Here is a 72,089-nt window from a genome sequence, read left to right on the forward strand (position 1 = left end):
CTTTCTCATGAGATAACAGATGAATGGTTCTACTCAATCTAGAACAAGCTCATCTTCCAATCACCAAGTACCCTTCCTTTCCCAGTTGCAGAAGTATAAAGAAGCTACTGAGGGATTCTTTGCTGGCTCCTCTAGTCAGACTGTATCCTTGCACCCTCTATCCTTCCTCAGAATTGGGGTGTTTTACCAAAGGACTCAGAAGTCAGATAGCTCTAGTGCTATGTGACTCTGGTCACAACTGAAACTGGCAGATTGCATCTTATTTGCCCTAGAGACATTATCATCTGAAAGAATATCCCAACATATTCCTTTGCCAGGACGTTCTTATACATGCTAGAGGCAGCATCTATGCAACCTTTTCCTCTTCCCTTTTTCTCTCCTCTTTCTTCCTATGATTCTGTTTAATATCTCTCTCTTATATGCTGCAGCAAAATTTCTATGAGTTGCATATAATTGTGCTCAACTACTTTCCAATCTCCAGACCAGCAGGGAGGCTGGCGTTTTCTCTGAGGCTAGGAGAGTTCTTTTATCTCAGAGGAGATCTGTGGAGATATACCAGTTAGGAATGGGCTTCCTGTTCAGAGGACCAGCATTCAGAGCCCAGGCAAGTGGGAGATGCTCTTAGCACATGCCTGTTCCTTTGACTTCCTGCAAAGGCAGAGTAAAAACTAGTTGGAAGATTGGGGCATGTGCCCTGGAGCCTGGGTGAGAATATGAATGTAAATTCCAAAGTCCTGATTAAGACTCTCATTTGGTGGGGGTGAGACAGAAAGAAGAATATACAGGCTCAAATCCAGTGGCAACACCCTACCCTTAAAAAAAAAACAAACAAACATGTAAATAATATATTAAATATAAATAATATATTAAAAACTGCACATATTTAATATATATAATTTCAAGAGTTTGGACACATGAATACACCAGTTAAACCATCACCACTATCAAGGTAGCAGACATATTCATCACTTCCAAAAGTTTACTCATGTTCCTTTGTTTTATTTCTTATTGTAGTTAAAACACTTAACAGGAGATATACTCCCTTAAGTTTTAATGTGCACAATAGAATACTTTTTATTTGCTCATTGTTTATTATGTTTATTTGAATTTGAATTTATTTTCCCATACTATTTTTTGTTGAGACTGTATATATTATAAATTAAGCATCTACCTGTGGTTTAATATCAAAGTCAGAGTAAACATAATTCAGTCTGCATCACGACATAATTGCAAGCACATTAGAAAGTTTCTTTCCTTTTTGTAAAGTTCATTTGCATTTCAGTGTTCCATGTAGTACATATCAAACAGTAGTCAGACAACATTTAAGCATCAGATGTTGATAGCCTCTTGTAAAGTTGGCTTGTTGTTACCTAGATTTTCCATGTCAGTGGAGGTAAAAAAGAGACATGGGTAATAAAAATAGATAATTCCCAAGCATTTATGCCTGGTTGGAGGAGGCAAGTAGAGAAATGTTTAGCCCTAATAAGTGCAAGGTAGATTTTTTTCCAGTTTTATTGAAATAAAATTGACAAACGAAACTGTATAAATGTAAGACATACAACATGATGATTTAATATATGTATATATTATGAAGCGATTACCACAATAATGTGTTAACACATCCATAACCTCACATAGTTATCATTTATTTTTTATGATTAGGCAATTAAAATTTACTTTCTAAGTAAACGTCAAGTATACTGTATAATATTATTAAGTATAGTCACCATACTATACATTAGAACCTGAGAACTTAGTCATCTTATCACTGAAAGTTTGTAATCTTTGACCAACATCTCTTCATTTCCCCCCACACCACCACAGCCCCTGACAACCACAGTTCTACTCCTTGATTCAATATTTTGACATTTTTAGATTCAATGTATGAGATTATATGGCATTTGTCTTTCTTGATCTGACTTATTTTATTTATAACATAATACTGTCAATGTTTATTCATGTTGTTGCAAATGTCAAAATTTCCTTCCCTTTTGTGGCCGAATATTATTTCACGCGTGCGCGCGCGCGCGCGCGTGTGTGTGTGTGTGTGTGTGTGTGTGTGTGTTTACCTGTGGAAGCAGGTAAAGCTGGTCACTACCGCATGTACCCTTTGCCGTAGACACAGTGGACTCATCTTGACTCTGTCCGTGCTCCTGCAGTCTCTTTTCAATCTGGCCTAGCCTTCAAGCTTCAGGTAAAGAGTCACTCCCTCTCTGGTCCCATATCAACACCAACTTCTACATCTCTGCTTACTATTGACACTGTGTCTTAGCTCAGATACAAAATAGAGCTAGTCAGCTTCTGTGCTACTGCTTTATTAGTGAGGGCAATCCTGGGGAATTAAGAATTCAGGAAGAAGGAAGTGAGGTGAGGAAGACAGGAACATACTAGAAGAGTAGGGGTTATTGGGCCAGCTACTACCTGGTGGCAAGCAGAGCTGATGGATGGATTTCCTGGACATCTTCAGAGAGGCCATATGGACCCTGTAGCTCAAGACAGGCTGTCCACAGAGGGCAAATAGAAGCAGTGTCCTGCTAGTCCCCTCCTGATGTTTTCCACCTCACATTGGGCAGTTTCTACCCCATGAGACATTGACTCCCCTGCCTTACTCAGGTGTCATCCAGTCTCTCCAGGCAGCATCCACTCAATCAGTTTGGCTATGACACAGGTGTGGCAATGGACACTATTGTGTAGCATCTCCTTCTGTGCTGACACTATGGCTCTGGGATCATGGAATGCACAAGTCATTACTAGTGAGGTGTGGGGGCAGGGCTGGTGGGCCAGGAGAAAGAAGAGAGTCAGCTTTTAGCATCAGAATAGGGAGCATTCTTGGGAAAATCCCAGAGAAGCAGGAAACTGCAGATGGAGTGCAAGACTGGAGGGTGTATAAATGCAAAAGTCTTGCTTTCTGGATGTTCATCATCTAACATAAGGGTACATCTTATGCCATTCAACTTTTCCTTCCCCACTCCTAGAATCATTTTCAGTTGGCCTTGAAGCCTCCATCTCACCTAATTCTGATCAATGAGCCTATAGTATAGACATGAGGGGTCTCCTAAAAAATAGAAGAAATAAAGCCTTCCATACCAGGCTGACTGGACCAATTTGACAGGCCCAGAAATTCTGGCAGCCTCTTGTGTTGAATGTAAAAATGAAAACTATTTTCAAAAGCCTTTTCTGACTCAGTAGCTGCTATGAACAGAATGTTTGTGTTTCCTCAAAAATTCATGTTAAAATCTTAACCACAATGTGATGGCATTTGGTGATGAGGCCTTTAGCAAGTAATTAGACCATGAAGGTAACTTCCTTATGATGCAATTAGTGTCCTTATAAGAACAGACATGAGAGAGATCACTTTCTCTGCTCTACAGAATGTAAGGATGCAATGAGAAGTCACTCATCTATAAAGTAAGAAGAGGACCCTCATCAAGGTTTGACCATTTTAGCATCCTGATCTCAAACTTCCATCCTCCAGAACTGTGAAAAATAAATGTTTCTATTGTTTAGCCCACGGAGTCTATGGTAATTTGTTAAAGTAACTCAAACAGACTGAGACAATAGCAAAGAAACAAGAAGACAGCTCCTGCAAAGAAAAGTGAAATAAATATGCCAGAGATACTTCAAGAAGGTCATGTTACTCTTGTAACACCTTCTGTAACCCAAATTTGGAAACACTCTACCAGACAGCTGTCAGCAAGTAGCATGCTACCTTCTTGGTCTATATTGTCCTATGTGAGCATGGGGCTGTTGGGGATTAGAGATGGACAGAGGGGAAGTGGACATGAGAGGATGCGGTCTGTAACTGCCCCTCTCCAAAATCTCTGCCAATGGTCCTATCTTCCTGGATCCTACCTAGCAATGTCAGGGGAGAGAGAATCCCTGGGGCTATATCCCATCCTCAACAGGGAACCCCAAAGTGGTACCTTGACCAGGGTCAGCCCTCTCTGCCACTTTGGTTATAGTGGTCTTCAAGGTAAATTTGCCTTTTGGTAAATTCAAATCAAGTTATGTTTATTGGGAGGGTTAATAGATTTGATTTTTTCTCTTAGATGCTGGAGTTGGGGGGAGGGAAGAATACTGTAAATGTGCCTGTGTGGGCAGAACTCATGCCTGGTGACATGATTGCCAAATGCCAAAATGCATTGTTTCCAAAATTGGATATGCAATGTTGGTTTCATGTATATGTGCTTTTTGTTTGTTTGTTTCTTTCTTTCTTTCTTTCTTTTTTTTTTTTTTTTTTTAGGAAAAATGGCCCACATGTTTTATTAAGGCAAGTAACCCCAAAATGATTGCAAGCCACTGTATGGGGATAATGGAATAGAATTTACCTGGATACATACTCTCATACCAGTCCCCTCCTCCTCCCTGCCCACCAACAGCTAGTTTCTGAGGCAGAGACAAAGCAGAGAGTATGGGGTAGATCAAACTATAGTTCAAAAAAGATACTTCCCTGGGTGAAGGCTATGTGTTTTCCTTTGTCCAGTGGAATGTTAGCAGACATGAAATAAGCAAAAGCTTGGAAAATGCTTTCCTTCTTGCATGTTGTCCTTGCTGCAAGATGAATAGAGCCGAGCTGGCCAACCGGTTCACGATGATAACAAATATGTGAGCAGACTAAACCCAACCCTTAGCTTAGAGGCACTTGTTCAACCAAGTCTAATTGATGAACAAACCATTAACTTCTCCAAAGATGTGTGAATGAAATAAGTACATATTGTTATAAAGCAATAAGGTGTTATGGTTGTTTGTTATGAGTCAATGGCTGACTGATATGAAGGCATAGTCATTTCCCCTCCAGTGTAAAAATATTAAGTCCTTCCCACTGTAACCTGTGCTTATCCTTCCTCACAACACTTCTTATCCTAAATTGTGACTAGGTGTTCTCTCTAGATTACATATTCCTGGTGACATGCATGTGCATTTTTTTCTCTCAATATTTTCAGGATAGAACACATGCTTAATGAGTATCTGTTAGGTGAAAGAATAAAAGAATAAATCAGATGTTATAATATTGAGAAAGGATAAGCAAGAGGGGAAAAACAGAATTGGAACTCAAGGACACGATTTTGGGGAAAAGATTAAGGCTGGGTCTATGCCAGAAAAGTGGCCAGGACATATTTCAGCAGTAAAGCATTGGCTGCAGTGCCACACAAATGGTTCCCAACTGACTCATTTTGTTTGCATCCTTCAGATCAGATTAATTTCTCAGGTGGAAGCATGTTACTGGCTCAGATGGTGACAGCCCTGCAAAGCAGGGAGGCACCTGCTCATCCTATGCCAGTGAGTTCAATGCTTCTATCATTCTGTTGCTCACTGCAATCAATGCTGCCTGAATGCAACTGGGAAATTCCACACTTCAGAGGAGTAGTCCTTCAGGGGAGATACTCTGAGGCAACATCTGATTCTGGTGTCTCAGCCTGGGGAGGCTGGGTGCTGTTTCCAGTCTGATGACTCATGAGCATGCACATAAACTTACTGAAGATCTACATGATGAGCTCTGGACTAAGCCCAGGTATCAGAGTCACTGTTGAAAACTGGTCAATAGAGTACCACTCTATACAAAGGGTGGACAGGACCTTTCTGAGCTCAACTTATCTTCTGTGATACAGCTATTTCCCTTTTACCAGCATGAATGGCTTACTGGTTGATTGACATCCAGATATTGTCTATTGAAAGCCCCATTAGTGAAGTAAAGTAGTGATTTGTGATACAAAACAGGGTAGCCCATCTCCTGCTTTTTCCCAATGTTTTATGACATTTTAGATAAGCAGATAGTCATTTTAAGGGGATAAGAAAAGACAGAGAAAATCTTTATCTCTCCTTCATGGGCCAGCTGAGGACCAACCTTACCAGGGTGCAGGGCTAGGCCTGGGTCTACTAAAGCACAAGCAAGATACAGTCCCCTGCCCCGACTGACCTAGAATGAGGAGATAAATAGCTGAGGGAACAGGATGGTTTTAACTCTAATTTCTTTAATAAATGGCGAGGTCAATATGACAGCCAGAGGTGTGCTCTGCTCAGTTCTCCCTTCATAGAGAAGCTTTACCAGCAGCTAATCAGCTATGGCACCACAAGGAACCATGGCAATGTTAATGTTGAGGCCACACTCACCTCAGGCTGCTCCTATCAATGATGAAGCATGCACAGATACTGGAGCTGGGCCATTCCTGCCAGGTGGGGACTCTTAACAGGTAGTTTGTCCTCCTGGACTCTGCATTAGCCTGGCTAATTCCTTCTCAGAGATGCTCTGCAGTGTGAGGCTCCTCTTTCCCATATCCTTTCCAAGACTTTTAGAACTAGTGTCCACCCTTATCTCTTATATCCTATCATTTCAGTGTAACTTCCAACTGCCAATGTCAGCCTCTTGGGACCTGAGGTAATCACAAAGAGCTGGAACTAACACTCCTGGGATCATTCTGCAGCTAATGATAAATGGGAGATGGAATTTACCCAGTTCTCTGGCCTCTCAGGTAAGATATTTCTGAATCACATATTTTATTTAAATATTTTTATTAAAATATAGCTAATATAGAATATTATATCAGTTTCAGGTGTGCATCATAGTTATTCAACATTTACATACCTAAAAAAGTGATCACCATGATAAGTTCAGCAACCATCTGACACCACACAACATTATCACAATATTACTGACTATATTTCCTATGATGTACATTACATCCCCAAGACTTATTTGTTTTATGCCTGGAAGTTTGAACCTCTTATTCTCCTTCACTTTCTCCCCGCTTTTTGATTTTTCTATTACAGTTGACATTCAATATTATTTTTTATTAGTTTCAGGTATACAGCATTTAATGTAGACATTTACATAATTTATAAAGTGATCTCCCTGACTAGTCTAGTGCCTACTTGGCACTATACATAGTTATTATTATATTATTGATTATATTCCTCATGCTATACTTTACATCCGCATGACTATTTCATAACTACCAATTTGCACTTAATCCCTTTACCTTTTTGCCCCATCCTGTAACCTTCCTCCTATATGGCAACCATTAGCTTGTTCCCTGCATCTATGAGGCTGTTTCTGTTTTGTTTGTTTATTTTATTCTTTAGATTTCACATATAAGTGAAATCATATGGTATTTCTTTTTCTCTGACTTATTTCACTTAGCATACTTTCCAGGTCCATTCACATTGTTGCAAATGGTAAGATTTCATTCTTTTTTATGGCCCAGTAATATTCCATTGTATTCCATATATGTACCACCTGTTCTTTATCCAGTCATCTATTAATGGATACTTAAGTAGCTTCCATATCTTGGCTATTATAAATAATGCTACAGTGAACCAAGAGGTGCATACATCTTTTCAAATTAGTGTTTTGGCTTTCCTCAGATAAATATCCAGAAGTAAAATTTCTAGGACATCATGTATATTTAAAAAATAAATAGTGTCATATACTTTTGTACATTGAAAGTAGAATTAGTACAAATAATTTCATAATGAAATTTAGTGATATAAATATTCTAGTGAGAATATCAAAGATAGAATTTATGTTCTTGGCACCATTTATTCTAAAGGACAGCAAATAAAGATATTACTTTGGGTATATATCAAAGTCTTGGGGATTTGTAAAATTTAAATTTTCACCGATTCATTTTAAGATGGTTAAAAACACTGTTTTTAGGAATAAACTTAGACCATAGGTTATATTAATAAACATTTAAAACTAGAGAAGACAAAAACTAATTATATTCATAACACTCTCTAGAAACATCTATTATATAATGATTAATTTATCAAATCTTTCATTCACTCAATAACTATTTATTGTATTATATTTCAGGTGTTGAGAATAGAGCAATAAATAAAACAATTAGAAAAACATGTGCTAACATTCTAGTGATTTATTATATTGGAATCCTTTGTATATTATTTATATTATAATTGCCACATCTTACTCATTCTTTCTTCACAATAAAACATAATAAGTGCCTGATAAGTTTTGCAAATTGAATGTATTCAATCTGTTTAATTGAAAATTTGCTCTAAAGAACGTATTTTTTTAAGCTTATGTTTTAATAAGTTGAAATTTTTATATAAGGAGTTATATAAATATCAATGGCTGCACATTTTAGAGGCCTAAAAAATGCAAAATATAATCTTAAGCAAAAATCTTATGTATGTATGTATGTATATATTTATTTTTGTTTTGTTTTAAACGATGTTAGTAGTTACTATTTCTTTTGGTGTGTTTTAACCCAAGTCGGTGGTTCTACCAGCGTTTTTTAGTTTTCTTTTGGGTTAGTGTGTCTTCATTTGGCGTGGCTGGTTTCTCTTTTCTCTTTCAACAACTCATTGCTATTATTCCTTCCTTCCCCCTTCCTTCCTTCCTTTATTTCTTCTTCCGCTTCCTTCCTCCTCCCTCCCTTGCTCCTCCCTCCCTCCTCCCTCCACACTCCCTCCTCTCTCTCCTCTCTCTTTCTCTCTCTCTCTTAACAACAACAACAACAACAACTTTTCTTTCTTTCATAACTTAACAACTTCTTTTCAACAACTCTTTTCTTTCCCTCTCTCTCTCTCTCTTTCTTTCTTTCTTTTCTCTTTCTTCTTTCTTTCTCTTCTTTCTTTTTTGTATTTAAAAAATTGCATTATAAATTTTATAACTATTGTAATTAAAATTTACACAACTTTTACAAAACAAATATAGGTTTTTCAAAATAGTTGTCCTGTAATAACAAAGCGATTATAAGTTTGTTCCCCCCCCCACCACAAAGTTAAATTCTAGAGGGCAAGATGAATGTCGTGCACTTTTTAATTATAGTCTTGCTCCCCCATAGGAACTTAATATACATATATATTGCACATATATACACAGTTTTTGAAATGTAGATGATGAAGTTTGTAGAATTTTAGGGAGCCCAGAAACTATTATGAAGCCTTGGTCTTCTTTTTTCCTTTATGCTCTGTATTGTATAAATTGTTAGTTGCTATAAAGCTGGCCTACATTTCATAAAAGTGAATGCTCCCTGAAAAGGAGGAGTGTGAATGCTTTTGGAAATATAAAAATTTTAAGAGAGGTTTCTGGAAAGGTAGTTAATATTCAAGATAAGTAAAAAAAGATATATGAATGCAGAAGTAATAGAAAGGGGTAGAGAGGAAAGGTAAATTTTAGCAGTGTTGGGCATGGACAACCTTGTACATCCAAAGAGAATGAGTCAGACAAATGCGTAAGGATCAGGGATATACGATCAACTCTTTGGTTCTGAACACTGAGTCTAAGTTGATTGAGAGTAACTTTATTTTCATCAATCTGAACCAAAATGAGACATAACAAGCATTTAACACACACACTTGTAAGGGGCCCATTTTGGATCTGGGGAATCTCTTGATATGTTGGGTATCTCTATTAGTAGAGACAAATTCATTCAGGTAGGCATAAAATGCAGAAAAGAATGTCCTATAATAATATATATTAAGAACACACCAAAGCTTAAGAAAGCTGTTCTAGTATATAAATATTGATTACACAAAAATCATTCATTCAAATAAAATTGAAGATAATAATAAAGCCAATCTAAATAGGTGATATCTTAAGATTTCAGTTTCAAGGAGAATATACTTAAAAAAAATTTAAATACCTTAATTTTTCTGTTTCAAAGATAAAAGCCTGTATTCTTCATCTTTTAAAATATTAAGCTTTTAATTTGAATTATAGATTTACATATAATTACAAAAAAAATGCAGAGAGATCCCATGTATCTTATATTCCACTTTCCCCAATGGTAGCATCTTGAGAATATAGTATAATATCACAACTAGGATATTAACACTGATGCAATCCATTGATCTTGATCTTATTCAGATTTTCCCAGTTTTAATTTTACTCATCTGCTTGTGTGTGTGTGTGAAAGAGAGAGAGAGAAAGAGAGAGAGTTTAATTCTATACAATTTTATTTTCTGTGTAGGTTTATGTATTCAATACCACGGTCAATATACAGAACAGTTTCATCACCACAAAGATCCCACCTGTTGTTTTATAATCATACAGTACATAACATTTTTGGATTGACTTTTTTTATTCAACATAATTCCTTTGAAATTCACTTAGGTTGTTTCATGTATCAATACTGCATTCTTTTATTATTATTGTTGTTGTCATTGTTGTTGTTATTATTATTATCGTTATTATTGTTATTGCTAAATAATATTCCATGATATGGATAGAAGTACACAGTTTAACTTTTTGTCTACTGAGGGATACCTGGGTTATTTCCAGTTTGTGTACAACTTTTGTCTGAAAGAAATTTTTCCTTTATTTGGCATAAATAATTGTATTTAGTTTTATAAGGAACTATTAATCCAGAGTGATTGTAATGTTTTACATTCTCAGCAGAAATTTATGAGTAATCCAGTTTTTCTGCATCATCATTAGTACTTGGTGTTGCCATTTTTTAAAAATGTTAGACATTGTGATAGATTTGTAGTAATATTTTATTGTGGTTTTAATAGTGTTTCCCCAATGATGTTGAATATCTTTTCATGTGCTTAGTTGCCACCTGCATGTCTTCTATATTGAAATGTCTTTCAAGTCTTTTTCTCATTTTCTAATTAAGTTTTTTTTTTTTTACTGTTGACTTTTGAGAGTTCTTCATACATTTTTGAAGCTACTTCTTTGTCAGATATATAGTTGCACATATTTTCTTCCTGTCTGTAGCTTGTCTTTTTTATCCTTTTGGCAAGGTCTTTGACAGACACAAACATTTAATTTTCATGTAGTTAAATTTATAAAATTTTTCTTTTACAGATTGTTCTTTTGGTGTTAAATCTTAAAAATATATGCCTAGCCTTATGCCTAGTCTCAAAGATCTATGACTAGTTCCAGAAGATATATTCAAAAGCTGTGTTATTTTGAGTTCCAGAAAAGTCTACAGAGTACCTAAATCCTGTGCTGGCCTCCTCTCATGACCACATCAAAATTACAACTGACCTACAGAACAACCATCGATGAAAATCACCTGAAGTCTAGCTGAACAGAAGTCCTATAACTAAGAATATACAAAAGAGGCCACTTCCAGACTAGGAGGAGGGACAGAGACACAAAACGAGCTGGTCCCACACCCATGTGTGGTGGTTGAGAATTGGAAGGAATATCTGGGTTGTGGAGGTTCCTCTTGGAGGAGTAAGGGGTCCTGGCCACACACTGGTCTCTCCATCCCAGTGTTGAAGTGCCTGGAAGAGAAGTCCTCACAACTTCTGGCTGTAAAACCAATAAAGATCATGGCTGAGTGAGACAGAGGGCTGCTGGAGTCCCAGGTGCTACTCTTAAATGGCTTTCACATAGACTTACTCACTCAGAGCTCCAGCACTTTAGCGGCAGCTCAAAAGGAGCCAGGGACATAGAGAAGAACTAAATTGTCTTGCTTCAGGGTGAAGACTGGAGGGGCAGCTTTTTCCCAGACAGAAATGCTGGCAGAATTCATTGTTTCTTTGTTGAGCACTATATCCTCCTAGTGTACAGATGCAGGCTGTCGCCATATCTGAGTCTCCATCAACCTGACTAACACTGGTTGCCCTGCCCTGGTAATTCCCTGAGATCCTGCCCCTCCCAACTTGCGGGCCCATCCAAACTACTTCCAGTGACTTTTCCATACAAACAACTCATATGGCTCATACTATGGAATTTCCTAAAATATCTCAAAGATTCACAAACCTCAAACATGTAGCATCTAGCTTTGGCTTGTACCATACCTCTTGCTAAGCAGCCTCAAGCTCAGCACTAATAGCGGTCAGCCTTGGTTTCCATCTTAGCCACCTCCACAAGTGACACACCCAAATGACAGACTCCGTAGACACTAGAGCCCTGCTAAAGCGAATCCTGCTCCATAGAGTCAGCTCCTGCACAACAGCTCTTCCACTGTAGTCAATGGCCAGTCCTCACAACCAATCAGCCTGAGGGCCAATCTTTCCCATTCATGTGCAAACAGCAATCTAGGCTCAGCTACAGCAGGAAACCACACATAATTCATACAGGGACACACACATGGAACACCAGGCTAAAGTGACCAGGGAGGCACTGGGCTCCACAGGCTATCTACTATAGAAGGCCGCTCTACTAAGACCAGGCAACATAGCAGCTCTACCTAATACATAAAAACAAACATGAGGAGGCAGCCAAAATGGGGAGACAAAGAAACATGTCCCAAATGAAAGAACCAAACAAAGCTTCAGAAAAAGAACTAAGCAAAATGGAGACAAGCAATCTACCAGATACAGAATTCAAAACACTGGTTATAAGGATGCTCACTGATCTCAGTGAAAACGTCAACAAAGAAATAGGAAGCATAATAATGGAGGTAAGAAACAACAAAATAACAGTCAAAAATGAAAAAATGCAACTACTGAAATAAAGAATACATTAGAGGGAATCAAGGGTAGATTAGATGAAAAAGAGAATCAAATTAGGAATTTTAAAATAAAGTTGCAGAAAATATCCAATCAGAGAAGCAAAAGGAAAAAAAAAAAATAAATGAGCATAGGTTAAGAGGGCTCTGGGACAACACCAAACAGACCAACATAGCATCATGATGATACCAGAAGGAGAAGTGAAAGAACAAGGAACTGAAAACTTGTTTGAAGAAATAATGACAGCAAACTCCCCTAACTTGATGAAGAAAATAGACATTCAAGCCCAGGAAGTACTGAATCTTAAATAAAATGAACTCAAAGAAGTTCATACCAAGACACATTCTATTAAAATGACAAAGATTAAAGACAAACAGAGAATCTTCAAAGCAGCAAGAGAAAAAAAAAATAGTTAATCACAAGGGAGCTCCCATATGTCAGCCAATTTTTCAACAGAAATTTTTCAGGCCAGAAAGGATTGGCATGAAATAGTCAAAGTGATGAAAACCAAGGATCTACAACCAAGACTATTCTACCAAGCACACCTATCATTTAGAATCAAAGGACAGGTAAAGATCTTCCCAGACACGAAAAAGCTAAACACCAACACCAAACCAGTATTTCAAGAAATATTAAGGGCTTTCTTTAAGAAGAAGAAGAAAAAAGATGAAAAATGTGAATAATAAAATGGCAATAACTACATATCTAGCGATGATTAGTTTAAATGTAAATGGATTAAATGTGCCAATCTAAAGACATAGGGTAGTGGAATAGATAAGAAAACAAAAACCTTACATATGCTGCCTACAAGAGACTCACTTCAGATTGAAAGACACATACAGACTGAAAGTAAAGGGATGGAAAAATATTTCATGAAAATAGAAACAAAAATATTTTATGAAAATAGAAAAAATACTGGTGCAGCAATACTTATATCAGACAAAATAGACTTAAAAGAAAAAGGCTATAACAAGAGACAAGGAAGGATCCAGTGATCCCACTTCCATGTTTTTTATCCAAAGAAACTCAAAACATTATTTTGTAAGGACATGTTAACTTATATGTTTATTGCAGCTTTATTTAAAATAGCCAAGATATGGAGGCAACCTGAGCATCCATAAGTGGAAACACACACACACATACGCGCGCGCACACACACACACACACACACACAGTAATATTACTCAACCATAAAAAGGAATGAAATCTTACCATCTGCAACAACATGGATGGACCTAGAGGGTATTGCGCTGAGTCGAGTAAGACAGAGAAAAACAAATGTCATATAATTTCATTTATATGTAGAATCTAGAAAACATGATAAACAAACATGTTTATAATAATACTAATAAGCTTATTGATATAGAGAGCATTTTGACGATTGCCAGATTAGGAGGTGGGGCAATTGGTGAAGGAGGAGGAAATCAAGAGGTAAAAATTGTTAGTTACAAAATAGTCATGGGGATGTAGAGTATAGTATGAGGAATATAGCCATCAGCATTATAATAACTATGTATGATGACAGATGCATACTGGATTTATCAGTGTGATCACTTCATAAGTTATATAAATGTCTAATCACTATGTGGTGTATCTGAAACTAACATAATGTTGTATGCCAACTACGCTTTAAAAAGTAAAAATAGAGATAGGCAGGGAAACATGGCAGAATGAGAGACATTCTCAGATCTCTCCTCTTGAAACAAAAATAAGCTGAACATCTAAAACTCAGCAAAAAACACCCAAACTGCACACCAGCACATCTCAGCATGGGATCTGTGCATGAGAACTATAACAGGTCAGAACTTCGGGTGTCAGGTGGTGGACTGGTAGAAATAAAAAAGCTGCTTCTCACAGCTGCTGGAGCTCCTTGCAGGAAGAGGTGGGGGCAGGGGGAGAAGGTATGGCGACTTCCCTGATCAGCCTGCCTGGAAGTTCTGGAACTTCTTTGCAGCTGGCAGCAGAGCCCAGTCATGAGGGCAAAAAGCAGAGAAGCAGGACGGGACAGCAGAGAAACAACAGTTGATTTTTACTGGCCCCGGTTTCAAAACCGAAGCTGAGCTGCAGTCCCCAACCTCCAACCCAGTGGGCCCCTCTGCCCATACCCTCTGAGACCGAACACCGTGGAGCCCCAGGAAAATCTGAGCAAAAGCTGTGAGACTGAAGCTACCTCTTGCAGCCTCTGGAGCTCCTTGCAAGAGGAGGGGGAGGAAAGAAGGTGCAGTAACTTCCCTGAAGAGCTCTACCTGGAAGTCTCGGAGACTCCTACCCAGCTGGCAGCAGGGCATAGTCATCAGAGCAGAAAGCAGAAAAGTGGAATGGAACCGCATAGAAACAACAGTTGATTTTTACCTGCCCTGGTTGCAAAACCAAGACTGAGCTGCAGCCTCTGACTCCCAACCAAGAAGGATCATACCCCCATACCTTCTGAGACCGATCATCACGGAGCCCCAGGGGAATCTGAGCAAACACTAATGAAACTGTTACTAATTTTGACAGGGACTGAAAATGAGAGTAGCAAATGTGATTAAATATCTACAAGAAAATTAAAAAAAAGACATTTAGGCTTTATATAAAGCAGAGATCCAAGAGGCTTAGACATCATCTACTGGAATCCAAAAGAAAAATGCCTCTTTTGAAGCAAGCTAAAGAGAGACTTTTATATCATAAATCTTCTTTCCAGAAAAACAACAGAATACACTTCCATTCATGCCCAGGTGGAGAAATTGTCCATTAAATACCATGAACAACCAAGATGACAAAGCATCTCAGGAAGAAAGAGAAAAATCTCCCAAAAATAAGCTTACTGACATAGAAATACGTGACTTAAATGACAGAGAATTAAGGATGGTACTTCTGAAAATATGCAATGAGATCTAAAACAACTCAATCGGCATTTTCAGGAATTGGAAAAAACAACTAGATGAGCAGAACAAGGAGATTGAAACTATCAAAAGGAACCAAAGAGAACTTCTGGAGATGAAGAACACACTGCAAGAGTTGAAAAATGAAATAGCAAGCTTGGGAAATAGAGTCGACCAAATGGAGGAAAGGATCAGTGATATCGAAGACAGAAATCTAGAAATAAATCAGAAGGAAGAAGAGAGAAACTGAAGAATGAAAAATAATGAAAGAGAAATTCAAAAAATAGCAGATACCATCAGGAGAGGAAACATAAGAATAATGGGTATTACCAAAAGCAAGGAAAAAGAACAAGGACTAGAAAGCATTTTCAGACAAATAGTCAAGAGAACACCCAATTATCTCAACCCAAAAAGGTCTTCACCAAGACACATTGTATTAAAGTTATCAAAAATCAATGACAAAAACAGAATTTTCAGGGCAGCCAGGCAAAAGAAAATGATAACTTATAATGGAAAACCCATTAGATTATCATTGGACTTCTCAGCGCAGATCTTACAAGCCAGAAAGGAATGGAATCAAATATTTAAATTATTAAATGAAAAGAACTACCAGCCTAGAATAATGTATCCAGCTAAGCTCTCCTTTAGATATGAAAGAGAAATTAAGACCTCTCCAGGCATACAAATATTAAGGGAATTCTCCACTATGAGGCCTGCACTACAGGAAATACTGAAAGGGGTCAGCTCACCTAAAACAAAATGATACATAATTAGGAGTAAGGTGACTAGTAGGCTGATAGAAGCAGAGGAGTGCAACCCTTACTAGTAAGAGGGCATTATAAACTTAAAAATAAAAAAAAGATTTATTATAGTAAGATAGTAATGAACATTCAACATACATAGGGAGAAACTGAGACAACAATGACTTAAAAGGAGAGAATTCAAAGATCCAAATTTGCAATAGGGAATGGAGATAAGGCACGTGCAGAAGAAAAGGGACAACTCCCTCTATATAACTATCTTTTACATATTCTTGATAGTAACCACACACCAAAGGTTCAGAACTGAAGTATATATCATAAAACAGTAAGAACCAGAGGCAAAATCCACAAAAGCCAACCAAAATAAAGAAAAAAACAAACAAACAAACAAACACAAGGACAAGGAAGCAATGGAAATACTGAGCTACCAGAAAGCAAAAGATAAAATGGCTATGAGAAGACTTCATATTTCAATAATCATCCTAAATGTAAATGGACTGAACCCACTAATAAAAAAGCACAGGTTGCAGAATAGATCAAAAAACAAAGCCCAACCATATGCTGCCTCCAGGAGACACATCTCATCTCCAAAGACAAATATAGACTCAAAGCGAAAGGGTGGAAAATGAAATTTCGAGCAAATGGCATTCAGAGAAAAGTAGGCAATCGCAGCACTAATATCAGATGAAAGAGACTTCCAAAAAAAAAAGTAAAGAAAGATACTGAGGGACACTTCATAATGAAAAAGGGAATCATGCACCAAGAAGACATAACACTTATGAATATCTATGCTCCCAATTAGGGAGCCCCGAAATACATAAAGCAATTACTAACAGAACTAAAGGGAGAAACAGACCACAACACTATCATGGTAGGGGACCTAAATACTCCACTGTTAGATATGCACAGATCATCCAAACAGAAAATCAGTAAGGAAATAACATCCTTAAATGACACATTAGACCTCCTGGACATAATTGACATTTACAGAGCCTTCCATCCCAAAACATTCTTCTTTAGTGTACATGGAATATTTCAAGATCAACCATATACTGGAACACAGAAATAGCTTCAACAAATATCAGAGGGTTGAAATCATACCAAACATATTCTCTGATCATAATGCTTTGAAACTAGAGATCAACTGCAAAAAGAAAGCAGGAAGAACCACAAATACATGGAGATTAAACAGCATGGTACTGAAGAAACGAATGATACATAGAAACGAATGATAATGATCATACAACATATCAAAACTTTTGAAACACGGCAAAGGAGGTCATAAGAGGAAAGTTCATATCATTACAGTCCTATCTCTAAAAACAAGAATGAGCCCAAATAAACAACCTAATGCTTCATTTAAAAAAAAAAAAAAACTAGAAAAGAAAGAACAAATGAAGCCTAAAGTCAGCAGAAGGAAAGAAATCACCAAAATTAGAGCAGAAACAAATGAAATTGAAAAAAAAATATATATATATAAAATAAATGCAACAAGGAGCTGGTTCTTTGAGAAAGTTAATAAAATTGACAACCTTCTGGCTAGACTCACGGGAAAAAAAAAGACAAAGAACACAAATAATCACAATCAGGGATGAAAGAGGAGAAATTACAACTGACATCGCAGAAATGCAAAGGATCATGCAAGAATACTATGAAAAAAGTATATAATAACAAATTTAATAACCTAGAAGAAATGGACCAGTACTTACAAAAATACAATCTTCCTAGGCTGAATCAAGAAGATCTGGAAAATCTAAATAGACCAATCAGCAGTATGGAAATTAAAACAATCATCACAAACCTACCAAAAAGTAAAAGTCCTGGAACAGATGGCTTCACCAGTGAATTCTACCAAACATTCAAAGATTTAATACCTATTCTCCTCAAAATCTTCCAAAAAAATTGAAGAGGAGGCAACACTTCCCAATTCATTTCATGAGGCCAATACTGCTGTGATACCAAAATCTGGTAAAGACAACACACACAAAAAATCTGTCATGAACACAGAGGCAAAACTCATAAATTAGATGCTAGCAAACCGAATACAGCAACATATTAAAAAAAGATTATACACCACGATCAAGTGGGCTTCATCCCAGAAGCACGGGAATGGTTCAACATACACAAATTGATCAATGTGATATGCCACATAAACAAATTAAAAAGTAAGAATCATATGATCATATCAATAGATGCAGAAAAAGCCTTCGACAAGATACAGCATCCACTTATGATCAAGACACTTCACAAAATTGGTATAGAAGGAAAGTACCTTAACATAATAAAGGCCATATATGACAAACCTTTAGCCAACATTATACTTAATGGTGAGAAACTAAAAACCTTCCCTCTAAGATCAGGAACAAGGCAAGGCTATCCACTATCGCCACTCTTATTCAGTATAACATTGGAGGTCCTAGCAAGTGCACTCAGACAAGAGAAAGATCTAAAATGCATCAAAATAGGAAACAAAGAAGTCAAACTATCCCTATTTGTGGATGACATGATTCTCTATGTAGAAAACCCTAAAGACTCCACAAGAACACTACTACAAACAATAAGCAAATACAGTAACGCCTCTGGATACAAAATCAACATTAAAAAATCCATAGCATTCCTATACTCTAACAATGAAGCATCAGAAAAAGAAGTGGAAAAAATAATTCCTTTTGCAATTGCAACAAAAAGAATAAAACACCTAGGAATAAATTTAACAAAACATGTGAAAGATCTATATAATGAAAACTACAAGACCCTATTAAAAGAAATCGAAGAAGATATAAAGAAATAGAAAGATATTCTGTGTTCTTGGATTGGAAGAATCAACATAGTTAAAATGACCATATTACCTAAAGCATTATACAGATTTAATGCAATCCCCATCAAAATCCCATTGGCATTTTTTAAAGAAATAGAACAAAAATTATCAGATTTGTATGGAAGCAAAAGAGACCCCGAATTGTGAAAACCATCGTGAGAAAAAAGAAAGAGGCTGGAGGCATCACTCTGCCTGACTTCAAGTTATACTACAAAATGACAGCAATCAAAACGTCATGGTATTCGCAACAAAACAGACACACGAACCAGTGGAACAGAATAGAGAGTCCAGAAGTAAACCCATATTTTATGAGCAAATAATTTTCTACAAAAAAGCCAAAAACATACAGTGGAGAAAGAAAAGTCTCTTCAATAAATAGTGCTGGCAAAAATAGAAGGCCATCTGCAAAAGAATGAAACTAGACTGTTGTCTATCACTACACCAGAATTAACTCAAAATGGATTAAGGACCTGAATACGAGACTGGAATCCATAAAATGCATAGAAGAAAACATAGGAACTAAAGTCAAGTACGTTGGACTTAAAGAAGAACTTATGAATTTTACCTCAAAGGCAAGAGAAGTAAAAGCTAAAATAAATGAATAGGACTACATCAAACTAAAAAGCTAAAGAAATCATCAACAATGTAAAGAGACAACCATCAAAATGGGAAAATATATTTGCAAGCAAAGCCTCTGATAGGGGCCTAATATCCAAAATATACAAAGAACTCATATGACTCAATAACAACAACAACAACAAAAAACAAATGATCCAGTCAAAAAATGGGCAGAGGACCTGAACAGACACTTCTTCCTAGAGGACATACAAATGTCCAACAAATATATGAAAAGATGCTCAACATTGCTAGCTATTAAGGAAATGCAAATTAAAACCACAATGAGATACCATCTCACACCTGTTAGAATAGCTATAATCAAAAGAACATTAATAACAAATGTTGGAGAGGATGCGGAGAAAAAGAACCCTCATACACTGCTGGTGGGACTGCAAATTGGTACAGCCACTATAGAAAACACTATGGAGATTCCTCAGAAAATTTAGAATTGATCTATCATATGATCCAGCAATCCCTCTACTGGGTATTTACCCCCAAAGTCTTGAAATCCCATATCTGAAAAGATATTTGCACACCAGTATTCATAGTAGCACTATTCACAGTGATCAAGACATGGAAGCAACCGAAGTGTCCTATGATAAATGATTGGATAAAGAAGCGGTGGTACATATATACAATGGAATATTACTCAGCCATAAGAAAAGATGAAATACTGCCATATGTGACAACATGAATGGACCTCAAGATAATCATGCTAAGCAAAATAAGCCAGACTGAAAAGGTTGAAAATCACATAATATCACTTATATGTGGGATATAAACCTAAAAACAACAAATGAGCAGGACAAAGAGAGACTCAGGGACATGTACAATGGACTAATGGTTACCAGAGGACAGGAGATCGGGGAGGAGGGAAGAGGTAGACAGGGTAAAGGGAGTCAAATATAAGGGGATTGGAGGAAGGTAAAGTGGGTAATGGAGATCAAATATATGCTAGCTGAAGAAAACTGGACTTTGGGTGGTAATAATACAATAGAATATATAAATGTTAAATTATAATGTACCTTTGAATATTATATAATTGTATTAACCAATGTTACCCCAATAAACTTAATTAAAAATGTAAAAATAGAATTTTTTTAAAAAGTTGTGTTATTTTAACCAACTAAAGGAGTTTAACACCATTGGGTTTTTGTTTTAATCTCCAACACGGCCTATTGGGTTTTTGTTTTGACCTCCATCACCATCTACTCCGGAGAGAAAATTTTAAAATCCGGGGCTAGAAGATATAAATATTTTCTTTCAGACAGGTTTTCTTGGTAATTATTCTTCCTCTTCTGTGGCGACTAGGACACTCCGTGAGTCAGTGTAAATCCCACCAGGAACTCCAAAGGGCAAATGTCCATTGTCATTAGATTTCATAATGAAATCAATCATTCGGTGGTCTTCATTTGTTAATTATAATAGTAATTCTAATGATATTTGACAAAGATTGGGTAATACAAAAAAATTATCTTTATTGTAAAGAAACAGTATCAGTCACAATTATAAAAAGTCCATTTTCCTCTGAGTGATGCCAAATGCACAATTGCACACATTACTCCCTCTATGGGTTGATTTTTCTCAACCAAATTTTTTATCTTTCTTTTGCTTAATATTCTATCACAAAAAATAGGGAAATAGGACATTTACCCACTAAGTCACAGCTACAACTGCTTATCATAGTGTGAGTTCCAAGTACAGCTCCTAATCTAATAGACATTCACAAAATATTTGTGGAATGATTGAATGAATGAATCAGTGGGTATTACCAATAACTATTACTTTAAGCAATTTAAGAGAGTCTTCACTGCAAGAAAGATCAGAGTAGTGAATTCACTTAGCATTCTATTTCTAAATAAGAGAACTATGGAGAACACAATAAGAGCTTAGTCTGGTTAACTTAGAGAAGAAGGAGTCTCATTATACATTCTTACATTCTAATGTTTGTGTTCTTCCAGTTATATTAATTTCTGAGCTGAAAATAACCATTGATGGGCAATATGAATACCTATGTGCATCATTCATGGACATTAGCTTATGTTCCTAAACTCAATATTAGGTGGGCATATACTAAATCTGTGGGAACCTGCATTCTCTTTAGCCTGTTGCAAGCTTCCCTAGCTTCTTTGGGGGCCTGGCCTTAGTCTTATATACATGTTTTCATTTCAGCCCCTGCTGGGACTGACAAGATCCTCACCCTAAATTTTAGTCCATACCTTAAACTCTACACAGAATTAACTGCTATTAATATTTTGCTATAATTCCTTACAATCCTAACTTGTAATTTCCATATAGTATTTCATTGTATGCTTATGCTCTTCCTAGAAGGCATCGTCCTCTATCACCTTTGGTTCTTTTCTTGTGCTGTTTCTTCTAGGATACTCTCTCCCTGTCATGTTTCCATCTGATCTGCCATCTGACAATATGTATTTCTCCATTTGTTCAGTTAATTCATTTCTTTTTCTGTTTTCTGTTTAAACATTACTTTCTCTAGTAAGTCTCCCAGCCTCTTAAATCAATCTTATGTGCTTGGATACCAGTGTATCGCCTATCTCACTGTGAATATAAAATTGCTTATCAGAGTCTATCATAAACTTCAAATTCTTTCAGGACAAGGGTCACATTTAAATTATTTGACATTGTACCAAGATATCAGGGGCGTTTTTAACATGTAGAAATACTGAGTGTAGAGCTGAGACAATGAGCACTCTCTGTCAAATGCCATTTTATTTACTAATTCTCTTCTGTTCTACTTTTAATCCTAAATAAATAATGTGGATTCCAGAGTCCATAGAGAATAAAATTAATGTTTTGTTGACTTTAGCTGGGAACCAGAGTGCCTCTGAATTGAATGGAGACCAAATTAGACAATTTAGTGAAATAAGTCTTTTTGATCCTACCTTTCCCATATTTTCTAATAGAAGCAAAATTTATATGTTTAGTTAACCTCTAATGATTTTTAGTGGCAAAAATCCAAAATTGTTGCAGACAAAGTTGATGTTACATGAAAAAGGGCTCATTATTGGAAAAGATGATAATATTGCTTGTCTGAGTAGGAAGCTAGAATTTTCTCTTTTGATAAGTGAAGGACAGAGATGGTTGTAAAGACTATTACTTTTGATTATTAATCGTGAGTCAAAAAACTTGAAACATTTTTTTGCAATGTTTAACATTTTTTTGCAATGTGTATATACATATATATATACACATTGCAAAAATATATATATATATATCTATATATCTTTTGCCAGTTTTAGTCCATAATTTTACTTGTATGGATGTAGGGGGAAAACATTATATCAGGGTTATGTTAATAAGCAGTGGAAAGCAATTCTAGGAGTTTATAGAAAGAATATTGGGGATGTAGAGACTTCATGTGAAACTATGAAATCATATTTGGAGAACTGGGAGAACCAAGGCAATCTTAGAGGCCAGGACATATTTCAGCAGTAACGCCCTGGCTGCAATGCCACACAGATTGTTCCCAAATGACTCATTATTCTTGCATCCTTCAGATCAGATTAATTTCTCAGGTGAGAGCATGCAACTGGCTGAGCCTAGGTCAATGTGCCTGTTTTCTGGCAGCCAGGGACATAAAGAAGGATTTTATCTCTTTGTGATTTCTGTAGTGGGAGGTTAGGCAATGAAACTTATCAATGTGATACTGAATGGTGCATTCTCCCAAAAATACACTTGCCCATACAATTGTGTTTTCATATTTACAGGAGAAAAAACTTAAATTTTTAACTCTAGTGGTTTATTTACATAATATCAATATGACATTTGGAGATGGAATGCTTGCTATTTTTTCATTGTATATTATTAAATTGATGCTAAGAGAATTCAGGTCATTTTCCTCTAACTTGTTTCAATTTGTTTTTATATTTTTTAAATGCTTTATATTTCTGGCAGCAGCAGACTCATGTGTAACCAAAGAGTAAGCCAACTGGCAAAGCAGAGATGTACTCTCCAGAGTCTTAGCTCCAGTATCAGGAAGAATAGTGTCGAAGAATGGATTTGTCTGAGAGATAATTGAAACTAATGCGAATCAAATAAATTGGTTCAATTAGGACAATTTGACAATGTTTATCATATTTATAAATATACATGCCCTCAGACTCAATAATTGCACTTTAAAAACTTATGCACAAACCTAATGACTTATATCCATTGTTATCTATTGTAACATTTTTTATAATAACAAAAAAACTGGGATAAAAAAGAGACTGATTAAAAAATCTTTAGATAGTTGTACAAAAATGTTATATGGATGTATAAAAAGTTAAGACAATCTTTATGTATGAATATGAGATGATCTCCAAAGTATATTGTAGAAGACGAAAGTGTGAAAAAAAAACTCTTATCCCACTATTCTGGTTGCTTTCGAGGCTATCTGCACACCTCTCATGCTGGGATGTCTCTTTACAAGTCTTCTAAATTTACTCTTTCCTGGATCCTAAGTCTTACTCATTCTCCAGTTGTTTCTCAAGAAATGGTATATATGAGACAAAAAGCAAATTAAAAAATAGTGTGTATAGTATGCTGCCACTTGTGTAAAATCAGTGAGGTAAAATAAATTTTATTATATATGACCAAAATATTACTGACAATACTGATACTAACTGATAGTTATTTGCCTTATGCGAGAAGAAAGTGAGTGGCTGAGGAACAGGTGTATAAGAGAGGCTTTTCATTGTTTACCCTTTTTGTATCTTTTGAAATTTTAACCATGTGGATACATTAAGGACTCAAAAAGTAAATAATTAAAAAGAACATCAATACTAAGAAGCTGTATTTCCCTTATATAATGAGTTACTAATCCTACATAAACACACAAGAAAGAAGGAAAATCTAGGTAAAGAGGGTGGTAGTGGTAAGAGAATGTGGTAAAAGAAAACTTTCCATATGACATAGCATCATAAAAGGAATAAATAACAGTGAAAACTCTAAGTGGAAAGAAAGCATGGCATCAGGGACAATGCTTTCATAAGAGGAAATATTTACCGAGATGAGAAAATACTTGACAGCCAGGGATCAAAAAAACAAAGTTCAAGATCAAAGGAAATCATCAATAAAATGAAAAGGAAATCTTTGGAATGAAAAAGAAAAATTTCAAACCATATATCTGATAAAGGGTTGATATTCAAAATATGTAAGGAACTCATGTAACTCAATCAAAATTAAAAATTGCCTAACTGAAAAATGAGCAAATGACCTGGATAGACATTTTTCCAAAGAAGACATGCAAATGGCCAACATTACTAATTATCAGGGAAAAACAAATCAAAACCACAATAAGATACTGCCTTACATCTGTAAAGATAGCTATTATCAAATGGCAAGAGGTAACAAGTGGTGTCCAGGAAGTGCATGAAAGGGAGTCCTTGTATTCTGTTGATGGAAATGTATATTGTTTCAACCACTATGGAAGACAGTATGGCGATTACTCAAAAAATTAAAAATAGAACTACCATATGATCCACTTCTAGGTATATATTAAAATGAAATGAAATCAGGACTTTGAAGAAGAGATACCTACACTTCCAAGTTTATTGTATCATTTTTCACAATAGCCAAGAATATGAATATATATATATATATATATATATATATATATACACACACACACACACATATATACGTGTGTATATATGTGTGTGTATGTGTGTATAATATTATCCAGCCATAAAAAGGAAATTCTGTCATTTGCAACAACATGGATGGAACTTTAGGACATTATGCTAAGTGAAATAAACCAGACACAAAAACAGATAACATATGATCTCACTTATATGTGGAATGTGAAAAAAATTCAAACTCATAGAACCAGAAAGTACAATGGTGGTTACTAGGGGCTGGAGAGTGGGGGAAATTAGAAGATGTTGATCAAAGGATACAAACTTCCAATCATAAAATAAATAAGTTCTGGGGATCTATATTTGAAATTTATTGGAAGTGTTTTCACCTAACCCCCAAATATGTAAGATAATGCATGCTTTAATTAGTTTGATTGTGGTAGTCATTTCACAATGTATATGTATATAGTCATAATGTCGTATACCTTAAATGCATACAATTTTATCAATTTTACCTCAGTAAAACTGAGAAAAAAGTTGAAAAAAGTACATAACTTTATGTGTAATGTCATACCAATATGAATGGTCATTTCTACAGTGTGGTAGGTGACACCTAGCATTCTAGTACTCTGGGGTTTAGGGCCAGGAAATTGTCAGTCCTAGTGAGAAAACTGAATGCAATAAGTTCACCGTGGTTCCAGCCAAGCATGATGACTGCACAATAGCGGAAGATGTCTCTACCGTGTTTCTGCTGCCATTTTGAGACATCTAGATTTTATCCACCATGATTAATTTCGTGTTCTAAAAATTTCACAGTCACTTTGCATGCACAGCTTATGTATTTACTTGATTTTATTATATTCTAAAGATACAGATTTAGATTGAATTTTGGAAGATAGGCTCTTATTTCATGTACATAATAACTAATACAGCGCATCCCCATTTCATTTTAGTTTCTGAAAGTAAAATTGGATGTTTTTTTCTAGTTTATGTTGTAACCAAACTATTTTGTTTGTTTGTTTGTTTGTTTGTTTGTTTATTTCAAAGGAGATCAAACTTCCTCAGGGGAACAAGATTTTGTAAATAGGAGTGATGTTTACTCAGAAACCTTAGTCATTTGAAAGACTGCTATGTTATACTAAAAAGAATGCCCTTTCTTTCTACTGTATCAAACCAGACTATTTTTTTTAGTATCGAAGATTTGTGACCATTAATTTAAAGAAAGCTCATCTTCTGAAAAACATGGGAGTTTTTATTAACACAAAAGTTTAATTTGCTTTAGCACAAAATTTATATCAAACAGTTCAAGCTATTAATTTCATGAATATTTATTTTGTCAGATTCCATTCTAAGCATGTGTAAGAGAAAAAAGGGTGATGTAAACACCAGATGATAAAATTCTACTTGATTAGACAAAGATGTAAACAAAATTATGACAGTCTGAGACACACACACACACACACACACACACACAATATCTCTGATGTTATTATAGCAAAAGTCAGGTTAAATTAATTTAAATTAATTAGGTTCATTTCTCTCAGTTCCTAACTGGTATTAACACATTCCATACCTATTCTATAAGATAATACTTGCGATTCTTTGTAACATGCAGAAATATCTCACAGTTACCACTGAGCTGTTGTTGAACTTCCCACATTCCCTGATGCAGCCCTTATGGGAGTGTCTTTCTTTGACCCCACTAAGAATTGTTAAAGGAAAAAAAAACTAGTATTGTATCTCTAGATGTGCATAAAACAAGAAATTTGAAAATTTTGGATATTTTGCATCATGAATATATTGTTTATTTTCCCCCAAATGTACAATATTGCAATAATTTGTTGTCTCATTTTCAAAACATTTATGAAGATTCTGTTATGTGTCATCATATTATGCTATGCTATGCTGCATTGCAGTATGCTATACTATATTTTTATTAAAAAGTCATAATAAATATTTCTATAAGCATGAGGATTTCTCCAGTTTGGCAATAAAGACTTTATAGGCCCTATTTCTACTACAGGGTTTTTTGGCTTAAGCTGTAAATCCTAAACTTCCTTTAAGGCTGGTTTTAAAATAATTCTCCAGATTTTTATCTTTCTTCTCTTAAACTTTCTTTTTATTCCCTTCAATTCCTTTCTGAAAGGCCAAATGGTAATGTGGAAAGAACACCAGGTTTGGAATTAGTTGAACTGAGTGCAAACCTGAGCTCTGCTGTGAAGTTTTTGTGTGACCTTGAGCTGAATCTCTGAATCTCAGTTTCTCCAACTATAAAATAGGACATTAAAATTTACATTATGATAACACTGATAAAGAGACAACTCTTGGTAAGAACTCAACAAAAGTTAATATTCTCTTCTCCAAAGTGGAAGTTACAAATTGGAAGTATAAAGCCCTCCATGACAAGGTTCGGCTCATTTATGTCTTTTTGTGTTGACCAGAACAAGAAAGGCTTCCAGCCTTTGTGAAGGGGAATTATTTTTGAATATCTGGGCAGCAAAGCCTAATTTTGGACCTCACACTTTATTCTGAAACCAAGAACACTCATTACGCTGTGTGTTTTTGGTTTTGTTTTTTTTTGATTCACTTATGGATGTCATAACAGTGTTCAAATATTATAAAAATATTAAGAGAAAAAAGGCTGATCAGCAGATAGGATAATGGAAGTCTTCTTTCTGTTACATCAAATCACTTGCGCAGTGCTTCGAAATATAGCCAAGTTTCTTAAAATAATCTCTGTAATTTCCACCATTGGTGGGTTTGAAGAAAATGAGTAGATTAGTGATCTTCATTCAATCTTATTCATCCTTAGGAATTAAAAAAAAGCAAAGACTCAAAAGTAATCTTTCTCATATCTCATCTATGAATTAAGAGACTCATAGAAACAATGACTGAAAGAAATCTGAAATTCTGGAAAATTTAAAACTGTGTAGTCTAATCTCTTGTAATACATTAACAATTCCTAAAGTGCTAAAAACAGAAAAGACCATCTATGATTGTTTTGGGGGGAAATAAAGAGGGGTGACCTCAATAAAGAGCTTTTCAATAAAATGTTTGATTATGTCTGAAAAGTATGTGGAGAGAGGCAAAATGGAAGGTGCTCTAAAAAAGAGTAGGAATCAAGTTGATTATCTTAAATGTGGTTTTAAGAATAAAGGTCAGTTCAGGGAGTAAGTATGTAATTAAAAATAATCATGAGATTTAATAATGTGCTCGCATGTTTAAATGACATGGTTAGAAAAAAATGTATGTAAAGCAGAAACTTTGCATTACATAAATTATGGGGAAACATACACTCACATATACAAACACACACACACACACAAACACACACACAGAGTATACATACATGCCCCAACAGCCCAACAACATTGGTTCTGCTTAATTTGCAATTCTCTTCAGGGTTTTCTTCAGAGCAAATATGACATCCTTGTTTCTTAGACTATAGATAAGGGGGTTCAACATGGGCACTATATTGGTATAAAATATTGAGAAAAACTTCCCCCGGTCCATAGAACCATCAGAAGAGGTCTTGAGATGTGTGAACAACCCAGAACCATAGAAGAGGGCAACAGTTATTATGTGAGAGCCACAGGTTCTGAAGGCTTTGGACCACCCCTGAGCTGATGAGATGTTGAGGATATTGGAGAGGATCAAAGCATAAGAAATGAAAATAATAAAGCTGGATATTATTACAATTGTACTCACAATAATGGAATTCACCAGCTCACTGGCATAGGTGCTGCTGCAGGAGAGCTGTAGAAGGGGGAATATGTCACACATGTAATGGTTGATGATGTTGGAATCACAAAAGGACAATCTAACCATGTCCCCTGTGTAGACCATAGCACCAGCAAAACCCATTACGTATGAACCAAACATCAGCAGAGAACAGACCTGAGGGGACATGGTGACTGTGTACAGCAGGGGCTTACAGATGGCTACATAGCGATCATAGGCCATGGCTGTCAACACATAGCACTCAGAATGGACAAAGAAACAGAAAAAAAATAGCTGAGTCATGCATCCTGCCAGGGAAATAATGTTCTTCTCTGATACAAAGTTCATCAGCAATTTAGGGGTAATGACCGAGGAGTAACAGAAATCTATGAAGGACAGGTTGAAGATGAAAAAGTACATGGGAGTGTGAAGGTGAGAATTCAGACATATTAGATTAATTAAACTCAAATTTCCTATCACAATGAACATATAGTTCAATAAAAAGAGGAAGAAGAAGACTAACTGGAGTTGAGGTTGGTCTGTAAATCCTACCAGGATGAACTCAGTTACTGAAGAGTCATTTTCCATAGTCATTATCTGCAGGAGTGTGATCTGTGAGGAAACAAGAGACAAATGTCACATTAGTAAATAACTGAGAATCTTTGTTTGTAGACTGAGAATGTGTTCTCTTGAGGCTCAAGTGTGATTGTTGGGTTAACACTATGGTAAAAAGGCCACAGTTTAACTTTTTTCTCTCATTTGCCTTTTTCTTTCATGTTTTCAAATCTCAATTGTAACTTGTTTCCTCCCCTGGGCTGACACAGGCCAGAAAGAATTCTTTCTGCATGGGCACAAAAAGTAATGTCCACATTTCAGTGGTAAGGCAACAATATCTTGAAGAGATGAATAGGTTGGTCAAGGCCACAGAGCCAGAGAGCAAATAAGCCAAGAGTTGTACATGGGACCACTTCCTATAAAAATCCCTGAAGTTCTAAGACAATCATATCACTGTGATTCCCACTGTTATCACCACTGTGCCCAACATGCCTTCTCTCTCTTTTATCCTTCAGATATTCAATATCTGGCTTAGTGAAAGTTCTGAGAGTGTCCCCTATTTTTCTACACTCCTCCTACACATTCCCTTTATGCAATCTTACCTCAAAATCACAAAGAATTATTTAGGAATGACACACATTTTTGCCGTTGTAACAGTGAGATTAAAAACAGAACAAAGACTCAGGTGCCAATTTACTTTGCCTGGAGACCTCACTTCTGCCAGACCTAAGTGTTCTTTTCCCCACACTGTCCCAAAGGAGACAAATGTTCTGACAACGAATGATGCAATGTCACTTCCATGTGTGGATTTGTGTAAAATGTCTTCAGAGCAAGGCATAGGCACCAGCTTTACACTCAAAATCATCAGCTGGCTGATATTGCACATTTATCTTATTCTCTGTGGATCTCAGCAACTTGTTTAGAAGCTTGGAAAATGAGCCTCATTTATCATCAAAGTTTGATGGGGCTCCGGAGGGAAGATATTATCAAGCCTGTGTTTACATCCCTTACCAATAAGTTAACATTGGTACCCTTGAGATTCAACGTACTTCAAGTATTAGTTCACATTAAGAATTTTGAATCCTTGTATAGGGACGAAGTGGCCTAGTTATCCTCCAGCACACATGCTCAATTCTAAAAGACGAGTGTTAGAGGGCAGTCATTTGCCATTTACAATACTACTATCTGTCTTTTGGTGTCTTTGACATCTATAGTAAACTGTAACTGAAATGTTAAGAAAATGAATTCTGTAGTCAGGTTGATTGAGCTTGAATTCAACTTTCTCTATTTATTACTTTCGTGACTTGGACAGGTAATCCTTCTGACTCTTTTTACCTTATTTACATTATGAGTTTAATGATATTTCCTATTACATAAAATTGCTTTGAAGAGTAAATACATTTTAACCTCTGGAGTACTTAGAACACTGCTTGGCATATGTTAAGTCCTAAGTAAGCATTAGATTTTCTTTGATTTTATTCTTAGCTATATCTATTGTATAGATTACTTCCCTAAGTTCTCAATTCTCTATCCAAATATTTACTTGACATCCCTACTCAGATTGAATTCAGTATCTCCTTGTGGTCCCAGAACTGTTTCTCCTCCTATCATCCTTTCTTGATTACACCATCTTCTACCTAGTTAGGTACTCTAAAGGTTGTTATTCTGGGCTCGTCTTTCTCATTAAACATTAATAACAGATCTTCAAAGTTTACATGACTCTATCTCTTTAAAATCCCTAGTTTCTGACCCTTTTTCTCCATTATACTGTCTGATAAAACTCTCTTACCTTAAGTCTAGAATCCTCTAAAATTTTCATTAACCTGGAGTCCTACCATCATCCATTACATAAACAATTACATTTTTATTGATTTGTAATAAATTGCCATAAACTTAGTGGCTTGAAAGAATACCCACTTCTTAGTCACAGTTCTGTAGGTTAGAAGTCTGGTATAGAAGGGCATGGCTGGATTTTCTGCCCAGGCCAAAATCAGGGTCTGGGCCTGGCTGCATTCCCTCCTGGAGGCTCTGGGAAAGAATCTGTTTTCAAACTCAGTCAGATCATTGGCAGAATTCAGTTCTTTGGAGTTGTAAAACTGAGATCTCCATTTCCTTGCCAGCTGTTAGCTGGGTGTCACACTCAGTTTCTAGAAGCTGCCTGCATTCCTAGTCATGATTCCACCTTGTCTTCAACCTAGCAACAAATGGCACACAGACTCCTTCTTGTGTTTGAATATCTTTGACTTCTCCTTACAATATAACTTGAGAAAACACTTTGCTTTTTAAATGCTGTGTAATTAGATTAAGGCTGCTCTAATAATCTCCTTAATTAAAGGTTAATTGTACCATATAACAGCACAATCACTAGAGTAATAAATCACTCATCATGTTTACAGTATCCACTCACACTCAACGGAGACAGAGTCATTTACACAAGGGAAAAGAAAACAATATTGGGAGGTCATTTTTTTCAAATCCTGATATAAAATGCTCTTACCCTATATTCTGGGACTCAACACAAAGTTACTTACTGTTAAGTCATCTCTGAACTTGAATTAAAATTATGACACTTGATTCTGACTCAATCTTTACAATTTATAATACTTCTGCAGATTAAAGCACAGTCTTTTATCTATGCCTAACTATATCAAAGTTTCTATATTCCCAAATTATTATAACATAATTGTCAAAAATAATTCCGAAGAAAGTTCTTTCAGAAAAGATTTTTTATTATTAGAAAAGACTGAAAACACATAATCATGTATATGGAACGAAAACTATGCTCTTTATAATACTATAAACCTAAGCCAAATGATGAATGTACAACATTCTCCAAAACTATACAATAAGGTTGTATATTGGCTTTCCTCCCCAATGACTTGTGGCAATTCTTAATTGGGTCGATAGAGTGAATTATCTCTTCCCTGGACCGGTCTGGATAACTTTGTATGTGTTATTTTATCTCTGCTGCTTTGTTCTGTGTGGGGCATTCTGTGTCAAGAAGACTGTTCCATATGCTTGGACATTTATACCAGTTTTTGCTTTTCACTTAGTTTAATGTTCAATTTAAGAAATATAGTCAAAGATTTGTAGCCTTAATTTATTGTGAAATTTATCATAAATATATATAAAGGTATATAAAACATATACTTTAAGTAATTTTCATAAAATGAACATCATATAACCAACATGCAAATGTACAAGCAGAATACTGACAGAAACCCATGGCCTTATATGTACCCCATTCAGCCATTCTTCATCCTAACTCTACTGCAATTACTTCCTGGCATATATTTTTTTTGTAGCTTTATCACTAACGTAGGGCCTCATCATCATTTGCATCCAGTCCACAGAAGATTAAAGAGAATATGGAAAGGGCACACGTTCGCTTTCAAGTGTAGAACACAGTCAAATGTTGCAGCTCGCTAAAAGAAAGACTGGGAAATGTGTGTTCTGGAAAAAGAGATGAACAGGTAGCAATCTCTGCCATACCACACTAATCATATCTGTGCCTATCAAATATCATTGATGTGAAGATCAAATTTGGAAACTTAATGATGACCCTGGGACTTAGTAAGCAATAATGAGCAGTGCAGGCTGCCTTTACTTGTTTCCATTTGTTCTACAAGCCAGTATAAAATAATATATTTACATATTCTAAATTAGTCAATAGATAAAAATAGACATATCTTTTGACTCAGCAATTGCACTTCTGGGAATTTATACAAAGAAAATGAAAACAATAACTATTAAAGATCTATGCACCTCAATATACATGGCAGCACAATTTACAATAGCCAAGATATGGAAGCAACCTAAATGCCCATCAACAGATGATTAGATAAAGAAGTTATGTTTCATATGTACAATGGAATATTACTCAACCATTATAAAATGAAATGCAACCATTTTCAATGACATGAATGGACCTAGAGGTTATTATGCTGAGTGAAGTGAGTCAGAGAAAGAAAAATACCACATGATTTCACTCATATGCGGAATCTAAGGAACAAATAAAACAATCTGATCAAACATTGACTCGCAGATATAGAAGACAATTTGATGACAGACAGAAGGGATGGGATTTGGAGGTCTGGAAGAATGGGGTGAAGGGTTAAAGAAGTAGAAATTAGTAGCTGATAGATAGTCAGGGGAATGGGGAGCACATCATTGGGATTGCAGTTAGCATTAATATATTGGCTAGGCTGAAAACCAGACAAGAGGAGGAGCAATTAGGGGATCGTTTTATAAACTATATAAATGTCTAACCAATGTACTGTATACTTGGAACTAATAAAAATAAATAAAATAAGTAAATTAGTCAATAGAGATGTTAAATATGAAATATGAAAACTATAGGACATTATTTATTTTTCTGAGTCCCAGAGTCAAGCACAAATAAATGGAAGGATATACCATGCTCATAGATTGAAATAATCAAAATTATTAAGATGTCTATATTACTTGAAGCAATCTACAGATTCAGTACTTTTTCTATCAAAATACTGGTGTTCTTTTTTCGCAGAACTAAAGCAAATAATCCAAAAAATTTATATGGAATCTCAAAAGACCCCAAAGAGCCAAAGCAATCTTGAATTGAAAAACAACTAAACAAACAAACAAAAAGTTAGAGATAGCAAGCTCCCTGATTTCAAACTATACTGTAAGGCTATAGTAATCAAAATAGCATGGCACTGTCACAAAAACAGACACACAGATCAAAGGAACAGAAAAGAAAGCCAGGTTTATGGGGTACTTCCTGGATATTTTCCTTATTTGATACTTTGCTCTTATTTGTACTCTAAGACATTTTATTAATAAAACCATTGTTCATGGTTCAGAGAATTTCAAAAGTATGTTAAATTTTATCTAATAATAAAAAAGTACCGTGATAAATTTAGAATCAAAACACTCAAGTCCCAATCTTAGCTCTACAATTTATAAACTATAAAATGGAACAAGCTGTGAACATCTGAGTAGCAGTTTCATCGTTGGTAAAGTGGGAGCTAGGATTCCCTTTCCTATTTAGCTCACAGTTCTTCACTTAAGAGCAGATGACAGACAGAAGTGAGAGTGTAGAAAATACCAAAATTACCTCTAAGAGCAATTGTAACACCCTGCACATATCTCTATATTAATATTTGAAGTGGGTTAATTCAATTTTATGTCACGAAATGTTGAACATCCTTTGGTGGTTCCACCAGCCCACCCACTCACTGAGGAAGATGGAAATCTCTGCATCAGAATGTAAAATGTCCCCATACTGAGAGTAATTTTAATGTTCAAAGATATACATTTTGTACCACAGAGACTTGCATATAATTCATCTACCTCATGTGATGCTAAACTAAATATATAGTTAACTCTCCCAATGATACAGAGAATACCAACTGATCCAGACTTAGAGAAAAATATCATGTCTGTCCCCAACATGAGCATTTGGTGACAAACAATTTTCAGGACTAATTATAATCATATAAGATAAATTCTAAAATTGGTAAACGTGCATACATCCACATGAAGGATGTCATTCTACTATGTTGCATTATGAAAAATCTAACTTTATGTGTTTCCATTAGGCTATTTATGACTATGGCATAACACATTGCCACACATTGCCATGAACTTCGGGGCACGTGCATCATATTATAATGATGATATAATGAGTCTCACGTGAGTTGAATGTCGTTAAGGCCTTCATTGCGCAGGTGCGAATGACTGGCTGAAACTAGTACCCGATTTTCTGCTCACTTGTTTCCTTGTATGAGTTACTTTTAACTTGAAATGCCTTCTGAGTTGCTTAATTGTGCAATACTAGGGTGGACCCTTTCTAGAATAGGATGACCTCATAATCTTGGCAAGCATCCCCAAAACCCTCTAACTTTCATACCCAACCCTTTCTAAGAGCCATGAACCCACTCTTTATTAGTATAGATGTTGAGGAAAAGGAGGTCTTTTCTTCTGTATCTGCTTTCTGCTGAGGAGGGACATAGTATGTACCTGTTGGGGTTTCATGGAGCTCTTTCCCTTTCTGTCTCAGTCGGGATGGAATCTTGAGTATCCCACTAAAGTGCCCCTTGACAAGGAAATACAAAGATACAAACTTGTTACTTGAATCATATATCTAGTTATGTTTCTATTACTGATTTGCCTATCAAGTGGGTAAAGGAAATCAGGCTTGGTTAATATATTTTGTAAAAGAAAGAAAAAAGACTTGGTTAAAGATCCCTCCCTTTGTGGACTCTAAGGGCCCTACTTTGGCCTAAAGCAATTCTTGCCTTACACTGGGCCAAGGGGAATGATCAATTTCAATCTTTATCAATAGCCAGAGGACCTGAGTCACCAGTTTCAAGGTAATTATCTGAATTTGAAGAAGAAGGTCTTTCTCCAAAAAAGGAGGAAAGAAAAGACTTAACTAGGTTTACTAAAAAGATTAAGAATTTTGCAAGTGATGGCCCATGTCACTATGACATTCAACTTATGTTTGTCCTTAAAAGCTAAAGCGAGTCTCTGTGGAGTTATAATGGCATGGACTCTGAATAGTTTCATCAGTTGAGGTCAAAATGAAGACTGGAGGGTGGGTCTTCTGTGTTAAATTTGCTGAGGTCCTCCTATTCTCCACTTCTCCACTGGAGGAAGTAGTCACTGAGGGAATGCCTCTTGGTGCCAGCTCCGGGATGTGTGCCATGTGTTGAGTGGGTGACGATTTTGGTGAATCAGGCCTTGGATATGCACAGGATTGGCTCTGGGCCCAGGAGGCCACAGTGACATGGACCCTAGGCCATCCCCTCAACCTCTGCAAAAACTCAGTGGGTCCTTGGTACCAAAAGGTACAGAAGCAAACTTATGTTTTCTTTAAGGACAAACATGAGTTGAATGTCATGATGACATGGGCCATCATTTGCAAAATTCTTAATCTTTTTAGTAAACCTAGCTGTCTTTTTTTTCCTCCTTTTTTTGGAGAAAGAACTTCTCCTCCCCTCACAAATCTGCTACCACTATGGAATACAGTATGTAGGTTGCTCAAAAAATTAAAAATAGAACTATCATATGATCCACTTCTAGGTGTATATCCAAAAGAAATGAAATCGAGATCTTGAAGAAGAGATACCTATACTTCCATGTTTATCGCATCGTTTTCACAATAGCCAATAATATGAATATATATACGTATATATGGTATATGTGTGTGTGTTTGTGTGTGTATAACATATTATGTTGTGATGTATAACATATTATCTAGCCATTAAAAAAGGAAATCCTGCCATTTGCAACAACATGAATGGAAATTTAGGACACTATGCTAAGTGAAATAAGCCAGACAATAAAACAAATAACATAGTATATCACTTATATGTGGAATATAAAAAAGAAATTCAAACTCATAGATCCAGAGAGTATAGTGGTTACTAAGGGCTGGAGGGTGGGGGAAATTAGAAGCTGTTGATCAAAGGATACAAACTTTCAATTATAAAATAAATAAGTTCTGGAGATCTATATTTGAAATTTGCTGAAAGTGGATTTAAGGTGTTTTCACCTAATCCCAAGTAAGTGAAGTAATGCATGCTTTAATTAGTATGATTGTGGTAGTCATTTCACAATGTATACATATATAAAGTCATAATGTTGTATACCTTAAATACATACAATTTTATCAATTTTATCTCAGTAAAATTGAGAAAAAGAGCTGAGAAAAAAAAGTGCATAACTTTATGTGTAATATCACATCAATTTCCCCCTTAAATATATCTGCAGATGCAAAGAGAAAAGACTTGAAGGTAACACACCAAATTATGAATGATCATTTCCCCAGTGTGGTAGGTGACACCTAGCATTCTAATAGTCTGAGATTTAGGGCCAGGAAATTGTCAGTCCTAGTGAGAAAACAAACGCATTCAGTTCACCGTGGTTCCAGCCAAGCATGATGACTGTGCACAATAGTGGAAGATGTCGCTACTGTATTTCTGCTGCCATTCCGAGATATCTAAATTTTATCCACCGTGATTAATTTTGTGTTCTAAAAATTTCACAGTCACTTTGCATGCACTGCTAAAGTATTTATTTGATTTTATTCTGTTTTAATGACACGGGCTTTAGATTAAATTTTGGAAGATAAGTTCTTAATTTCATGTACATAATAAGTAATATAACAAATTCCTATTTCATTTTAGATTCTGAAAGTAAAATTCCACGTTTTTTTCTTTTTCTAATTTATGCTGTAACCAACTAGTTTTGTTTGTTTGTTTCTATGTTTCAAAGAAGATCAAACTTACTCAGAGGAACAAAATTTTGTAAATTGGAGTGCTGGTTACTCACAAACATTAGTCATCATATTATACTAGAAAGAATGCCCTTTCTTTTTACTGTATCAAACCAGGCTACTTCTTTTTTAGTATTGAAGATTTATGACCATTAATTTAAAGAAAGCTCATCTTCTGAAAACCATGGGAGTTTTTATTAACACAAAAGTTTAATTTGCTTTAGCACAAAATTTATATCAAACAGTTCATGCTATTAATTTCATGAATATTTATTTTGTCAGATTCTATTCTAAGCATGTGTAGGAGAAAAAAGGGTGACATAAACACCAGATGATAAAATTCTACTTGATTAGACAGAGATGTAAACAAAATTATGACAGTCTGAGATCTATCTATCTATCAAACTACACACAGTCTGAGATCTATCTATCTATCAAACTACCACACACACACACACACACACACACGCAATATCTCTGATGTTATTATAACAAAAGTCAGGTTAAATTAATTTAAATTAATTAGGTTCATTTCTCTCAGTTCCTAACTAGTATTAACACATTCCATACCTATTCTATAAGATAATACTTGTGATTCTTTGTAACATGCAGAAAAATCTCACAGTTACCAATGAGCTGTTGTTGAGCTTTCCACATTCCTTGATGCAGCCCTTATGGGAGTGTCTTTCTTTGACTCCACTAAGAATTGTTAAAGGAAAAAAAAAAACTAGTATTGTATCTCTAGATGTGCATAAAACAAGAAATTTGAAAATTTTGGATATTTTGCATCATGAATATATTGTTTATTTTCCCCAAAATGTACAATATTGCAATAATTTGTTGTCTCATTTTCAAAACATTTATGAAGATTCTGTCATGTGTCATCATATTATGGTATGCTATGCTACATTGCAGTATGCTATACTATATTTTTATTAAAAAGTCATATTAAATATTTCTACAAGCATGAGGATTTCTCCAGTTTGGCATTAAAGACTTTATAGGCCCTATTTCTACTACAGGGTTTTTTGGCTTAAGCTGTTATTCTTAAACTTCCTTTCAGGCTGATTTTAAAATAATTCTTCAGGTTTTTTATCTTTCTTCTCTTAAACTTTCTTTTTTCCCCCTTCAATTCCTTTCTGAAAGGCCAAATGGCAATGTGGAAAGAACACCAGATTTGGAGTTAGATGAACTGAGTGCACATCTGAACTCTGCTATGAAGTTTTTGTGTGACCTTAAGCTGAATCTCTGAATCTCAGTTTCTCCAGTGTTACATTATGATAACACTGATAAAGAGACAACTCTTGGTAAGAACTCAACAAAAGTTAATATTCTCTTCTCCAAAGTGGAAGTTACAAATTGGAAGTATAAAGCTCTCCATGACAAGATTCTGCCCATTCTTTTCTTTTTGTGTTGACCAGAACAAGAAAGGCTTTCAACCTTTGTGAAGGGGAATTATTTTTGAATATCTGGGCAGAGAAGCCTCATTTTGGACCTCACACTTTATTCTGAAACCAAGGACACTCACTAAGTTGTGTTTTTTTTTTTATTCACTTATGGATTTTTAATATTGTTAAGAATTATGAAAATATTAAGAGAAAAAAAGGCTGATCGGCAGACAGGACAATGACAGTATTCTTTCTGTTACATCAAATCGCTTGCTCAGTGCTTCAAAATATAGCTATGTTTCTCAAAATAATCTCTGTTATTTACACCATTGGTGGGTTTTAAGAAAATGAGTAGATTGGTGACTCTCATTCGATCTTATCCATTATTACAAATTTAAAAAAAGAAAAAAGCAAAGGCTGAAAAGTAATCTTTCTCATATCTCATCTATGAATTAAGAGACTCTTACAAAAACTATGTCTGAAAGAAATCTGAAATTCTGGGAAATTTAAAACCGTATAGTTTAATCTTTTGTTGTAATACAGTAGCAATCCCTGAAGTGTTTAAACGGAAAGGACCATCTATGATTATTTTCAGGGAAAATAAAGAGAGGTGACCTCATTAGAGAGCATTTCATGAAAATGTTTGATTATGTCTGAAAAGTATGTGGAGAGAGGCAAAATGGAAGGTGCTCTAAAAAAGAGTAGGAATCAAGTTGATTATCTTAAACGTGGTTTTAAGAATAAAGGTCAGTTCAGGGAGTAAGTATGTAATTAAAAATAATCATGAGATTTAATAATGTGCTTGCATGTTTAAATGACATGCTTAGAAAAAATGTATGTAAAGCAGAAACTTTGCATTGCATAAATTGTGGGGAAACATACACTCACACATATGCAAACACACACACACACACACACAAACACACAAACACACACACAGAGTATACATACATGCCCCAACAGCCCAGCAACATTGGTTCTGCTTAATTTGCAATTCTCTTCAGGGTTTTCTTCAGAGCAAATATGACATCCTTGTTTCTTAGACTATAGATAAGGGGGTTCAACATGGGCACTATATTGGTATAAAATATTGAGAAAAACTTCCCCCGGTCCATAGAACCATCAGAAGAGGTCTTGAGATGTGTGAACAACCCAGAACCATAGAAGAGGGCAACAGTTATTATGTGAGAGCCACAGGTTCTGAAGGCTTTGGACCACCCCTGAGCTGATGAGATGTTGAGGATATTGGAGAGGATCAAAGCATAAGAAATGAAAATAATAAAGCTGGATATTATTACAATTGTACTCACAATAATGGAATTCACCAGCTCACTGGCATAGGTGCTGCTGCAGGAGAGCTGTAGGAGGGGGAATATGTCACACATGTAATGGTTGACAACGTTGGAATCACAAAAGGACAATCTAACCATGTCCCCTGTGTAGACCATAGCACCAGCAAACCCCATTACGTATGAACCAAACATCAGCAGAGAACAGACCTGAGGGGACATGGTGACTGTGTACAGCAGGGGCTTACAGATGGCTACATAGCGATCATAGGCCATGGCTGTCAACACATAGCACTCAGAATGGACAAAGAAACAGAAAAAAAATAGCTGAGTCATGCATCCTGCCAGGGAAATAATGTTCTTCTCTGATACAAAGTTCATCAGCAATTTAGGGGTAATGACCAAGGAGTGACAGAAATCTATGAAGGAGAGGTTGAAGATGAAAAAGTACATGGGAGTGTGAAGGTGAGAATTCAGACATATTAGATTAATTAAACTCAAATTTCCTATCACGGTGAAAATATAGTTCAATAAAAAGAGGAAGAAGAAGACTAACTGGAGTTGAGGTTGGTCTGTAAATCCTACCAGGATGAACTCAGTTACTGAAGAGTCATTTTCCATAGTCGTTATCTGCAAGAGTGTGATCTGTGAGGAAATGACACACAAATATCACATCAGGAAAGAACTCAGATCCTTTGTTTCTAGACATAGAACTTGTTCTCTTGAGGCTCAAGTCTGATTGTTGGGTTAGTACTATGGTAGAAGAGCCAGAGTTTAACTTTCTTCTCTCATTTGTCTTTTTCTCTCATGTTTTCAAATCTCAACTGTAACTTGTTTCCTCCCCTGGGCTGACACAGGCCAGAATGAAGTCTTTCGGCATGGACACAAAATGTGATCTCCACATTTCAGATGTAAGGCAACAATATCTTGAAGAGATGAATAGGTGGGTCAAGACCACACAGCTAGAGAGCAAATAAAGCAAGAGTTGTACCTGGGACAACTTCCTATAAAAATCCCTGAAGTTCTAAGACAGTCAGGTCACTGTGATCCCCACTGTGATCCCCACTGCCTTCTTTCTCTTTTACCCTTCAGATATTAAATATCAGGCTTAGCGAAAGTTCTGAGAGTGTCCCCTATAGTTCTACACTCCTCATACCCATTCCCTTTATACAATCTTAGCTAAAAAATAACAAAGAATTATTTAGGAATGACAGATCACCTCTCCACACCTTTCCAGTGCTGTAACTGTGGGATTGAAAACATCAGAACAAAGACTCAGCTACCAATTTACTTTGCCTGGAGACCTCACTTCTGCCAGACCTAAGTGTTCTTTCCCCCTCACTGTCCTGAAGGAGACACAAGTTCTGACAATGAATGATGCAATTCACTTCCATTCCTGGATTTGTGTAAAATGTCTTCAGAGCACGGCAAAGGCACCATTTTTATGCTTCAAATCACCACTTGGCTGATATTGTGAATTTATCTTATTCTCTGTGGATCTCAGCAACTTGTTTGGAAGCTTGGAAAATAAACCTTATTTATGATTAAAGTTTAATCAGGCTCCTGAGGGAAGAAATTATTGAGTCTGTGTTTACATTCCTTGTAAATAAGTTAACACTGGTCCCTTTGAGACCAATATACATCAAGTATCAGTTCACATTAAGAATTTTGAATCCTTGTTTGGGGAGGGAGCGGCCTAGTTATCCTCCAGTGCCCATGCTAAATTCCAAAAGAGAAGTATTCAGGAGCAGAGTCATTTACAATTTACAATACTTTTTTTAATTTTTTAATTTTTTTTTACATTTTTCTGTGATTGATCTAATATATTTCATAGCTTTAATATTATTTGTCTTTTGGTGTCTTTGACATCTATAGTGTACTATAACAGAAATGTTAAGAAAATGATCTCTGGAGTCAGATTGATTGACCTTGAATTCAAATTTCTCCACTTATTACTTGTGAGACTTGGACAGGTAATCTCTGAATATTTTTATCTTATTTACATTATGAATTTAATCATAATTCCTCCTACATAAGATTGCTTTGAGGAGTAAATATATTTTAACCTCTGGAGCACTTAGAACACTAAATATTAGATTTTCTTGTCTTCCCTATGTTCTCAATTCTCTATCCAAATATTTACTCGACATCCCTACTCAGATTGAATTCAGCATCTCCTTGTGGTCCCAGAACTGTTACTCCTCCTGTCATCCTTTCTTAATTACATCATCTTCTAACTAGTTAGTTACTCTAGAGGCTGTGATTCTGGGCTTCTCTTTCTCATTGAACCTTCACATCTGATCTTCAAAGTTTACATGACTCTATCTCTTTAAAATCCCTAGTTTCTGACCCTTTCTCTCCATTAAACTGTCTGATAAAACTCTCTTACCTTAAGCCTGAAATACTCTAAAATTTTCATTAGCCTGGGGTCCTACCATCATCCATTACATTAGCAATTACATTTTTATTGATTTGTAATAAATAACCTTAAACTTAGTGGCTTGAAAGATTTTCTGCCCAGGCCAAAATCGGGGTCTGGGCCTGGCTGCATTCCCTCCTGGAGGCTCTGGGAAAGAATCTGTTTTCAAACTCAGTCAGGTCATTGGCAGAATTCAGTTCTTTGTGGTTGTGAAACTGAGATCTCCATTTCCTTGCCAGCTGTTAGCTGGGTGTCACGCTCAGTTTCTAGAAGCTGCCTGCATTCCTAGTCATGATTCCACCTTGTCTTCAACCTAGCAACAAATGGCACACAGACTCCTTCTTGTGTTTGAATATCTTTGACTTCTCCTTACAATATAGCTTCAGAAAACACTTTGCTTTTTAAATGCTGTGCAATTAGATTAAGGCTGGTCTAATAATCTTCTTAATTTAAGGTTAATTGTACCATATAACAGAACAATCACTAGAGTAATAAATCACTCATCATGTTTACAGGATCCACTCACACTCAACGGAGACAGAGTCCTTTATACAAGGGAAAAGAAAACGATATTGGGAGGTCATTTTTTCAAATCCTGTCTACCACATCTACCTTCTCCGGATATCTAATTCTTCACATATTTTATATAGAATTACCTAAAGAAATGCAACATTCCCTTAGTTCAAACCCTTCAGCTTCTCTCTCAACACAAGTGCAAACCCTCAGCCTATCGCGAGAAGCCTTCCAGGGTCTGTTTCTCAACTTTTGGTGTCCACAGCATTATGTCCTATGCATCCAATTCTTGACTTTTACTCTCTAGTAGTACTAAAGGGCCAGAAGTTGTGTTCATACATTCTGATGATTTCTTGGCTCCATGTTGTTCCTTCTGTCTAAAATGGCTTCTCCTTTTTTCTTCACTTGGATGCCATTTATTCATTGTCCAAGACTCAGTTCTGATGACAGAATAGAACATCTCTTCTTACCTCTCCTCCTGTCTGCACTCTCAGCACCTAAAATGATTTCTCTGTACGCTGCTAGATCGTCAGCGGTGGCGCGCTTAAGCGTTTTGCTCATTCAGGTTTCTGTGTGCGGCTTCGTTGCAGCCAGGCCTATGGGCTCCTGAAAGGGACGGATCGTCTTGGTTTGTTTTTTGTTCACGTTGCTGTTAACGGATGTCATCGTTTTCATTTCCATTCCCATTCATCATTCCTTCATCATTCGGCCCTACATTTTATTTCATTTCCTTCATTATTTCATTCATTATTTCATTCTATTCCATTGTTTTCTCTCTCTCTCCTCTGATATATATATCTCTCTTTCAACTTCATTACCATTCATTTCATTATTCCTTCCATTCCTTCATTTCGTATTCATTCATTCCCTCCACTCTATCCACTCATCATCCTCAATATTTCATTTTATTTCATTTCATTTTCATTCCATTACCATCATCACTCCTCCCTCCTCCTCTTTCAACAATTTTTTTCAAACAATATTCAACAATATTAACAAACAACAATAACAACAACAACAACAACAAACAACAACAACAAACAACAACAACAACAATAACAACAAACAACAAACAACAGCAACAACAACAAACAACGACAACCAGCAACAACAACAAACAATGACAACAATATGTCTCTCTCTCTCTCTCTCTTTCTTCTTCTTCTTCTTCTTCTTCTTCATTATTCTTCTTCTTCTTCTTCTTCTTCTTCTTCTTCTTCTTCTTCTTCTTCTTCTTCTTGTCTTTAACTCCATATTTTTAAATAACATACAGTTGCTGCTTGATTTCTCAGTTTCAGGATTTGACAGTTGACTTCAGTTTGAGAAATAAAAGTTACCCAATTTTCACCTTCCACCATCATAAATATACTTCCCAAATACTCCATCCTCCCAATACAGTTTATTTTTAGTTAGATTAATATTTAATATTTATATGATTATAAGGATGTAATAACATCGTTGCGTGTGATTAGCTTTGTACATCTAAGTAAAATATACTGATTACTTTTCCTTCACAAACCAAGTTCTCTTTAGATTACATAATGCTCTTGGGTTTTTGTTTGTTCTGTTTTCTACGTACTTATTAATTCACCTCAACACTCTTCCCAGTTGTTTAAATTATCTTTCAGTACTTACAAAAACTTTAAGTATTCAAATATATATGTATGTATGTATGTATTTTTTAAACTTACATCTCTCTCATGAAAAATTTAAAATATGTTTTCTAAATGATAGGCAGACTCCAAAAAATAATAAATTTTGACCCAAGATCCTTCTGTCTTGTAGCTCTGTCATCTTCAATACATGCTTTCTTGAATCATGTTGGTCAAAGTGGAAACATCATGAGAAATTATGAAAGAGAAGTTTTTATGGGGTCAAAACTTGCACACTTAACATTTGCTTATATCCCCTTCGCTAGAACTCAGGCATCTGGTTGTAGTTAACTGATAAGAATTCTGTGAAATGTAGTCTAGTCTTGTGACCAAGAAGAGAAAAAAGAAGTTTGTAGAATAGCTAGCCTAGCCACACCTTGCATGTCTTGACCACATCTGGTATGTCTGAAATTGTCTTTCTTTATAATCGTAGTTAATTGGTAACATTCAGTATGTGAACTTCCAATTGTTTCCCGATTTTCAGCATAATACCACGACGCTAAAGTGCCTTCCTTCCAAAGATCCTCCATTTTACATTCTCTACAGAATAACCTCCAGGCTAAGGTATAGAATTCTATACTCTAGCAAACTACCAATATAATAGGAAGGCAAAATAAAAGCAACTTCCGACATGTAACATCTATAAAATTTGCATTTCATGCATCTTTTCTAAGAAAATTAATGAAATATTTGCTCTCTCAAAATAAGAAAGACAATTAACAAAGTCAAGAGGAGTCTAAGAAAATTAATGAAATATTTGCTCTATCAAAATAAGAAAGACAATTAACAAAGTCAAGAGGAGTCTAAGTAGACATAACAACTAAATGTAATTTGGTAGCCTTGATGAGATCCTAGAAGTGACAGTGACATTAGGTAAATACTAAGGAAATCTGATTAAAGGCTGGACTTTAGTAACTGATAACATAACAATATTAGGTTTTTGTTTTTTGTTTTTGTTTTTGTTTTTAATTCTAACAAATGCACCATAGGATTTTGATAGTGGGGGAAACTATGTTATTATTATTATTTTTTTTAAAATCTAAACCTGTTTTAAAAAATAAAATTCATTTTAAAAAATAAGGAAGGAAACCAAAAAGCAGGAAGATATAGGGTATAAGAAACAGGAAACCTAACACAGATAAGAAAATCCCCAGAAAGATGGTGAAGAAAGATCTCAAGGTGTTAGATTTTTAATAAATTAAGGTGAGATCTATAAATACATAGAAACAAATGAAAATGAAATATAACATATCAAAACTTTGGGATACAGTAAAAGCAGTAATGAGGAAAGTTCATATTACAGGTCTATCTCAAGAAACAAGAAGAATTCCAAATAAACAATGCAACATTACATCTTTAAAACTAGAAGAAGAGAAAATGGAGCCTAAAGTCAGCAAAAGGAAAGAAATAATAAAACTTAGATCAGAATTAAAGGACACGGAGAACAAAAAGACAATTAAAAAATTAATGCAACAAAGGGCCGGTTCTACAAAAGATCAATAAAATTGACAAATACCTGGCTAGACTCGCTAAGGAAAAATAAGAAAAGATATAATAAACAAAATCAGAAATGGAAGAGAAGTTATGATAGATACCACAGAAATACAAAGGAACATATGAGAAAACTATGAAAGATTGTATGTCACCATATTCAATAACCTAGAAAAAATGTACGAGTTCTTAGAAATATACAGCTTCCTAGACTGAATCACGAAGAAGTGGGAGACGTAAATAAATCAATCAACAGTATGGATATTGAAACAATCATCAAAAATCTCCCCAAAATTAAAAGTCCAGCACCAGATAGCTTTACTAGTAAATTTTACCAAACATTCAAACATGATATAATACCTGTTCTTCTTAGAGTTTTCCAAAAAATTGAAGAAGAAGAAGAAATACTTCCTAACTCATTTTAGGAGGCCAACATTACCCTGGTACCAAAACCTGGTAAAGATAGCATGTGTGCACGCGCGTGCGCGCACACACACACACACACACACACACACACACATACACCTATAGACCAATATCTCTGATAAAAACGAATTCAAAAATCCTAAACAGAATGCTAACTAATTGACTAAACAACATATAAAAAAGATTAAACATCACTATCAAGTGGGGCTCATTCCAGAAGCACAAGATGAATAAATATATGCAAATTGACTAATTTGATATACCACACAAACAAAATAAAGAATAAAAAATATATGATCATATCAATAGATGCACAAAAAGCATTTGACAAGATATAGCATCAATTTATGATTAAAACATCTAACGAAATGGGTCCAGAAGGAAAGTACCTCAACATAATAAAGGCCATATCTGACAAACCCTCAGCTAATATCATAGGTAATGATGAACAACTAAAACCCTTTCCTCTCCGGTCAGGAAGAAGATAAGGCTGTTTGCTATTACCACTCTTATTTAATATCATGATGAACGTCTGTGCTAGAGCAATCAGGCAAGAGGAAGAAATAAAAGGGATCCAAATTGGGAATGAAGAAGTCAAAATGTCATTTTTTGCACACAGATAATACTCTATATAGCATACCCTAAAGACTCCACCAAAAAAACTATTAGAGATAATAAACAAGTATAGTAAAGTTTCAGAATACAAAATCAACGTGCGAAAATCCATACCGTTCCTATTCTCTAAGGATTAATTTTCAGAAAAAGAAATGAAAAAAAATTATTTTAAAATTGCAACAAAAAGAATAAAATGCCTAAGAGTAAACCTAATGAAGAATGTGAATACCTATGCGTACAAAACTATAAGACATTATTCAAAGAAATCGAAGAAGGCACAAAGAAATGGAAAGAAATTTGGTGTTCGTGGATTGGAAGAATCAACGTAGTTAAAATGGCCATATTACCTAAAGCGATATGTACAGATTTAATGCAATCAACATCAAAATGCCAATGATATCTTTAAAGAAATAGAACAAAAATCATTAGATTTGTATGGAATCATAAAAGACTCTAAATAAACCAAGCGATCCTGAGAAAAAGGAACAAGGACAGCAGTATCACTCTGCCTGACATCAAATTATGCTACAAATCGACAATAATCAAAACAGAATGGCAAGGCAGAAAAATAGACACACAGACCAACGGAACAGAATTGAGAGTCCAGAGATAATCGCCCATATATACGGGCAAATAATTTTGACAAAAGAGCCCAAAACATACAATGTAGAAAAGAAAGCCTCCACCGTAAATGGTGCTGAGAAAATTGGTAAACAACATGCAAAACAATGAACTAGACTGCTATCTGTCACCATACACCTAAATTAACTCAAAATGGATCAAAGACCGAAATTTAAGACCTGAAACATTAAACTGCATAGGAGAAAACATAGGTGCTACACTCATGAACTTTGGATTTAACAAGATTTTATGAATATGACCTCAAAGGCAAGGGAAATAAAAGCAAAAACAAATGAACTGGATGATACCAAACTAAATAGCTTCTGCACAGCAAAAGAAACCATCAACAAGACAAAGAGGCAACAAACTGAATGAGAGAAGATGTTTGCAGACAACACTTCTGATAAGGGGCTAATATCCATAATATACAAAGAACTCATACAACTCAAAACTAAAAAATAAATTCCAGCCAACCAAAAAAAAAAAAAAAATTGGGCCTAGGACAAGAACAGACACTTCTCCCAAGAAGACATAAAAATGGTCAACAAACATGAAAGGATGCTCAACTTCACTAGCTATTAGAGACATGCAAATCAAATCCACAATGAGATACCACCTCACACTTGTAGCTGTCATCAACAGGACAAGTAATAACAAGTGTTGGAGAGGTTGTGGGGGGAAACGAGCCCTCAGACACAGCTGGTGGTAATGCAAATTGGTTCAACCACGATGAAAAACAGTACGGAGTTTCTTCATAAAATTAAAAATAGAATTATCATAAGACCCAGCAATCTCTCTTTTGGTATATACCCCCAAATTTAAAAACATTTCTCCATAAAGATATATGCGCCCTGACGTTCATTGCTGCATTATTCACGGTGACCAAGACTTGGAAACAACCAAAATGCCCTTCAATAGATGATTGGGTAAAGAAGATGTTGTACATATATACAGTGGAATATTACTCTACTAAAGGAAAAGATGCAATACTGCCATTTGCGTCAGTATGGATGAATCTTGAGATTACCATGCTAAGCAAAATAAGTCAGACAGGAAAAGTTGGGAACCATACGATTTAACTCATATATGGGATATAAAACCAAAAGCAGCAAACAAGTAAGACCAAAAAAAAAAAAAAATCATGGACAAAGACAACATTTTAGAGGTACCAGAGGAGGGGCGGGGGTGGTTGATAAAGTTAAGGGAGGTCATATATATGGTGACCAAAGAAAATTTAACTTTGGGTGGCAAATACCCAGTGCAAAATACATATGATATATTACTGAATTGTACACTTGAAACCTATAGTTTTATTAACCAATGTCACCCCAATAAATTTAATAAAGTAAAATATATATATATATATATATATTCATAGATACATAAGTATGACTCTTGCTCTGGCAGTAGCTGTTTTGGCCTTGTAACAGCCTAATGATTTCTCCTAGTTTGAGTTTTTTTATATCTAAGACAAAGATGTCTGATTTAGAGGATGGCTGTAAGGGTGACACGAGGGAAAGCATATAAAGAATTTAGCACTGTAATTGGCTAACAGCAACCAATAATAGTACAAATCTCGATTCCTTGTATAAAACCAGAAAGAAGCTTAAGCAGAAAGAAAATAGAAAGCATTTATTTGAGTGTCAGGTTGCAGCTGGAAACCGTAGATTCAGGTAACCGTGTGAAGTGTATTCTGAAGGGGACAAGAAAGTCGGGGATTATAAAGCCTTGGGGTATGTCTGTCATTTTAATCTGGCCCTCTGTATGCAAATGAAGAATTCTGATTAGGTTAACTGATGCTAGCTGAGTCCAACATGCAAAGGATGCTAGATGGCAGAATGGGTAGACTCCTTTCAAACTAAACAATGTAGATGATCTGGTTTTCATGGTGAGTAAGAGACAAGGTCCAGGCATGGCTGAGAAGTTCAGAAGTTTAAGGGAACCATGCTGGGTGTAACGTGTGTTAAGACAAACTTTTTCATAGACTCCTGGTTCTGTTATTCTTCACATAGCATAAATGACTCCACCTTGGCAATCGCTGTTTCACACTTGGTTTCCTCTCTGATATGTTGAGAAACCACAGGGACAAGACCTAGATCTCATTTTTGTTTATATTCACTGTGCCTTGTCATCTAAATGATCAACAAATGTTCACTGGATAAAATGAAGAGGTAAAATTTCTAGAATAAAGAGTTTATTTGTGGAGTCGTAGGCTTCAAGCACCATCTACTCTAAGTAGAACAGAACTCCTCAAGATCTGGAGCTTTAAGTGCCCAGCTCCAACTTCCTGTGGACTTAGTATGCTAGAAATGGAGTAGCGGACTGTGATAAAAGATAGACTTAATGTAGGTAACTTTTATTTTTCCTGAAACTCACTAACATGACAGAAAAGGGATGCTTATCTGACATAAACTCGCAAGGACAAAAAACAAACAAACGAACAAAATCAACAGTCACAACAAGCACAAAATTTTAAAAGATAGAAAGTAGATAAGTGAAAAGTATCTGATTTGGCATACTCTTAATATCTAGCATTAAGATGGATAGAACTGTGGAAACCAAGAAAACAACTGGCTTACACCATATTATCGCTCATACACCCAGAATTTCATGGCACCAGGTCTCTTTGAAAGATGTCGTGAAGGTAAAGACAGAAGAAATGGGATGCTTAAAAGTCTGTTTAAGAAGTAATTCGATCTTCAGACATTCTCTGCCTTTACATGCAGCCAGACAACTGCCTCTATTATCACCTAGTAAAAGACTAGAGGTTTATTTATTAAAGAAAGTAAAGCAGAGTCTCTAAACTACGAGACGATACACACACATTTGAGAAAGAGTTTACCATAATAAAAATAAGACAGGAAAGTAGAAATTTCACCTAATGAATGATGGCCTTTTTCCTCCACTGAGCTCAGAGAATGTCGAAAGCTAGAATTAGATCCTTCAGGAACATTGAAAGACTCTTCTCTGGGTACACAAACCAGCATAGGATAAAAGACCTAATGATATTACCACCGAGAGTTTCTCCATTGAAATGAGACATTAAAGAATGAAATTTATAGTTGACAAGCACTAAGCAATCGTATGGAGATGGAAATTAGCTTTTTAAAACCCCACTCCTAAATGTTAATATATGGGGGAGCATGCTGGGACATTTACAGAGAACTTCTATATGAAATAAACAACTTAAACAGAAAGAAGTTGAAGGAAAAAGAAAAGCTCAATGAGAATAAAACGAGAAATATTATAAGAAGACAAAATATACCCTTGAACATTAGAAATGATAGCAGAAAGGACAAAACAATAAAAGTCCTGGAATAAAAAAATAAAATTATCTCTCAAGAAACAGAGGGAAAAGATGGCAAATAGAAGAGGAAATGCAGTACTAAAAAAGCAAATCCAAGATTTCAGAATCTGAATATTTAAAGTTTCAGAAAGAGGACAGAAAGTATAGGAAATAACTATTCTTATAATTTAAGAAACATTTTCATAACAAAAGAACTTGAGCCTCCTGAGTGGACTTAACGTACAATCATAGACGCATCATCAAGATAAAATATTGTGAATGTTCAGAACAATGGAAACAGATATGGAATCTTAAAAACCATCCAATCCAAACTGGAGTGAGCCATTACTATTTAAAAATTCAAGATTTAGGAGCGTATTGAATTTCTCAAGATTATTCCAATTTCATCAGACTTTTGAGGAAAATGACTCAACAAGTTCTTTATTCTCATGCACATGGCCAATAAATAGAAAGGTACAATAAATGTAATTTCAGACACATGAGGTCAGTAAAATTTGCATTCCATGCATATTTTCTCAAGAAACCAAGATAATATGTTTTGTACCAAAATGACTTAAAAAAATAAAATAAAATAAAAAAAATAAATAAATAAATAAAACAGAAATAGGGAAATATGTGATCCGGGAAAGATGACTCAATACATGAAAGAGAGAAAGGGAATCTCTAGTATGGTAATAAAGGAAGATCCAAGATTTTAGATTTGCATCACATCCAGAAGGCTATCCGTCAGGATGGGAGATTGTCAAAAAATTTCTTGAAATGCCTCTTTAAGAGGATGAATTTGAATACCAGTGACTAAATCTGCTAAGAAGAGATTTTTAAAAACTGGAGAAGAGTGTAAATGTTTTTGAGAATGGAAAAATTTTAAGATAAAATCTATGGAATGATAAGAAAAACAAAAAAATAAGGGTATGGAAACAAAAACAATCACCACATAATACAGATTAGCTATGAATAGTGCTTAAAATAGTACTAATGATGTAACACAGGGGTATTGGTCTGACCTAATTTATAATTATAGCCATAATGGGAGGAGGAAGAGAGTGTATTTGTTGGTGTGTGTGTGTGTGTGTGCGTGTGTATCTATGTATCTATGTACGCACATGTTCACATGTAGTGATGGTGGGGGAGGTTGAAAAAGGTCCATTTCTCAGGAGGATTTTCTTTCATGACAACATGGACAGATCTTGAGCACATTATTCTAAGCAGAATAAGTCCGGCAGAGAAAGAGAGGTATTGTATATCACTTATATGTAGAATCTAAAAAAGTGCAACCTGTGAAAAACAGAATAAAATAGTGGTTGCCAGGGGATGGGATTGGGGAAGGTAAGAATGATGGTATTAAAGGGTGCAAACTTGTAATGAGTAGTAAGTAATTAATTGAGATCTAATGCACAGTATAATTGATACACGATGGGGCGAATCCCACCCCCCGTTGGAGCTCAGGTCGCCCACCAAGAGAGAGTTAGGGTACTTGACTGCATGCAGGAAAGAATTCAAAGGATGCCAGAGTTAGGAACAAAAGAAAAGTTAATTAGAGAAGAAATAAAACTCCATAGCCAGAAAGTGGTCTCCTCTCAAAGACAGAGAAAGAGAGAGAGGCTGAGAGGGTCCCCGAGTGTTCTGGGAATTCAGTTTATATAGCACTCTTGATTTCTATGAATTACAGTTTAAAGATTTTGTTTATCTGCTTTTAATTTTTTTTTTGATGGTATGGATATGTAGCATAAAAATATGGGTATGCAGTGTGAAAAGCGAGTTAGCAATCTCAGCTTTTGTTCTATAGGTTCCTCACAGTTTGTCTATAGAGAGAATGAATGGTTGGGTTTATTTTGTGGAGGGTACTACTTAAAGACTGTTTCCCCCTCACAGTATGAGTAAATTGTTGGTACTCTCAGTGGGAATCTCCTTTTGTTCTGTAGGTTTCTGGCAGCACATTGCAGGCTCTGAATACAGCTTTATTTAACATTTAGTTCTCATGCTTCATCCCTACATCATAATAAATACAGAAAATAATATTGTACTATAATTATGTAATGTGATAAGTATCACTACATTAGCAGTTACATTACAAAATATAAATATATCAAAGAAATATGCTGTACACCTTAAACTTACACAATGTTTCTTGTCAAATTTATTCAATATAAAATAAGATCTAATTCTCATCTTCCATAGGAGTCCAAGTTAGAAAACTGTTAGAGTAATCAAAATTTGAAATGAAGAGAGACTACAAAAGTTGTGTAAGTGAGAGGAAAAGCCATATCTTTCAAAGAGGTGGATTTCTCTGGGACTTGGAGACTGGATAAAGATGGTGAGTGAGAAGAAAAAACTGAAGTTTAGTTTGCGGATTAGTTGCCTGGATGGTGGTGAAAATAACTGAAAATGATGACTCAGAGGAGCAGCACTAGCACTAGAAATCATAAGAAAGTGTTAAATTTGGTTTGGAGCACTTTGAGCTTGAGGCACATAAATAGACATGAAATGGAACTGTCTGAGAGACAGTTATGACAGAAGTCCGGGCTATACGTGTAGATCAGTGGCAAACATAGCTGATTTTGCCACCCGAGGGACATATGCCAATGTCTGAAGAACATACATATTGATTGTCGCAACTGGTGAGGCGGGTACTGGCATCCAATGATTAGAGTCCAGGGATGCTCTGCATCCTACAATAGAAACTCCAGCCCCACAGAAAAGACCTATGTTGTCCAAAATGTCAACAGTGCCAAAGTTGACAAACTGCAATAATGAATATGTATTGAGAGCAGTCGCAGAGATACCAACACTTATCAAGCTATTTTTATGTCTCAGGCATTATTCTAACACTTTAGGTAATTTAATCCATTAATCCCCACAGCAACTCTAAGAGACAGCTTTTTTAGTAGCCTCATTTTATAGACATACATAGGTATAAGTAGATATAAATACACCTATGTGAGTCATTGTCTAAAGTTTCGATTTAAGAGTGGGCCCTCAGTCCGACTCGAGGGCCCACTCTTACTCTTTTAACCACTCTTACTCTCTATAACATCCTTATATGAAAGTAAAATCTATAAGCATGGACAAGGCTAAAGCTGTGATCTAATATTTTACTAATGTAATCCCAGAAACTTGTAAGAAATTGCTAGAAATAGCAAGTGATCATGCAAAGACGTTTCTCTTGTAGAACTACGCGTAGACTGCAGGGAATTATAAAGGACGTGAAAAAAGGGAGATCCTCATTCCTCTGCATTTGGGATTAGAAATTCCTGACGAAAAATAATAAACTGAATAGGACACTGAGTCTCAAAGGGTCCAATGTGAGGTCTATGACACAGGATGTAAACACAGGCTTAATAAGTTCTTCCCTCAGTGGGCTCATTTAACGTGGAAGGAAATCATCAGGTAGAGAATAATTTTCTGCACTTCTAAGAATTTTCCCAGAAGGACAGGGCACGGAATAGGTTCTTGTCTGAGTCAATGTATTGTTTCGGAGTTCATATGAGATTTTTTTATCCACCTTGCAAGTGAAGAAGACCTGCAGGCAAATCCTCAAATAGAAACAATGGCCTGCTCCCTTAATACCTCTTTTAGCGTGCCAAAGACTGAGGACCGTGCTGATGGGTGCTGCTGCCTCCTTCATTATCAAACGCTTTGAACCCTTCAGGACTATCGGGTGCAAGGGCCCGTAAGGTCTGATAGCAGTGAGACCTCTAGGAAAAGAAAGGTGAGTTTTGAATCATCTTTGTCTTGACGATTTCCTCTCAAGCCACAAACTTCATAAATCAAACGTTCTGGGGAACACCACTTATTTATTGATCTTTTCAGCCCTGATCCTTTAAGGAGATTTGGGAGAAGGGAGAAAATGATGTGCAGAGACATTGGGGTTCTACCAGCCTCCTTTCTGGACAGAGACAGGCAACATGAGTAGGAGTAAAGAAGGAAGTGAGGAATCATCAAGAATAATTATAGGAAGACTTGTTCCTTGGATGCCTTGCTGAGTGTTTTCAGACAACCCTGCATTGTAAATCAGCAGATCCAGCTCTCTGGAAGACAGAGTCGGGACCTATTGTTAATGTCACCTTCTCCCCTTGTTCCTGCAGATTATACCTGAGAAGTGAATGGCTGTGGGAAATGGCTCCTCTGTGACTGAGTTAATCTTATGAGATTGACAGGCCAACCTGAACCCCGCCTGTCCCTATTTTTTTTCTGTTTTTGGTTAAAAACAGTGATCACCATGGTGGGCAACTTAAGCTTAATTAGTATAATGTGTCTGAATTCCCACCTTCAAACTCCCATGTAGCTTTTCCTCTTCATCTGTCCTTTAGTGATCGCTGTTTTCTCTGCATTTACACCCAAATGCTAATTACTTTAGTTTAGAGAGGAACATCATCTCCCTTAGAGGATGCATAACTCAGCTATTTTTCTTCTGCTTTTTTGTCAAGTCTGAGTGCTCTGGGTTTTATCATTTTTATTATTTTTTTAATTTTTCATATATAATCGACATTCAATATATTAGTTTGGGCATATGGCATAGTTATTAGACTTATATGTAATTTATGGAATTGATGCAAGACAGAGCAAATTTCCCCAAGTGGGGAGAGACCAAGCTCTGCACTGAGAGAAGAGGAGAGTTCTTTGGTGGAGAGTGTAGAAAGAATTCAACACACAGGCCAAAGTTAGGGTTAAAAGGAAAGTTTATTAAAGAAGAGGGAAAGCAAAGACTAAAACCTAAGACAAAGAGAAAAAGCCCTGAGTGTTGGTTTATACATCATTCTTTAGTTCCTGTGAGTTATAGTCTAAAGACTTAGTTTACCCATTTCCTTCGACATGGGCATACAGTGGGGAAGCGGAAAAGTATGTAGCATGAAGGGCCTGCTGGCAGTTCCCAGACTTTAATCCATAGGTTCCCTATGGGTTTAGCCATAGAGAATGAATGATTTTATTTGTGTAGGGCATCTACTTAAAGACTGCTTTTTCTTGTTTCCCCCTCCACAGGTGTGGGGAATGGGCTGTTAGCGATCCCAGCAGAAATCTTCCTTTGTTCTACAGGTGTCCTCCTGGCATGGCTGCAGAGCTGATCCGCATATTGCAGTCTTGAGTGTAGCTTGATTTAACATGTGAGTTCTCTCGCCTTCTCCCTACATTAAAATGATCTCCCTCATAACTCTAGTACCCACCTGGCACCACACATAGTTATTGTAATATTATTGACTATATTCCCTATGCTGTACTTACATCCCCGTGACTATTTTATAACTACCAATTTTTTTTAATTTATTTTTTATTTTTTACCTATTTAGTTTTTTAGTGCTCTGTGTTACCAGACGTGGCCTATGATCACTATGCGACCACTTGCAAGTGCCTGCTCTGCCTAGTCGCCATGTCCCCCGTGTTCTGCTGACGTCTGGTTCGTATGTGATGGGGTTTGCTGGTGCCACTGTTTATGTAGGGTGTGTGATTAGGCTGATCTTTTGTGATCCCAATATCGTCAGCCTGTTCCATGTGTGATATCTGGCCCCTCTCAAGCTCTCCTGTAAGAGTACCTATGCCAATGAGCTTGTGATTGCTGTTATTGTAAGCACAGTTGTCATAGTATCAAGTCTCACCTTCTTTCTTATGCTTCAAGTCTTTTTCAAATCTTTTGCATATCATCAGCTAAATGTTGGTCCAAAAAAGTTTAGCACCTGTGGCTCCCACATAATAACTATTAGTTTATTATACAGATTTGGGCAGCTCACTCATTTAAAGCCATCTTTTCCTGGGTCTGTGGGCCAGGGGAAATTTTTTTGGTGTTTTAGGCCAATGTGGTGCCCACGTTATCCTCTCATTTATAGCTTCAGGAGCACGGATGTCAAACCGGCTTGAAGAGAATCCTAAAGAGAATTACAAACTGAGCAAAACCATCTTTGCCTCCTTCACTGTGTTTTTTTTTTATCCTCTTCCTGCTCTTTCTCATCTTCTTCCTCTTAGTCTTTTATTTATTCTCTTCATTTATCTTTCTAAAGTGTTCATGGCAGGATTCTGCTCTAATGTCTTTTTTTTTCTTTTGCCACGTAACATAACCCTGTCTGTGTAGTCCTAGATTCAAGGGTCGTCCTCAGTCCCAAGGTAACCCCGATCTGATCTTTATTCCCCATATCGATTAAAGACATTGGGATGATAAAATTTGCTGTTGAAGGATGACACTACCTACCATTTTTTTCAGGTGCCTTTCCTATACAAAATAAGCTATGAAGTAGTGTGCTGTCTGACTAGTTCATTTTTTCTTGCTTTCTCTGAAACCATTATATAGAGCCCTTTCCTGTTTCAAAAGTTATATTACTTATAATTCTATCAAAACAGGGAAGAGATGACAAAGTTGGTGGACATAGTAAGATGTAAAAATTTCCCCAACTTTTTAGGGCTGATGGTTCTTATGGATTTTCAGTCTCACATATCGGCATGTTCAAAGAATTGAATACTTCGTTGAACCAAGATTCTTTTCTTTTATTCTTGAGGATGCTTGAGAAGGAATCAACTACATTATTCTGCCCAACTTTCTCAATCCCACCAATAACAAATAGCTCTATTTATTGCATTGGTCAATTGATACTGTGTCATAATAGAAGTGAACTTGTCACCAACTAGTCTACGTGTCTTTCGATCGTGATTACGGTTAAAAATTACACCATGATTCTCACCTGGTGCCACTGTGAAAGACAAACAGTTTAGCCTGGCCTGTTCTTCTCTGCAGTAGTCCTGCCAGGCGGCTGGCCTCACTGCCAGGTGGGGAAAACATATAAGGAATTTGCATGAGACAGTAGTGCAAAAGGGAGCTGGAGGAGCTTTATTTGTGCACAGAGATACTCCTGAGAATAACCCAGATACTCCATTTGATTTCATACCAGAAAACTATAAAAGAATAAAAGCAATTGTAAACAAAACAAAACAAAAAAAAACCCCAAAACAAAAAAAAAACCCAATTATCCAGAAGGGCGTAAAGCAGCAGCTGTGCTTCCAGTCCTGGATTTAGCCCAAAGACAGAATGGATGAACAAGGATGCAGAAATTTACAACCTACTCTCATTTATCTCCAATGAGAGTATGTGAAATAGCCACTTTTTAAACAGTGTATCCACAAAAGCCAGTTGGAAAGTGTCACATTCAGGTCTGCACTACTACACCTTGCATGCTTCGAAACTGACAGCATACTGGAGGCCATTCAGAAAAAGCTTGCAATAAAGTTTGAGGACACTACACCTGGCAAACTTTTCATTCTTATAGAGGTGGAATGTTTAGGAGCCTGTGTGAATGACAAATAAATGGTACAAATAAATGACAGCTACTATGAGGATCTGACACCTAAGGATATTGAAGAAATTATTGATGAGCTCAAGGCTGGGAAAATTCCAAAACCTGTGCCAAGGAGTGGATGCTTCTCTTGTGAGCCAGCTGGGCGAATCTTACCACACAAAGCATTTGGCTTTGGTGAGCAAGCAGTCCTTTAATTTATATTCAGCTGTAAATATGACATGGGAGAAATAAAATATAAACCTATGTATATAAATTTTTAATATTGGTCATTTCAATCTGTGTTCACTTTTGTGGTAACGTAGCAACTTTCAGCTTTAAGTGCCATGTCAGAACTTCAGAGCTCCATTGTAAAGTCTTCTGCCATCTATGGCTAACTATGAACATATCATTCCATGATCTAGTTAACTGTTACTCCAACATCACCCATTTTCAACTGCCAGCTCACTTTTATCGAAAATATTAGGTTACTGTGAAATAAAAATTCTGTCAAATTTCAAAAATAAAATCGCACAATGATATTCTTGGCTACAGAATAGAGTGTCATGTGTAATATCAAGATTCTTTGTTTGCCTAACTGTGTAAGAGAGGTGCCCCTTTGCAAAGGAAAATCTGTTTCCTGATTTCAAAAAGCAAATAAAAAGATATAGCAGAAACCTTGCTCCATTAGGATTTATTCTTTCAATACGTAAATTTGACTTCTCCCTTTGGTCTCAGAAGAAAAATTGAATCTGTGGTTCATAAGGTGTGCCACATTTTTACAAATCCTATTAAAAGATAAGTCTCCTTCTCCTGTTCTTTACACGAGGAAATGGTTATGTGACTTGCTCAAGATCACACAGCTAATGATGCAAGGCCAGTTTTTGAACTCAATGTCCATCTCATGAAGAAATGGAATGAAAGCAGGAGTTGTTGTGAAGAAACACAACTTTTCTTTTTGGAGTTGTTTCAGAATAAGCTTGAAATTGAGTTTTCATGGGAATAATATCTTCAACGAAGATGCCTGTTGCAGAGAGATGTTCTACAAGGCTTTGATGCCCAACGAGGAAAAATTTTCTGCTCCTAGAGAAGTTTGATTTTTAAATGGAGTAAAAACGATGAGTTACAAATAAATACTCCATCTCAATCTTTTTATCATAGTGATCATTTCCTGGAACAGTGAGGCTGAGGAGTTTAGAGATAATCCTCCCTGGTGAAGCATGTTACAATTTTCATAATATTAAATGTACTTTAACAAGTCTAGTAAATGGTATGTTGTCATTTCAAAATAAGAAAAAAAATTTCTTTATAAAAACATCAAATGTCTAACCACTACTTTGTACAATTGAAATTAATATAATATTAAATGTCAACTGCAATTGACAAATTTAAAAAAACAAAGGAGACAATAATAGAAAGTAGAACTCTGAGAATTTCTTATTTTGTGTTACATGGAAGACAAATTTTCTCCTGTCCTTGTAGTCTCTAGAAATGGGCTCCTGGGAGGTCAAGAGTAAAGGAGATTTGATGTGATAGCATTCTCATACCTTTGGTAAGCAGCAAGAACAACGAGACAAAATGGTTGCCACTGTCCATTTTAAAAGCCCAACCAAAGAGGCGTTCCATCACCTGATTGCCAGCTACAGCAAATGCATGCAGAGGGGTACAGTGCCCATTGGGAACAAGAGGCCCATGGGGCTGCTGAAGGAGTTTGTGCTTCAAGTGCCCGGAAATGCACAGCTGTCACCTATAGGTGCTGCAGTCTGTGGTAGTGGGAAGCCAGGCAGAGAATCCTGATATTTACTGCCCCAGGCAGATGACCGACTTCTGGCTCCCCGTTTCAGATACTCTGTCCATTTCTAGCTGATGTATGCTTTAATTACCATCTAAGCTAGTATGATTGCTCTAAGAATGCCTTTTGCAATTTAATTTGCCTTGTGCAAATTAAAGCTTCTTTGTTATTTTGAAGTATATTAAATGAAGAAGTAAAATTGGTTCCAAATTTGTTTAACATTAAATGTGTCAATGAAAGAAAGAAAGAAAGAAAAAAAGCCCTACATTATTTGAATAATTTTGATTGTAAATTTTTGGATGGTTTTTAAAATGATTTAAAACTCTGTGTTAAGTTAGATCCAAAGACACCAACTGGTTAAAAGTGAAAGAATGGAAAATATTCCATGCAAATAACCAAAGTAGAGCAGTGGTGCTATATTCATATAAAACAAGAGACTTTGAATCATAGAAGTTTACAAAGAAGGACATTATACATTATTTAAAGACTCAATAGAGCAAGAAAATATTTAATTATAAACATTACACGCCTACTAACAGACCATGAAAATATGTGAACCAAAACTTGACACAATAGAAAAGGAAAATAGTTCTGATAATAGTTAGAGTTTAATAACCCATTCCAATAATATATAGAATGATCAGATGTAAAACAAGGAAGAACATGGAAGACTCGAAAAATATAATAAAGAAGTAGATCTATTAGACATACATAAAATGTTTTCTGGCAATGTTACTTCTAGTATAATGTAAAATGGTAGTTGTAGGAGTAGAAATTCTTGCTTGTTTCTCCACTTAGATGTAAGTACTTAATCTCCAATTAAATGTCAAGTTAACTGTAGATTTTGTTTTGTTTTATTTTAGATAATTTTTTAATAGTAAATAAGCATTGAATTCTGTTTAACGTTTTTCTGTGTTTATTAAGGTGATCATGTGGTTTTACTACTTTGCTCTTTTATGTGGCAATTTATACTGGTTAATATTAGATATTAAACAAAACTTATATTCCCAAGATTATATCTCAATTGTCCTGATGTATTACCATTTTTATATCCTATTGGATTAAATATACTAAATTTTTAAAAATAATTTTGCATATATGTTTATAAAGAATATTGCTCTTCAGGATTTTTTGGGGGGTAACTATTTTGTCAGGATTTCTATGAGGGTAATGCTTGTATTATGGAATTAATGTTTTTATTTTTTACATTTTTTTCAAAATTTGTATATAATTTGTACTATTTCTTCTGTTTGGTAAAAATTAACAGCGAACTATCTGTGACCAGAATGTTCTTTGAGGGAAATATTTTTAACTAAAAATTTAATTTTCTTAGTAGATATAAGAACATTCGACTTATCTACCGCTTTTTAAGTGAGCTATAGCAATTTGTGTCTTTCAACGAGTTTATCCATTTTATAGGTTCTCATATTTATGAGTATAAATTTGTTCATACATTTCTTTAGTGTTTTTTTTTTGTTTGTTTGTTTTACTGGTTGTAGAAACTATAGCAATGTCATTATATTTCTAATATTGATAATTTGTGTTTTTCTCTTTTATGGTTGACAAGTCTGGCTAATGGATTACCACTTTAATTGATCTTGTAAACTCAACTTTTAGATGAACTGATTATACATATTGTCTTTTTGTTTCCTGTTACAGTGTTTTTCTCTTATCTTTACCATTAAATATTCTGCTTATTTGGGGTTTAATCTGATGTTTTTTTGTAGTTTATAAGATGGAAGTTGAAGTCTTTGACATGAGACATTTGTCTATCTATGATCGGTACTTAGGTAGAATAAATTACCATGAAAGCACTATATTTAAGTATCTTACACATATTTTGTAAGTTGTGCTTACATTCTTATTCACTTTAAAATGTTTTCTGATTTACCTTTTATTTAATCTTTTTTTCCCCTCCAGAGTTTTTTTTTTTCTGTTAACATCTTTATTGACTTAAACTATATATCATACAATTCGCACATTTAAATTATAAAATTCAATGTTGTTAGTTTATTTACAGAGTTTTGCAGCCACCTATACAAGCAATTTTAGAAGAATTTTATTAGACCTGAAGGAAACTCCATACCATTTAGCCATCATCCTCTTAAGCCCCCACCCTCAACCTGAGGCAACCAACAACTATTTTTGTGTTTTATACATTTGCTTATTCTGGACATTTTATATAAATGGAATAATGTAATATATGGCCTTTTGTGACTGGCTTTTTCACTTGGCATAATATTTTCAAGGTTTATCCATTGTAACTTATAAAATTACATTATTTTCATTTGTTATTTTTGAATGATATTTCATTATATGGATATACCATATTTTGTTTACTATTTATCAGTTGATTGACCTTTGGATTTTTCTACTTATTGTCTATCATGAATGATGTGTTATAAACATTCATAGACAAATTTTTGTATGGATCCTTGTTTTAATTATCTTAGGCATACACCTAGGAGAGGAAATGTTGGTTATATGGTAATTATTGTTAGCCTTTTGAAGAACTGGGAAACCAAACTGTTTTCCCAACTGTCCCACTAGCAATATATGAGGATTTCAATTTCTACACATTTCTGCCAACATTGGTATTATCTATGTTACTTATTATAGCTATCATAGTGTGAATGAGGTGATACTTTGTTTTAGTTTTAATATGCATTTGCATAATTACTAATGATATTGAACAACTTTGCATGTGTTTATTGCCATTTCGTATATCTTTTTTGGTGAAATGTCTCTTCAGATTCTTTGTCAATTTGAAAATTGGCTTTTTTTTTTTATACTTTTATACTTGTTAGAATTCTCAATGTATTCTGGATACTAGATACTTTTTAGATATATAACTAGCAGGTGTTTACCTCATTCTCTTAATGCAGGACAGGGCAAAATTCCCCAAGTTGATGGGGGGAGACCATGCCCTGCACTGAGAGAAGAAGAGGGTCCTTTGGTGGAGAGAGTAGAAAGAATTCAACACATGATCAAAGTTTGAGTCAAAAGGAAAGTTTATTAGAAAGGGGGTAACATTCCACAGACAGAATGTGGTCTCCTCTCAGAGGCAGAGAGTGATAGGGATATTGAGAGAGAGAGAGACAGAGTAAAGGTACTGAGAAGGACCCTGAGTGTTCAGGGAATTAAGTTAATGTCATTCTTTAGTTCCCACTTCCTTTGATATGATATTCAGCAAGGAAGGGGGAAGGAGGAAGGGAAAATATGTCTGCATATGTAGCAGCCTGCTGACTGTCTTCAGCCTTTAATCCTTAAGTTCTCCATGGTTTTAGCCATAGAGAATGATGTTGTTTCCTGTTTCCCTTGCACAGGTATGAAGAATGGGTTGTTAGTAATCCAGCAGAAATCTTTCTTTGTTCTGAAGGTGTCCTTCTGTCCTGGCTGCAGTGCTGATCAGCATGTTATAGTCTCTGATTGTGGCTTGTTTAATATTTTTAATTCTCTTGCTTCCTCACTTCATTACTTTGAGTGTCTTTTCAGTCTCTTGATGTGGTCTTTTGAACTTCAAAATCCAATTTATCCGTGTTTCTTTTTTCTTTTCTTTTTTTTAGGGGAAGTGGGGGGTCACTTGTGCTGCCTGTGTCATATCTAAAAACACATTGGCTAACTCATATTTACTCAAATGTTTTCCTTAGGAGTTCTATAGTGCTATTCCTTAAGTTTAGATTTACAATTTATTTCAAGTTAATTTTGTCTATGATACAAATTTGTGATCCAAATTTATTCCTTTGACTATGGACTTCAGTGTTTCAGCACCATTTGTTGAAAAGAATATTCTCAGACTGAGAGACGTCCTCAAACCTCTCATCTCTAAACTACAATAAGCTGAACATCTAAAACTCAACAAAAAAGACACAAACTGCACACTAGCACTTCTGAGTGTGGGATTTGAGCATAAGAGCTATCACAGGTCAGAACCCCGGGTGTCGGGCAGTGAACCTAGAGAAACAAAGAAGCTGCCTCTTGCAGCTATGGAACTCCTTGTAGGAGGAGGGGGAGGGGAGAAGGAGTGATAACTTCCCTGAATAGCCCTGACTGAGAGTGCTGTAAACTCCACGCAGCTGGCAGCAGTGCACAGTCATTAGGGAAGAAGGCAGAGAAACGGGGATGGCAGAAAAGCGGAGCTGGCAGAGCAACAACAGTTGATTTTTACCGACTGCAGGTGCAAAACCGAGACTGAGTCACAGCCCCTATCGCCCAACACAGAGGGCCCCTCATGCCATATCCTCCGAGACCTATCACCACGGAGCCCAGGGGAATCTGAGCAAATGCTACTGAAACTGTCGCTAATGCTGACAGAAACTGAGACTGAGGGTAGCAAGCATGATTAAACATATATGAGGAAAAGAAAAAAAAAACATTATTAAGACTTTATATAAAGCAGAGATCCAAGAAACTTAGATGCCATCTACTGGAAACCAAAAGAAAAACACCTTCTTTTGCAACAGGTTAGGGACCATTATATAATAAATCTTTCTGTAAAAAAAAAAACAAAAACAAAAACAAAAAAACAGAACACACTTCCATTAATGTCCAGATGGAGAAATAGTCCATTAAACATCATAAACAACCAAAGTGACAAGGCATCTCAGAAAGAAAGAGAAAAATCTCCAGAAAATAAGCTTATGGACAGAGAAATATGACTTAAATGTCAGAGAATTCAGGATGGTACCTCTGAAAAAACTCAGTGAGATCTGAAATGAATCATATTAACAATTTCGGGAATTGAAAAAAACAACTAGATGAGCAGAATGAGATTTTTAGCAAGGAGATTGAAACCCTGAAAAAGAAGTGAATAGACCTTCTGGAGATAAAGAACACATTGCAAGAGTTGAAAAATGAAATAGCAAGCTTGAGAAATAGAGTCGACCAAATGGAGAAAGGATCAGTGATATCGAAGACAGAAATCTAGAAATAAATTAGAAGAGAGAAGAGAGGAACTGAAGAATGAAAAATAATGAAAGAGAAATTCAAGAACTAGCAGATACCATCAGGAGAGGAAACATAAGAATAATGGGCATTATCATGTCGAGGAAAAGGAACAGGGGCTAAAAGCATTTTCAGCCAAATAGTTGACAAGAATTTCCCAAATCTAAGGAATGAGCTGGAGGTTGGAATTCAAGAAGTCAAGAGAACATCCAATTATCTCAACCCAAAAAGGTCTTCACCAAGACACACTGTATTAAGATTATTAAAAATCAACGACAAAGACAGAATTCTCAGGGCAGTCAGGAAAAAGAAGGTAACCTATAAAAGAAAACCCATTAGATTATTGCCAGACTTCTCAGCACAAACCTTACAAGCCAGAAAGGAGTGGAATCAAATATTCGAACTATTTAATGAAAGGACCTTCCAGCCAAGAATAATGTATCCAACTAAGCTCTCCTTTAGATATGAAGGATAAATAAAGACCTTTCAAGACATACAAGAATTGAAGGAATTCTCCACTACGAGGCCTGCACTATAGTAAATACTGAAAAAGATTAGCTCACCTAAAACAAAAAGACAAAAAAAAAAAAATACATAATCAGGAGTAAGATGACTAGCAGGCTGATAAAAGCAGAGGAGTGTAATCCTTACTAGGAACAGGACATTATAAGCTTAAAACAAAAATAAATTTGCTATAGCAAGATAGTAATGGATGTTCAGCATACATAGGGGCAAACTGACATAACAATGACTGAAATGGGGAGAATTCAAAGATCCAAATTCACAAAGGGGAATGAAGATAAGCCACGTGCAGAAGAAAAAGGATGACTGTATATATATAACTATAATTTACATATTTGTATTGATAACCACACACCAAAGATTCCGAATCAAAGTACATAACATAAAACAAGAAGAATCAGAGGAAAACCTACAAAAGCCAATCAAAATAGAGAAAACAGAAACACAAGGACAAGGAAGCAATGAAAACATTGAGTTACCAGAAAGCAAAAGATAAAATGACTATAAGAAGACCTCATATTTCAATAATCATCCTAAATGTAAATGGACTAAATTCACCAATAAAAAAGCTCAGAGTTGCAGAATGGATCAAAAAACAAAGCCTAACCATGTGTCTGCCTCCAGGAGACACATCTCACCTCCAAAGACAAATATAGACTCAAAGTGAAAGGGTGGAAAATGATATTTTAAGCAAATGGCATCCAGAGAAAAGTGGGAGTATTGGTACTAATATCAGACAAAATTGACTTCAAACTAAAAAATGTAAAGAAATATACTTATGGACACTAAATAATGATAAAGGGAATCATCCACCAAGAAGACACAACACTTATTAACATCTATGCTCCAAATCAGGGAGCCCCAAAATACATAAAGCAATTACTAACAGAACTAAAGGGAGAAACAGACCAAAACGCTATCATAGTAGGGGACCTAAATACCTCACTGTCGGATATGGACATATCATTCAAACAGAAAATCAATAAGAAAATAACATCCTTAAATAATACATTAGACCAATTGGACACAAGTGACATTTACAGAGCTTTTCATCCCCAAACAGCTGCTTATATATTCTTCTCTAGTGCATATGGAACATTCTCAAGGATTGACCACATACTGGGACACAGACATAGCCTCAACAGATACAAAAGGGTTAAAATCATACCAACCATATTTTCTGATCATAATGTTTTGAAACTAAAGATCAACTGTAAAAAGAAAGCAGAAAGAATCACAAATACATGGAAATTAAACAATATACTACTAAAGAATAACTGAGTCAGAGAAGAAATGAAAAGAGAGATAAAGAAATGCATATAAACAAATGATAATGATAGTACAACAAAACAAAACTTTTGGAACACGGCAAAAGTGGTCATAAAAGGAAAGTTCATATAATTACGGGCTCATCTCCCAAAACAAGAATGAGCCCAAATAAACAATATAACACTTCATCGTAAAAAACTAGAAAAGGAAGAACAAATGAGGCCTAAAGTCAACAGTAGGAAAGAAATCACCGAAATTAGAGCAGAAATAAATGAAATTGAAAACAAAACAAACAAACAAACAAAAAATAGAAAAAATAAATACAATGAAGAGATTGTTCTTTGAAAAGGTTAACAAAATTGACAAACCCCTGGCTAGACTTACTAAAAAAAAAAAAAAAAAAAAATAGAGAGAAAGAACACAAATAAATAAAATTAGGGATGAAAGGAGAAATTATGATAGACACTGCCGAAATACAAAGGATCATACAAAAATACTATGAAAAAGTATATAACTCTAAATTTAATAACCTAGAAGAAATGTATAAGTACTTAGAATAATACATCCTTTCTAGACTGAATCAATAAGAACTGGAAAATCTAAATAGATTGATCAGCACTATGGAAGTTGAATCATCAAAAACCTACCAAAAAGTTAAAGTCCAGGACCAGATGCCTTCACCAGTGAATTCTACCAAACATTCAAAAATTTAATACCTAGTCTCTTCAAACTCTTCCAAAACAAAATTGAAGAGGAGGCAGAACTTCTCAATTCATTTTATGAGGCCAATATTACTGTGATACCAAAACCTGGTAAAGATAACACAAAAAAAGAAAACTACAGACCAATATCTCTCATGAAAAAAGATGCAAAAATTCTAAGACACTAGCGAACCGAATACAGCAGCATATTAAGAAGATTATACACCACGATCAAGTGAGCTTCATCCCAGAGGCACAGGGGTGGTTCAGCATACACAAATTGATCAATGTGATATACCACATAAACAAATTAAAAAATAAAGATCATATGACCATATCAATAGATGAAGAAAAGCCTTCCTCGAAATACAACACACATTTATGATCAAAACACTTAACAAAATCGGTATAGAAGGAAAATACCTTAATATAATAAAGGCCATATATGATAAGCCCTTAGCCAACATTATACTTAATGGTGAAAAACTAAAAATCTTTCCTCTAAGATCAGGAACAAGGCAAGGTTGTCCACTATTGCCGCTGTTATTCAATATACATTGAAGATCCTAGAAAGTACAATCAGGAAAAGGAAAGATATAAAAAGCATCCAATAGGAAACGAAGAAGTTAAACCGTCACTATAGTGGATGACATGATTCTCTATATAGAAAACCCTGAAGACTCCACAAGAACACTACTAAAAACAATAAGCAAATACAGTAAAGTCTCTGGATACAAAATCAACATTCTAAAATCCATAGCTTTCCTATACTCTAATAATGAAGTGTCAGAAAAAGAAGTGAAAAAAAATAATTCCTTTTGCAATTGCAACAAAAAGAATAAAATACCTAGTAATAAATTTAACAAAACATGTGAATGACTTATATAATGAAAACTGTAAGACCCTATTAAAAGAAATCGAAGAATATACAAGGAAATGAAAAGATATTCCATGTTCTTGGATTGGCAGAATCAACATAGTTAAAATGACCTTATTACCTAAAGCGTTACACAGAATTAATGTAATCTTATTGGCATTTTTTTAAAGAAAAATGCCTGGGGCACTCACCTGGGCTTGCAGGGAACCCTCACAGACATTTCCCCTTTCAGAACTAATGTTGTAGCTGGATTGCCCTTTTGGTTCTTATTATACTTGCAAGATTGTAATGTAGGAGCCCCAGGCCTGGAATTTGCACCTGGGTTTGGATATTCCGGAATTACCACCAGGAGGGCCAAAGGGGTGAGACATGCCTTTTATTATTCTCAGGGCAGGGAAGCTTCAGCAGCATAGGCAGATCAGAGCTGCAGGAAAAGGCTCCTGCTGACCAAGAGCAAGTGGAATTTTTTTTATGCCCACAAGCAAAGGGAGGGTTTATCTCATTGAGGGAGCAGCCACCTTCTCAGACAGATGGGAGCAAAATGTGCTGCATGGTTCAAGGAGCAGATAACATCCATGGGAGCAGCAGAAAATGCCCTTGAGAATAGGCATTGCTGAAAGCTTTCTGTGTACTGCCTTCCTCGGCTGCTGGCCAGACAGTTACCAGTCTTCTGAGCATGAGGATGGACTATGTCCTGAGTTAACCCTACAAAGATGTGCCTCAGAGATAAACACCAAAAAACTTGGAAAGACAAGGTTTATCACTCACAGGTTCTAGAGAGTATATGACATGCATGATCCATAGGGTGAGGTTCAAAGAACAGAGGGGGGCGGAGAGAGAGAGAGAGAGAGAGAGAGAGAGAGAAGAGGGGTAAGAGAGAATAAGTGAGGGGAAGGGGAGAGGAGTTGAGTTGAGGAGAGAGGACATGGGCCTGGGGTTCTGATTTTCTGGGATTTGAAAGTCAAGTGCCTAGGGTTCCTCAAATTCAGTACTGGTAAAATTAAAATATAATGCGGCAGCCTGACCCTGCCTGGCCATTTCCTGCTCAAAAGAGTTCATTCCTGACTGCCCTGCCTCCACTTCAAGGACTCTCCAGCAAACATCATTTTTCTCATTAATGTACTTAATGTATTTCCTTAGCTGTGTAGGAATGACAAGACTATATAAAACTTGCCTGTTATTTTACAATCGGAGCCCAGCTTTTGGATAAGAATCTGCTGAGCCAGTGATGGCATCAATAAACGCTGCTTCCTGCTTATAGCCTCAGTGTCCCATCTCTCTGTTTGAGAATCTCGCAACATTTCTGGGGGCTTGTCTAGGATCCAGAAATGGCAGTTTTTCACCTCTCTTGTCTTCAGGGTCTGGCCCCCAGAACACTGGGAGAAGCGATTTCACCTGACGCACCAGCAGACCTGTTGTCTGTAGGGGCAGACAACTCTTCCAGAGGACTGGGGCGGTGGCTCTGAGAGCACAGCGGAACCGGAGAGGGGCAGAAACCAGCCCAGGAGTACTGTCCGACTGAATAGTAAGGATCCAGGTCCTAGGGACAGCCTGTCCATTAGAGGTCAACTGCCGAGGTCACCTGTTACTCTACATTTGTTAGAGGAAACAATGATCTGTCAGGTACATAGGGCGGAGAGTGAAGTGTGTTTGGTGTGTTTGTGTGTGACTGACATGTGGCCTTTCTACAAAGTGAGAGTTGAGCCTCTATCCATAGTCCTGTGGCGAACCTCACATGGCTTAGGGTGATATCACTGGATCTCTGTGAGGAGTAGGGGGTTTATATCGTCCCACCAATTGCTAAGAGGTGCCTAAAAGATCCCCGCAAGGGGAGAAGCTGGAGATGGGCGAAGCAAATCTCTGAGTACATGTGCGTCACCGACCACAGGTGGAAGGATGGATGGATAACAGAGTAAACAGACACCTTTAGGTTGTATGCTGAAAAATTTCAAAAAGGGTTATTCAGGAAATTATGGTGTTGGGTGGCCAGCAGAGGGAGCTCTTGATAGGGAAGTCTGCAAAGGTCTCTCAAGTCATTCCGGTTAACCTCGCCACTCAAACCAATTTCCTTATATTGATTCTTGTGAGGTAATAATTCGCACCTGACCCCCTTGGTTGAGATTCTGCCTAGAGAACTGTAGGGTTCTCTTAGCCCAAGCCTTGGCATCCTCTCAAGGTCAGTTGAAAGAAAAGAAGCTTGTATTGCCAGTAGATCTCAGAGTCAATCAATCTTTGCCTTCTAATAGGAGAGTCCTAAAAGTAGAGACAAGGGTCAATTGGCATGGACACAGCTGCCTCAGGGCTTCAAGAGCTCCCCAACCATCTTTGGGACAGCTCTAGCCTCGGATTTAAAGGCCTTCTCGGCACACCAACACAGCTGTACATTGCTCCAGCATGTGGATGACCTCCTCTTAACAGGTAAGACCTACGAGGAATGCATGGAAGGAACGCATCTACTCCTTAATCTCCTCGGAGAAGCAGGTTACAAGGTCTCTTAAAGGAAGGCTGAAATCTGCCAAGAAAGAGTCAAATACCTTGGCTTCTACCTATCACAGGGACAGCGCCAGCTTGGTTCAGAAAGGAAACAAATGGTCTGCTCAATTCCGGTCCCTACCCAGTGACAAGTCAGCAAATTCCTTGAAGCAGCTGGTTTCTGCAGTATCTGGATACCTAATTTCTCCATCCTGGCCAAACCCCTCTATGAAACCACAAAGGGAGGAGAATGGGAGCCCCTACCTGGGAATCTACACAACAGAAGGCCTTTGAAGAAATCAAACGAGCACTCACTAATGCCCCCAGACTAGGACTACCAGACTTAACCAAATCTTTCTTTCTGTACATACACTAACACACAGGTGTCACAGTAGGGGTCTTAACCCAACTGTTAGGATCTTGGCACCGTCCCATGGCTCATACCTCCAAACAGCTTGACTCTGTCACCCAGGGCTGGCCACCCTTCTTGTGAGCACTTGCAGCCACAGCCCTTCTTGTGTCAGAGGCCGACAAACTAACTTTAGGGAAAGAACTGACAGTTCAAGTATCACATTCAGTAATAACATTGCTGTAGTACAAGGGACAATACTGGCTAACTAATGCCCAAATGATCAGACACCAAGGAATGTTGTGTGAAAATCCACTCATCTGCCTAGAAGTAGTACGAACCTTGAACCCAGCCACCTTACTACCCGTTGGGCCTGGCCGGCCAGACCGTGGTTGCATTGATGTCATGGATGAAGTGTTTTCTAGCCGACCTGACTTGACAGACCAGCCCCTCAAGGACCCTGATGTAGAATATTACATTGATGGTAGCAGCTTTGTAAGGGGTGGAGAATGCCTTACAGGCTATGCTGTGGTGACCCTACATTCCATCACTGAGACAAAACCTTTTCCGAGGAGAACCTCAGCAAGAAAGTCAGAGCTCATCACCTTGACCCGCACCCTTCAGCTGGCAGCAGGAGTGTGT

At 36.1% G+C, this 72,089-nt stretch overlaps 2 protein-coding genes and 1 pseudogene across 2 annotated transcripts; 1 reads left to right on the plus strand and 2 right to left on the minus strand.

Annotated features, from left to right (window-relative positions):
- Positions 1–28,393: 28,393 nt before the first annotated feature.
- LOC120615679 (olfactory receptor 143-like) lies at positions 28,394–29,338 on the minus strand. The gene has a single exon (XM_039878889.1). It carries the CDS (start codon positions 29,324–29,326, stop codon positions 28,394–28,396), a length of 933 nt encoding a protein of 310 aa, XP_039734823.1. The 5' UTR covers positions 29,327–29,338.
- Positions 29,339–39,918: 10,580 nt separating this feature from the next.
- Positions 39,919–40,879, minus strand: LOC120615680 (olfactory receptor 143). Its single transcript, XM_039878890.1, has one exon. It carries the CDS (start codon positions 40,843–40,845, stop codon positions 39,919–39,921), a length of 927 nt encoding a protein of 308 aa, XP_039734824.1. The 5' UTR covers positions 40,846–40,879.
- An 11,802-nt stretch (positions 40,880–52,681) lies between these two features.
- LOC120615674 (NADH dehydrogenase [ubiquinone] flavoprotein 2, mitochondrial-like) lies at positions 52,682–58,739 on the plus strand (annotated as a pseudogene).
- The last annotated feature ends 13,350 nt before the right edge of the window (positions 58,740–72,089 follow it).

The sequence above is a fragment of the Pteropus medius genome, unplaced genomic scaffold, assembly GCF_902729225.1.
Source record: "Pteropus medius unplaced genomic scaffold, Ma_sr-lr_union100, whole genome shotgun sequence".
Lineage (NCBI taxonomy): Eukaryota > Metazoa > Chordata > Mammalia > Chiroptera > Pteropodidae > Pteropus > Pteropus medius.

Bases quoted from the DNA above. Each gene is read 5' to 3' on its own strand.
- LOC120615679 (XM_039878889.1), bottom strand. From the start codon at position 29,326: ATGACTATGGAAAATGACTCTTCAGTAACTGAGTTCATCCTGGTAGGA.
- LOC120615680 (XM_039878890.1), bottom strand. From the start codon at position 40,845: ATGGAAAATGACTCTTCAGTAACTGAGTTCATCCTGGTAGGATTTACA.